Here is a 72,089-nt window from a genome sequence, read left to right on the forward strand (position 1 = left end):
ACACTTCTAGAAGTTATCAGAGATACATAAAATGAATTAAATGCTACATCAAGACAGATAAGGATATAAACAGCAAATCCACTAAATAACAAATAGAGTAAGAACAATTAGGAAATCCCAATACAAGAGCTATAAAGTAGGTACATAGCGGTCTCTATACATGGATACAAAATCTCTCGCTCTCTTCTAACTACAAAAAGAAGAGTGATCACCAATTAGGATAATACGCTTTCCGATAAATAATTCCTCTTCTTCTTGTTTGTTTGTTTTTTTGGTGGTCATTCTGGTTGTATGACTCAAACTATTTGAGTTATGGATAGCTTGTTTGTTTGTTTTTTTGGTGGTCATTTGGGTTGTATAAACTCAAACTATGAACTTAATTTTAAAGTATTTAGCTTATGGATTATGATGTATAATGCTTTATATTTAATGGAATTTGGTCGGCATATATAGCTGCTATGATCATATGTCAACCTGCTTGCATCAATGTGTAAAATTGATGAACTTTTATTAAATGACTTCTACATGCTAAAAGTAAAAATTGCAACATTTTTTACACTTTTATTGGTGAATAATTAAAAATTTATGGTGAATAAAATAAAAAAATTTATGATTTTTCAAACTACTGAAAATTACTATTTGCTGGCACTTTAGAATGTCTGAAAAAATATTTCTATTGGTAATATTAGCTGCCACCAAATAAGCTTTTGATGGTAGCTAAGATTGCCGCGAAATATCTATTTGCCGGTAATTGAAAGAGCCGCGAATGTATTATTTGCTGGCATTTAAATTGCCATGATAAATAGTATTTTTTGACACTTCAAATTGCCAGTAAAAGCTTGTTTTGCCGGCTCTTTTCTTTTGCCGACAGTTACTTTCCAGGCCATTTACAAACTGCCAGCATTGATTTTTGCTGGCATTTTGCACTACTTTTGCCGGCCCTTTTGATGGCCCTTAAACATGGTTTTTCTTGTAGTGTGGGTTGTATAAGTTTAAACTTAAAGTCGTGCTCTGATTACCTGGTTAGAATTATATTCTTTTACTATATGGTTTGTAGACGCCTTGTGTATACTTGAGTTGTGGTGTACACGGCGGGTCTGTGCACGCGACCGGATATGCTTCCGCTGGTACCCGGGCGTGACATCCGGTGTGCGCCCCCCCATCTTTGAAGGTATTAGAAGGCGAACTCGATACTTTCCACACTTTAACGATCGCCGGATTTGCTTCCTACAACGCAAAATAGTGCCAAATTAGGCCCATTATACATGAACTATACTTAGACATTTTCGTTTCGACGAACGGAGTTGCCCAATGCGTCAAGGACACCCCTAATTAGGTTTCTACGGAGTCAATTCGTCCCCGAAAAATTCTAGGGCAAAAGCCCCAAATTTCAGCCTTAACAATGCCATCTAGGGTTTCCTCTTAGATTGATCTCTCTCCTAAGCAAACGATAGCTTCGAATCATCTAAGAGGTTCTCTAATAAGGTTTCCAAGCTTTTGGAACCATCCCTTGGGCTTCTAAGGTGAACCCTAACAATCCACCATGTGAGCACTTGAGCTAACATGGGGTCCATGGAGTCCAAAGCTTATAGTAGGTTTCCAAGGCTAAAAACAACCCAAAACTCCAAATCTTAGGGATCAAAACCAAACCCTAGACTCATTTGTACCAAAACCTCACCTTAGCCCAAAGTCCCTCCAAGTCCTTCTTGTAGGAGAGCTTGTAGAACCCACCAAAGCCTCCAAAGTCCACTTTCGAAGCTTTTTCTTCTTCTTCTTCTCCAAGCTCTAGAGCTAGGATTCTAGAGAGAGAAAGAGATGAATGAGAGTGTGAAGGTGGAAATGGCTGTGGGAGAGAGAGGGTTGGGTGTATAATGTGTTGTAACATTTGCAACTAGGCCCTCCCACTTTGAATCCAGTGCACTGCCCAAACTAAGTAATTTTCGCAGTGAGGGACCGGTCTCCCCGACCTGGGACCGGTCCCCGAGAGCTTCTCCCGCGGTCAGCACAGTCTGCGTGCGATGCAACCGGTCTCCCCCAATGGAACCGGTCTCAGGGGACCGGTCTCTCCCCGCAGGGACCGGTTCCCGAGAGCTGGTTTTTCGGGACTTAGCCGATTTTTCGGCCTGTTCGGATTCTCCGCGTATGGACCGGTCTCTCCTTCAGGGACCGGTCCCCGAGAGTCCAAATTCTGGGGCTTTCCCAGAATTGCAGTTTCACTCTCTCGGATCCCTTTTCACTACATATATGGGCTCTAATGCACTTAGGGCCCACTCCAACTCGTTCAAATCCGCGTTCCGCTCATTTCGACGGAACTCGGCACAATTTACGAGGAATGTGATATGTTACATTATCCATGATGTTGTTGAAGCAATAGTAGCATGATAGTTGGTTTCATTGCTATATAGTTACTTCACTTGTATCATGTTGACTGAGGCATAGTATTATGATAGTAGATTTCATTACTATATTAGCAATTCTTATTATTCCATTAAATATCTTCTTATGCCTGCTTAGATCTAGTCAGAAGATCGGCGGAGTTGGCGGTCAAACCTACTGGAAACTATTATTAGCTCTCATCCTATTTTGTTGCAGGGCCTAGCTCGAGCGGACCGGGCGAGGATCGTGGTAAGGGCACAGCGCCCTAGTTAGTAGCCTCCTTTTGCATTAGAGTACCTTGTACCTTGAAGAGATATGATGTATTTTGAGAGAGGTTACTTGTGGATGTATGTATATCTCATGAGATGGACATGTAAACTAAATGTATGTATTTTGGAGATGAAAATGTAAACCAACGATGTGAATGTTTAATGAAATTGTAATAGCTAGTATTTCTCTTTTGTGGCCTTGCTTGTATCATACTCGTAATGATTCATGTATGTTGTTATGTTTACCTAGGCAACTAAATGTATATGATCCCTGTTGTTGAGCCTTGGGCGGACAGGGAAAGTTCTGTCCGTTCGGCGTCTGTTTGGCGTACCCAAACCGACCAAATAAGCGGTTATGGGGCGTGACAGCATTAAAATAATGTATTAGGACAGCGAATGAGGTAGGCTTTGTGTGGGACTTGTTTTGGAATGCCCCGTGGATTGGGGTGACATTCTGACGAGTTGGTGCAACAATCAGGTGATCTTTCGGTGACCGTGGAATGGCATCCGAAAACCCGATTGCTCGCCTGTTGGTTTCACTTGAAACCATAGTTTTTATAGATCATTATATTATTTGTGTTGTGTGGTTGTATGTATGGTTGACTATGTTTTGAGTTGCTACACCATGCATTTAAAAGGGATACTTTGTTCGTCTATACTAGAGATCCTTTGTTCATGTGGTGGGTCTGTGTGCATTCGCGGGGTGTTCTTAAAAGTGTTCAAAAAAAAATTTACACATTTTTCACTAACTTTCCTAAAGAAGGATTTTTCAAAAGAATCTCGGGGCGTGACAGTAAACTAGAACTGAATAAACAAGAATATGGTCTACTAAACTATAAATAAGCATCTACTATCATATCTCTATAAAGAAATACTGGGAATTGTGAATCATCTCTCATATGCATTAACTCGAATAACTGGTAATAAAGGTCATATCACCCAATCACATTGACGAGCGTATCAGCTTGGTCTAACCTATGCTTTATCTAGTGGAACAGCGAACCAACACACCTGAACCAATAAGGCTCTCAACTAAGGTAGCTCAAACACTTGCACAGCTAGTGTAGCTAAAACACTCACATAGTTGCCCCGTTCAACTTTGGAGGCCTGTCTCACTAGGAAGTGACTGTCACACCCCAGTCCCTAGCAGAAGCCTACCTGGGTACATGCACAAACATGCCATGCACACAAAGACAAGTCCTCGATACACACAAAGCATCTACAATCATAACATCCATAAAGAAGAAATGTACATCCTACATATGGTGATCATAACATAAAATGTAAAATACACCAGTATAAACATTTTCATACGATTAATACACATACATGAAATCAACCTCAACATGTAGTATTGTCATCTACAATATCTGATGAGTACATAATCTCCAAAAATAACATCTCAACATAGAATGCAACTAAATATAACACAGATCTCTTGTCCACAAGGCTAACTAATGTAACACACTGGACCTGTGCAAATTGCGAGGTTCGAGTGTTTGATTTGGGTTCCAAGCTTTTCCACACTTGGTGGAAGGTCGTAGACCGTATTCCGACCTAAAAGTTCGAAATCTGGATTTTGGCTAAGTCCTGAGAGTTTCACTCTCGGGGACCGGTCCTTGGTGGGGAGAGACCAGTCCCCCGTCGCGTGTGATGCGGCCGAGCCCGAGGCAACCGGTCCCTGGCTGATGAGACCGGTCCCCGAGCGCATCTTAGCGGGGAGAGACCGGTCCCGTGCGGTGAGAGACCGGTCCCCGAGAGCTGGTTTTGCGGGGTGGCCCTGAGAGACCGGTCTCAGGCAGGGAGAGACCGGTCCCTCAGTGCGAAAACTGCCCAGACCAGGCAGTGCACAGGATGGATTGTTAGGGGACCTAAGTGGATTTTGTTGCTTGAGAGGGCTTATATGGTAACTTCTCTCCCTCTCTCCTTTATTTCTCTCCATCACAATCTCTCTACATCTCTAGAAAGAGAAGAAAAAAGAGAAGAAGAAGAAGGAGGAGAGGAAGGAGACCTTGTTGGTGGATTTGAACTTCTCACTTTCCCTCTCCACTCATCTTTGGAGACTTGGAGCTTGCTTGTGGGGCTTGGTGGTGGATCAATCTTCAACCCTAGAGTATTTTGAGCTTGGTTTGGAGCATCTTAGAGGTAAGTGACTAGCTTCCTTCCTCTAGATCCTAGTTTTGGAGTTTTAAACTAGATAAAACCCTAGATGTGGATTTTAGGGTTTATTTTTGGGGATTTTTGATTTGAGAGCTTTGGGACCCAATTGATTGGTTTAAAATCCTTGTTTAGGTGGGATTGGAAGGACTCTAACTCCCATTTGGAGATCGAGAGAACTTTCTTCGCATTCGGTGAGTTTTTCTCCACCTTAGCTTGAGATGGTTAATGATCAACCTTATGGTTGTTCGTAAGGTTCGTTTAACTCTTGTTCCTACATCTTTAGGGTGCTAGGAGACTAGTGGATACCTTCGTCGGAGCAAACGAAGGAGCACAAGAGTTGTGGTGGGTTTGGCTTCATGAAAACGGGGCAAAATGGCCCCTATGCCTTCTATACTTGTCGTAACGTCTTTTTGGATGCAAATCTATGCTAAATAGAATTTATGTGAATTTTGGAACACTTAAAATGCATGCCTTATGTATCATAAAATTTTCACTCTATGTAGTAGAGTATTCTGGGTCTTTAGCATGCATGTGGGAAGTCGTTCTTTTGCGAGTTGGGTACTTATCTCGTACAATGAAAATGATTAGAATTATGCATTCATGAGCATAATTATCATGCTTGGACATAGAGACCAAAAGTGTCATAAAGGGGCACTTGGAATAGCAAACTATGTAACTGTTATCTGAGACTTAGTGATAGGCCATTGACATCTTTTATATTCCATGTTAGAGACATGATGACATAGAGATAGGCTATTAAGACATTTGATACACATTCCATGTTGGTAGACATGAGGACTTGGTACTTGAGACGGATCTTATGCTACTTGCCATTGTGCTCATTCACACATGGTTGTGAGGGTCGCTCCCTACAAGCCGGCACTCCGGAGATGGCCATCGCGATGCATATTCGCCGTGCGGGATTGGGCGCCGAAGTGGATTGCCGTGGGCTAGGCTCATTCATAGAGTAGGGATGTTGACTACTACGGGGCCATTAGGCTCGGCACCGGCCAGACAGCCTACGGGTGGGTCTCAGGGCCATAGACAGCCTTCGGGTGGGTCTCTTCAGATTTGACTTGAAGCATTCATCATGCCATGTGGACATTGATTAGAATAGTAAATAATGACATCTTTACTATTTGACCTATAGACATCATACTAGCGATGCTTGGATACATTCATATGAGAATAGCTTTTCTTACTTATACTAAATCATGCTAAGTAGAGATATCATGTGGTAGCAAATATTCATGCTTATTTACTTGTCGTACATATCGCTCTTGTTTATATCTGTTTAATGCCCCCTTTTTCAATTTGGGCCTAGTGGTGCATTTCACTGAAGCTAGTAATTGCCCACTGGGAACTATTATTCAATAGTTCTCACGCTCTCTGTTTTATGGTTTTATTTCAGAGCCTTCGGCGCCGGCGGAGGCACGGGATCGCGGCAAGGGAGTCGCATAGCTAGATAGCGGAGCTTGCTATTGCTCTTAGCTGGTCACTCTCTTCTTTTTGGTTTTTGTGAGAGAGAGAGTTATGGTACCATGTATAGAGAGACCACCCATGTATTCGGTTTAGCACTTGTTATGGGATTTTTTTTTATTATATTATCTTATACTTTTACTTAGTGGATTTTCTGTTTCATGTTTGTTCCTTATTGTAGAACCTAGTTGTATTTTGCTCTGATATCTTTAGACTCCCTCGTTCTACTGCATTATTGTCGTTTTATTTTAGACGCCTTATATGTTTTAGATATATGGCGGGTCTGTGCACGCGCCGGGCGGGCTTCCGCTGGGTCCCGGGGCGTGACATAAGGTACACATCAACCCTTCTCACATAAGCCTCCAAAATGAAAGGTGCATCAGGTCCACCTCTAAACAGATAATAATGTAGAGGTGATAGGCTAGTTTTTCTAAAAACTCTCGGATCTTATAAAGAGGGATATAATCCCTTTTATAATAATATAATAACTATTAAGAAAGAGAACAAATCAAGATTTACTTTTATCTTATCCTTAATTGATTCGATCGATTAAATCCTAATTTAAATCTACTTGGACTCAATCCAAATTAATAATGCAATATTTGCACANATTAAATCCTAATTTAAATCTACTTGGACTCAATCCAAATTAATAATGCAATATTTGCACAAAAGTCCACTCATAACTTACTAACTATTAGTAAGCCCTCTCTTACAACATTTGCAATTTACTACCACTAATTCATAATAACTACAAATTAGTTCAATTATCAACATATTGACGGTTAGGTCCTCCGATGATTCAAAAATCGTGATCGAGCTTTTCGATTAGTTGCAACCTCTTATGTTTGTAACCCACAGGTTCTATTCTATCTGGTAGTGAAATATATTCTGATCACTATCAATAATATTACTAAAAACTCTTTTAAGTGGGTTGGAACAATTCCATCTCAGCCCAATAAGAATTATCGATAATCCAGATAACTCTCATTAATCTCACAATCCACCAGTGACGCGTACAAGCATGTAATGGAATTCCAGTAGAATGGAATATTGAACCTCTTGATACAGTTCTTCTATCATGAGTCCCAACTAGACGGAGGTCATGGAATAGCTTATCAAACCCTATCGTTTGTCATATGTCAAATTTATTCGACTTTAGTTTCTAATATTAAAAAGCCTTTCCATTATTAATCTACCCTGGCCAAGGTTTTTTAAACTCGATCGCGTAAATCACATAGGATTAATGCCCCTATCTACCAAGAGAGATAGGTTCCATATAGATATACACCCTATTCCTACAACGAACCTACTACAATCAACATGCACCAGAAGGACCCGAATGGCTAGGGACCAAGTGTATGTACAATCAAACTACAGTAACCTTATCATGAATAGCCGAGGCATTGCAGGTCAAAGGACCAGTCACACTACTACAACATCGAGTAAGTCACTGATGAGTGAGTAGAAATCCAAGTGACTTCTCGTGTTGGTCACGCTCGGAACCCTTGTTTTCTAACAACCACCTGCACATTCGCTCCAGTGTCCCCACACTGTTGACTCGTGACTCGTCTACCAAAAAGAGAAGCGACCTATGCACCAATCTCACCGGATCAATCACCATCCCTGTAATAACCCATCGATCGGGAGCATTTAAGAATTAACCACAAATGGCACATATCTCAAATTCTCAACTCTTGAGAATACGTGTGATCATCTTATTAATTCCTTGGACGATTCATGAACACATACACAACATGAATGAAAATAAAAATCCAAATTCATTCATAATAATTTAAAATCAAATACAAAATAATGCATGCTTCTAGGGCATACATCTAGCAGTAAGAACTACAAAATATAGTTCTGTCACACCCCGGATTTCCACATTTTTTCGGGCACGCTAACAGGCCTGCCGTATATATAGAAATTTTCCGTGTGTACGAAGCGATAGCTGTACCTGTAAGCAAGTTATAGCTACAACCAAGAGTATAGAGCTGCTAGAAAAAAAGCATATATAAAACATAAAGAATTCACTGTACATACAACATCAACAACCACACCTCACTCCAGCGAGTGCACAAAACAAAAAGTCTGTACATGAATACAACTCACTACCTCTGACGGGTACTCCGCTAGCACGGAAACCAGTGCTGGTAGGGATCTAACTTGCGACTCCCTTACCATGGTCAGAATCAGTAAAAGCAGCAGCCGCAGATGAAGGCTCTGCAAAAAGGTGCCAACAACTGGGTATAAGAACTACTGCAAAATAAAGTAGTCCTTAGTAGGTACCGTCACTGACCTCAACGGCCAATCCACTAAATCTACAGTAATGATATGCACATGATAGTAAAGAAAGCTGAAAAAACTCTACAGCCACATGTCTCTATACTATCGCTACCAAAACCAACTAACTGTAGACATAAACATGCATCACTAGCTACCACTGACCTAATCTCACACAGGCTGCCCAAGCGGACCCACCCTGCCTGTAACCAAGCTATACCGTACACCACCCACGGGGATGGTCGGTTCAAGAAAAAGGTCCAAACAGGACGGCTGCGACATCAATGCAAGTCAAAGTCTCACTCCGGAGCGGCACTCATGGGCGCGACCCAACCGAGTATGCAAGCGTGTCTCTACCGAACTCAATCAGGCTCTCACAGGCTATAGTCAATGCAAATGGGTCTAACTGGTCTAACAACAAAAACTCACGTGCACTTGGCACAATCTGATGCAAATCTGGGTCCACCGTCAACCACGACAGGACCCAACAATACGGAACAGTCTACACACTACTGTAAAACAAGCTCGGTCTGTCAGCACGAGCGTAAACTCATCCTACACTAATCTGAGTATCCAGTACGCACTAACAGCGGGGATATAAAAGAACAACAGCTCCTGAATCTAAATCTGATAACTTTCAAAAAATGACAGTGCAGGTCGACACTTTTTAAAAGTGTTACTATATGTGGGGTCGCTATATATAGGGTCGCCTTAATGTTTGGCACCCACTCCTCTAGCGACCTGTCGCAGAGGGACACGTGGCAATCGTAGCCCTCTACGGTCCTGCGAGATCTTCGCGGTCGAACTCTAGCCGCCGGAACCCTAACTCATCGGCTGCGGCAGGGGAGGAGAAAAAGTGGAGATGATGATCAATTTTTCTTTTTTGTTTTCTTTGTATTTGTAATCAGGCCGAATGGGCTCAGTGGGGTTGGTTGAGTAGAAGAGTTTTTTGTTTTTGATTTGATTGAGCTTTATATTTAGACCTTAGTAGATTTTTTAAAAAAGTTTTGGTATAAATAGAACACTTATATAAAAGTGTCTCAAAAATATATTCCTATAATCTAATTCTATTATAGTGACATGTGTGGAGCTTAAAAGAGAACCAATTTCACGATCATCAGATTGCAGTGTAGATCTACTCGTGCAAAAGTGATGATTAGATCTTTCTTCTCTTTTAATTTTAAATACATGAGGGATCTTATTTTATGTGGTTCGAGATCGGATCACGAGTTTTAAAATCAAATTTTGTCTAATTTTTCTTTCTGCTGCACTTTTATCATACTAGAGACAGTAGTTGACTTGCTTCTTAATCAGGTAACGCCCAGTGCTCCAGGCTTTTAAGGCCTTTTGCACTATGTTGATCTTGTTCGAGAAATTCTCGGCAAGGTTGGTAGATGGCAGAGTAGTGCTCCACACGTTCGAGACAATTTCATAATTACGAAGCCAAACAGTAGTCTCGATGCGGAAAAGCTACAAAGAAGGGATAAAAGAACTTAGCCGAAAGGAGAAAAGGAGCATGATCCGACACCGGGCGTGGCAGAGCTCTCAGTAGAGAATTAGGAAACGCCAAACTCCAACTATCTATAAACTATTATGAATCCCCGTGGGATTCAAACTTTCTCCTTATTTTAGGAAAAAAGTGGGACCCACCTCTTCTGTAAATGTACAGAATATATTTCTTTAGTGGGGTCCACTAAATAATTATGTTTAGCAGAATAGGAAACGTTTACACATAATTAAAAATAATTAAAAATAATTAATGTTTAATGGAATAAGAAATATTTGGAAGTTAATTGACGAGCCCATAAATGCTATGGTGTTTCTATATATGTAACGTTTCACATAAACACAAATTTTTTTAGAAAAAATATACAATAATACATGTCCAATAATTTAGGTATTTGTTCTTAGGTGTCTTAAAAAATTAAACTCTATTATGAATCCCCGTGGGATTCAAGCTTTCTCCTTATTTTAGGAAAAAAGTGGGACCCACCTCTTCTGTAAATGTACAGAATATATTTCTTTAGTGGGGTCCACTAAATAATTATGTTTAGCAGAATAGGAAACGTTTACACATAATTAAAAATAATTAAAAATAATTAATGTTTAATGGAATAAGAAATATTTGGAAGTTAATTGACGAGCCCATAAATGCTATGGTGTTTATATATATGTAACGTTTCACATAAACACAAATTTTTTTAGAAAAAATATACAATAATACATGTCCAATAATTTAGGTATTTGTTCTTAGGTGTCTTAAAAAATTAAATTGTATGCTCACGTGTAAATATGCAAAGTCGTGTGTACTCAAAGATTTTTCGGGTTCTTTCTATCCGCCCCTCCATTTCCTACTCTCTATTTTTTTTTCTTTTCGTCCATCTATTCACCACCACCCTCTTGCCCCTTCGCCGTTCTCGCTCACCTTCGACCCTTTCGGAAGTCCCTTCCTCGACCACCTCCGCCGCTGCTGCAGCAGCCGCCTCAGCCACTGCGTGACTCAACACAGCCAAGATCACTTTGAAAGAGAGGGTTGGTGTATCGCTGCAGAAGTGAAACATTTGAGTGAAATTTTCAATATATTCAGTAATTTTGTCTCAGTAATTTCAGAGACCTCATTGTGAATTAATTTTTTAATCGGGTTACGAGTGAATTTTTGATTGTTGGTAACTATTTTGTATGTACAGCAGCAAGCGGTATTAGGGGGAGAGTGAACTGCGTATTCAAAAGTCAACAACTTTAATAGTCATGAATTTATTTCATAGGTTTGTTTTACAACCTAACTTTTTTATCTATTTTGAATATTACTTAATTATTTTTTCATCTTTATCTATATTTTATATTGTGTTTGGCAATTTTATTCCGCTTTAGGAATTCAAAGTAGTTTTCAGTTCAACTATATGAATATGCATAGCAAATAAACTATTTATGATTATCTAATTTCGTATTCTGGATCATTTTCAAATATGAAAGAAAAAGAGTATATATGTGACCGGATTATAATTACAGTAGACTATAATACAAAGATTGTAGATTTATCTTATTGAATATTTTTATTGTTTCAGGAATTGACTGCTTCCTGCCTGCCAACGATTAATTATATTGACGGGTTCTTTTTTATTTTGAATTTTAATGCTTTGTTATTTTCTCCTATTTTTCACTATATAATATATTTTAAACTAATGTTAATCTTTTATTTAGGAATCATTGTCGGTATGTTGGTTGGTCATAAATTGTTTGCCTCTGATTTTTGTCATTATGACGTAAATTGCAGCCAAAAAAAATTTGCAGCTCGATCTATGCACTTTGTTATTTTTTTCATAGTAGTAATTTTTTCATCCATATTATAGCAATTTTCAGAATCATCCTACCTAATAGAGAAATCTGTAGATTTATTAATTTCATTTCTATTAAATGTTGAATAGTCAAAAAAAATATAAAAACTACAAATATTAATTTATTACCTTACCTTTTGTTTCTGGTATCGTGAAAGAGGAGAGAGAGAGAGAGAGAGAGAGCATTTTGCCTAATAAAATTTTACAATTAGGTCTAATTGGAAACTCTATAAATTTATAATTTTTTAGTATTTTTTGTTGTCTTATAGAAAATACTGTTAATATTAATATTTATAAACGAATATATAGATTTTTTTTAGAATATTGAAAAACAATGATTAATAATTAAATGAATGTTTATTTAATGGATAAAAACCTATCGACGATTTGTTCGACGTTGTTGTCATGCTTCATTATATTTTGCATCTTATATATTACAAAGTACAATTTATAAGATAAAATTTCATTAATGTCTATAATCATGTTCCACGTGTGCAAGGCTAACTGTAACTTTTTTCTTGGAGACCTACCTAACTGAAAAACGAAAAAATTATAGTAGAAAAACTAACGTTAAATATTGAATATTATCTACCCGCCGCATCGCGCGGGTCACTACACTAGTTAGAAACGAAAGCCGGATCAAGGCGCTCTAGGGTGGGATTAAGGCTGGAAAGACCAACTGAACGCTAGCTCGCCCATCGCGCGGGAGGTCAATTAGACCAATATCATTAGTAATCATTAAAAATTTTCCATGTTGGAATCATTTCAATACTAGAAAAATAGCATAAAAAATTACTAATATTTAATTTTTTGTAGGTTCAAATACTTTAGACCACGCTGAACAATGGAAATCATTGATTCAAATATTCCATTTGAAAAATAATACGAAAAAATAAAATCGATCTCATTTATTTCTAAAAGTGGTCTAGTTTTATTACAAAACATTTTTTTTTATATGAATATGTACACGGGAAACAACACGATTCGGAAATAACGACTCGATAAGTTAAAACAAAAAAAATAGGATACAGACATAGCAGAGACACAAATAAAATATTATATTTAATATAAATAAATATAAATTTATATAATAAAAATTATTATAATATTTTGACATTGGGTAATAAATAAATTTCAATTTTGTACCTCTCTTGGACTAGTGTGATCAATCTTTTTGAGAAAAAGTTTATCACCTGTATAAGTAAATCTTTGATGCTGCACATTAAAAAAATGAGAAATGATTCAGTACTTTATTTGAGAAAAAATAAAAAATATCTTAACCGTTGATTAATAGACGGTGAAGATGTAATTTTAATATTTTGAGGGTAAAAGGATTATTTCATTCAAGATTATTTTTGTAATTAAACAATGCAACATTTAAAGAAAGTTTTAATTGATATCCTAAATTTACGCATTAATTTGCACTAATTTGGGTAATTGATTAATTACCCAAATTTAGGCATTAATATAGGCCTTAATTTACGCATTTATTTTAGAAAAAAATTTAGTGTTTCTAAAATTTAGGTATTAATTTAAATTATAGGAATTTGAGAAATAGTTCTATTTCTAAATACATTGAATGTAAATATTAAATATTAAATATTTAAAATCAAAAACTTGAAATTTAATTTAGAGAAATTTTGTATTACTATTAAAAAATTTGTAATGTTGGTAAATATTTTAATTCAACATATTTAAAATATTTAAGAAAATTTTAAATTCCTATAGTCTAGACATTAAGAAAGGTATCACTTATTTTTTTAAAAAATTGAATTTAGGTAAAAAAAATTATAAATTAAATGTATTTTATAATATACCGAAACTTCGGTAGGTTGCACCGAACTTCAGTCAAATTGGCCGAAGTGTGGTGTTGGACTAGATGGCGAGGCGTTCCGAATGTTTCGGAATGGTTTGGATAGGGTGTTGGGACCTTGGAGAGCAAGCTAGAAAATGCCAAGCAAAAATTGTGCTAGAAATGCTCTCGAGTTCCGGACCATGGCTGTAGGGTCCGAACCCCGTACGCGTGGAAACGTGGGTTGGTCCAAAATGTTTTATTGGTGAGGGCCCTAGTTGCAATTGTCACCGGAGAGGCTTCTTATATGGGTATGATGCCCTAGTTCCCATTCCCCTTACATGAGAACACAAGAGTGGAGACTCTCTTTCTCTCTCTAGGAGCTTCTCACACACTCTCTCTCTTTCTTTCTCTCTTTCTCTCTCTAGGGTTTACTCCAAGGGTGGAGTTTGGAGAAGAAGAAGACTTGTTGGGAGTGAAACTTGACTATTGTGCAAGGAATTGAAGAGGAAGCTTGAACTAGAGGTGAGTTCATGTGAATATGTGTTAGGGTTTGGCTAAATCTCTTCTAGTTGTGGTTTCTAGAAGATGATATGCTAGGCGAAACTAAGAATCTCCAAGAAAATTGGGTAATTGTCATGCCCCGAGCTTCGCCTATTTGGTCGGATTCGGGCCATGTCAACAGACGCCGTAGGGACAGGGCCTTCCCTGCCCGCCCAAGGCTCTAGGAACAGGTATAATTAAGCAATCAACCAATGTAATTTGCAATTATACAAGGCTTGCACGAGGGCAAGCAACAACATGAATGAAAGCGCTAAACTACTACAAGTATCCACATACAAATATTTGATTATCTTTTAACCAAATACAAATAAACTAGAACTATTACAATCATTTTTCTTTCATTTATAATTTCTTTACATCATAATCATCCAACCCAAAATATATGATTGTTTACAACTTTTACAATACTTGATCAACAAAAGTGAAAGTTGATACATGAACCAAAAGAGAATGACTATAATGTAAATACTCCGGTGGCCACTAACTATGACGCAAGACCCTTGCCTCGATCCTCCGTCACCTCGCTAGCTCGCGCTCGGATCTGTAGGGTTAGTGGTGTGAGAACTACAACGAAATTTCTAGTGGGTTCGGCCACCGACCTCGCTGACTTAACCACTAGGTCTATTTAGGGATAAGTATTTCAAAGAAAAGGGAATAGTAACCATACTAATGCTAATACTATGCCTGCAAGAAATCTGTCAGTAAAAACATATGATCATGTACTGAATGAATGTGCATGCATGCTCTTTCTATAATTTACCTTGGCTTTTACCTAATCTTACCGGTTAACCTTGTTAACCCCAAAAACTCACAACCCGAAATTCCTATTAACCGAGGAGCTCCAAGCACTTCCACTCGAGGCACTGTCTTCAGGGCCACTATCCCCGTGGTGACTGTTCCGGAACGCACCGCTTGAAGGGGAGCTACCTCCCTCAAGCCAAGACTTATCGTGAGTATCGATCCAATCCTCAACTTGAGGATATAAAGCCGCTAGTGACATTGCCACAACCAATGATAAGTTCCTACCTTATCATATTTGCCACTTCTAGGTTATCCTTATCATTATGCCACTAATGGTTAAACCTTATTTAACTATTCTTTTCTCGATGCCAATCTTGTCTCTATTATCAATGTCACATTTGTTTACTATTATCATAGTCTCGGTCTCATATTCACACAAGTATAAGGTCCAACATACATATCCTCTATGGTTCATATCAATTACTATGTTCATCTATATTAGAAGCATATAATAAAAGCCCAACCAACATTCACATGTAATTTACCCTATCATGCATGAATGACTATTGACATATATGTTCAATAAAAAGGTGATATAGATATAGAAGGGAATCCAACGATTTCGGAGTGCACCCCCCACCTTGAATAGTAGTAGAGGAGTTGCGGTTCGATTCTCGTGATTTTAGGATGCTTATCCCGGGTGCTACGGCGATCTGTACCAAATTAGAGCCAAATTAGGCTTTTTACTAAATACCTCTACATAGTCTTTTCATTTCGCCGAACCGAGCGCACCAACGCGTCGGAAATACCCCTAATTAGGTTTCCACAAGGTCAATTTACCTTGAAAAAAACCTAGGGCAAAAGCCCCAAATTTGGTGCCCTAACAATGCTATATATAAATTTTCTCTAGATTGATCTTATAACTAAGCAAATACTAGCTTAGAAGCATCTAGGAAACTCTCTAATACCATTTCTAACCCAGTTGAACCATTACTAGGGCATCTAGAGTTAACCCTAGAAGATCACCATAAGAGCACATAAAGCTTTCATGGGTTTTCATGGAGTTCATGGCTTCATCGACGTTTCTAAGCTTCCCAGAAAATCAAAACTCTAAACTTTAGGGTAGAAGTCCAAACCCTAGATGTGTTCTTGCATAAAACTCACCTTAGCCCAAAGCACTCCCAAGGTCCACCTTGTAGGAGAGCTTCTTGACCTTCTAATCCTCCAAATCCACCTCCAAATCCACCTCTTTTGCTCCTCTCTAGCCTTTGGAGAGACTTCCTAGAGAGAGAGAGGGAGAAAAATGGAGTGGAGGGGTGTTTGCTGTGTAAACAGGTGTGGAGGGCTGTGTTGGGTTATTTATAGGTTGCAACAATAGCAACAAAACCCCCCAAAAGTCCACATTTGCAGTCCACTCATTTTTTACTGCTAGACCAAAGTGTACCGGTACATGGGTTGCTGTCACCGGTAACACGATCGCACAGAGGCAAACCCGAGAGCAGTTGTTCAGATTTTTACAAAGTATACCGTCACCGGTAACACGATCGCGCAGAGAGCAAACCCGAGAGCAGCTTCCTCTCGGTTGTCGCATGTGTACCGATACAACATTGATGTTGTACCTGTACAAAATGCCCGGATTTCATGTTTTTGCATCTTTTCGATCCAATTTCGCTGCGATCAATGCAAAAACCTTCCTAACTCTTTTAAACTCACTTTTAATCCTTCCAACCTTGTTGGAATGCCAATTGGAACTTGTCCAACTATTTCTCTTGAATGCTTTAGCCAATTTGGCTAAAGTCCAATATTCACTATCGAGTTTTCGATATATTACAGTAATTGTGGATTATGGAAACCCTAGGGTCAAAAAAATAGGGTTTTGTTAAGTTTGAGATCTAATTTGGGTTTGATCGCTTGTAGCCCTAATTGGAGTATAAACCGACATGTTGGGAGACTCGGATTGGAATTCCGGTAGGTCTACATCGAGATATTAAGGAAAAATCTCGTTTCGACTTCGTTTGCCGTGGGTCGGGGGAAAGCGACAATCATAAATCGGGAAATTCAGATTCTAGCACCCTAGCATCCCTACGAGGTGGGTGGTGCTATCCGAAACAATTGGATTTCTCTTTATGTCCAAGTCACCATTTGAGCATGTGTGTATATGTAGGATTCATACATGTAGGGTTAAATGGTAATATGTTGATACTTCTTGCATAATTTTAGTATAAAGATGCATATGAGTTGGTAATGGAACATTGGACACTTATGAATTCTATAGATGTATGAATTGAGACATGAACCTAGCCAAGGTAGAAAACATGGTGACATGGTGACATTGTGACAAATGATTGAAATAATACCTTGTGACATTGAATACTAGTAAATGGAACACTTTATGTGTTGTGACATTAGTGGACATGGCATCCTCATGGTTGTGGATTGGATCATACTCACCTATAGTCTTATGTTTGAGGGCGGTCGCTCTCCCTTGAGCGATGAGCTCCGGAGTAGTCATCACTGGGTCGTAGCGAGTATCTCCCCAGAAGACGGTCCCGTTGGGTTGTAGCGAGTATTTCCCCGAAAGTAGGGATTTGGTTGGTGAGTTTTGGGGCTAAATCTACGAGTTAGCCAAAAGGATTGGGTATCGATAATAGCAATTGGCATGCATCATGAGCATCATATATATGTGGGTTTATTATTCTTGTTCAGGCATAGTAACTGTATTGGATTAGAAATGGCTATCTATCTATCTGTTCTCTTTACTTATGCCTGGTTAGATATAGTGGGAAAGTCGGCGGGTTCGGTGGCCAAACCCACTGAAAACTTCTTGTAGTTCTCACCACACCATTTTACAGATCCGGGCCTGAGCGAGACGGTGAAGGATCGCGGCAAAGGCACAGCGCCCTAGGTAGCGGACACCCGTGCATTAGTGGCACTCATGTTTCATCTTTTGGTTTATGATGAAAAGTGTAGTATAATGGAAATGTATAAATGATGTAAATGGCACATGTTTTGAGGATATGTGATGTACTTGGAAAGAAAAAGGATGTAAATTACAGTATGCTTGTATTTGGTTAAATGTAATCAATATACATGTGTGGATGTGAAAATAGTAGTAGTTCTTTCACTTGTTGGTTGTTGCTTACCCTCGTGCAAGCCATGTATATCTATATTTTCGTTTGCGCAAATTGTTATACATGTTGATATTTGTGTGGAGCCTTAGGCGGACAGGGGAGGTGCTGTCCGTTTGACGTCTGAAGGCGTATCCGAACCGACCAAATTGGCTGTCGCGGGGCGTGACATATTTAATATGTTAAAAAAAAAATAGAATTGTTCTACTTTAGACATTAATTTTGTATCACTAATTAAAAAAAATTATAATGTTGGTAAATATTTAAATTTAATATATTCAATATGTTTAACAAAATTATGAATTCGTCTTAGATATTAATTTTATATTACTAATTTGAAAAAATTGAATGCGGGCAAATATTTAAATTAAACATGTTTAATATGTTTAAAAAAATTTAAAATTTTTTCTAATTTATATATTAATTCTTTATTACTATTTAAAAATTTAATGTGGATAATTGATTAGAAATATAGGGTATAATTCAAATTTATTCATAGAATAAAATTGTATTGACAAAATTAATTAAAATTTTAATAGTAAGATTGATCTATTAAAATAATAAGATCATGTATTGTAATTCAAAATATAAGTTGAAAATAAAATAAATTTGAATTTTAGAAGCTAAAAAGTATATAGAAACCTTTAATAAATCTAAATAGTTTAGTTCAATTTAAACTTACCAATAAATAAATTTAGACTGTATAATTTAAATTTTAAGTTTATAATAAATTTTCACCATAGAGTTTTACTAGAGTAAACAAAATTAGAAATATAGATAAATTAAATAAATTTATATTGAATAGATCTAAGCTATGTGTATATTTTATCAATTTGAGCAGTCTAATTAATTTGATTTATTAAATTGATTTTGACTTTTACCTTAAAATTTTTTAGTTTTTAGTCGATTTTTTAAATTTTAGTTCCTTACCTTTTGGTTTATAATCAGCTTCTTAACTTTTATTATTCATTTTAATTAAATTAGTATCCTTGACTTAAAAACTAGATTGAACCGATTGATTCAATTGATCAGACACCTAATCTATAAAGCATCTGAGTTCAACCTATTGAACTGAATAAGTCTAAGACAATCTAGAACCGTTAAAGATAATAAACATTTTAAACAGAATGACATTTTAATCATTAGAGTTAATAAATATTTTAAACATAATTTTAAAAATAAAAATTAAAAAGATTAAGATTACTGGTTAGAAAAAAAATATGGTTAGGAATTTGAATTCGAACCCGACTAACAATCGCAAAACTATTTCCAAACACGACGGATTTCAAAATTCAATATCCAAACCCGAAACTGACCAATTTCCTGAAACCCAAAACAAAAGCCAAACCCGAAGACCGAAACCCAAAACAATTATTTTTCTTTACCATATTTCAATATATTTTATATTAAATTTAAAATTTTAAAATATAAATTCGAATATAATATTAAACTTTATATAGGATTTGGGTCGGATTCAAGGTGGGTATAGATAAAATCTATAGTTGGTCCACAAAATAAATTTTAATACATAGTAGTTTCTTAAAATTAAACTCATTTGCAATATTAAACAATTAAACAAAGAGAAAAAAAAAAATTATCTTTTAGGATGATGTTGTCAAATAATTTGAAACTTTCCTTACATGAAATATCGAAATAAAAGAGGAAAGATAGAGAGAAAAAGAAAACAAGGAGAGAATAAAAATTTTGCTAATATAGTAGAGATAAAATTACAAAATTATCTATGTATTAAAAGACAAAAATACCCTTTTTTGAGGTATCTGGTAACCAGCATCTCTTCCAATGTAACCTGCTATTACGGGTTACAATATAAAAAAAATTAAATCTGAGTTATTGAATAGGAGTGAATGAATGGTAGCGAGTATAGAAGCACAACTACTCTAAAAAGTTTGTAAGAACCTAATTTATTAAATGTATTTTATAATATTAAAAGTTATACATAAAAATTTTAAATTTTACACATTAACTTTTTACAAATTAGAAGACCGCAAGTCCCGCGTCCAACACCGGTCGGACACCGACGCGGCTCCCGTGCAACATTCAAAAGGGTGGGCTGCGTGGCCTCTCTGCCTTCTTCTTAATTTTTGGCGGTTGGCCAGGGGTAGCTCGCAAATCAACCTGTTGGTTTAGTTTTCTATCCAACGGACTGGGACGTACAAAGTTGACCTTCTCCATATAATACCATTCCTAATTGCAGATGCTATATTTATATTAATGGAGTTAGATGTATATACTTTGAACAAATCAAATAATAATATTTATCTTCAGGGAACTGGAATGGACCTTCACCTACCGCTTGGGATAGACTCGTCATTTAGTTCAAAAACACGCATGTATGCACATCTCACAAATCGACACTATCAATCATTCATCCTCCTTAATTAAGTAGTATGAACTATTTTTCAGGCAATTGATATTTAAAAATCACTCTAATTTCCTTATTTATACATATAGCAAAATCATCCGAATGAAAAATCTGTAGAAAATTGAATCATAAGTAATATGTATATATACCCATAAAAGAATTATTATATATGTATATATATCCTGAATTTTTTTTCTTCGAAAGAAAAAAAATCAGGGAATGTGGTATTGCTTAGAAGACTTGAGCCCCTTTGTGAAATTGAAGTAGGTCAACGCGTCCGTCCATCTGGCGTTGTCTATGAGATGGTGCACGGCGATGGTCTCCGGCACGAAGTCGTGGCGGAAGCATGTGGCCGGCGACGTGCCTCGGTAGTCGTACATGGCCGGGGCGTTGTCGAACCTGTTGCTGGCCCGGCCCGCCATGTTCAGCCACCTCCCCGTCCACATATCCTCTGGCCCGGTGGTATCCTCCCGCGCCGTCTCGGATGTGGCGATCCACTCCACCAGGTCCCACGACAAGATGTACCCCATCCCCGACATGAACGGCGGGAAGGGGAAGAAGTTCTCCTTGTCGCATGGCATCTGGAGCCCGTAGTACACATCGCTCCTAGGTTTGTCCCTCAACGATTCAATCAGGCTGGGCAGCCGGAAGAACGCATCGTCGTCCGTTTTCATGACGTAGTCGTACTTGGCGTCGCCGTCGAATAGCGTCGGGAGGCTGGAGAAGTAATTGTAGGTCTTGCCGTTGTCCATGTTCTCGGTGCAGTTGAGAATGATGATATCGTCATAGCACATGATTTCGAGGGCGACAAAGACCGCCTGCTCCTCGGTCGAGAGGTTGCAGAAGACGAAGCGGACGTCGACATGGGCGGCGAAGTTGTTGTCGGACTGCTGAAGGCTGTAGACCATGCGGAGGAGGTGCCGGCGCTCATAGTACTCCGGGCGGGTTATGATGCCGACGAGGAGCCGAAATTCAGGCTGTACGGGGGCAGCGGAGATGCCGCCGGCCGAAGATGATGAGCTGCCGCAGGAGGTGAAGGTCAACGGGAGGCCGAAATCGCGAGGGTAGAAGACGACGGTTGCTAGGGCAAACAAAGCTAGAGGAAGGGCGAGGAGAGCGATGCAAGAGGGAGATTGTTTCCAGGCGAACATTTTCGGTTTTTCTCTCACGTTAACGATTGTTGGGTGAAGCTGGAGAAACTGTCCGATTCCCCGTGTACATGTATATATTTGAGATGGGACTAATTGGAACATGTCAATAATTAAAACATATAATATTGTTTTCTTCGTTCATAATTAATAATAATGAACTTGGTCTAATAGATTAGCTGGGCAAGTGACTACGACGTGCATGGCAGCCATTGATGAGGGACCTATTAAGAAATTGAGGTCGGTTGTGAGTGTTCTTGGAAATTTAAATTTATAAAATTTTTATTAGAAGCATGCTTATATATGCGTGTAATACCCGAAGTTAATTTGGACGATAAACAGAAAATGGTGGAGAAAACTGAATCTCGGCATTGCCGTGTGGAATTCCGAAATTTGGAAAGAATTTCGGATTCTAAAGCGTTCCAGCGAAAGACATGTACAATTCTTATAGATTAGGAAATCACGGTATGGTATATTTGCTAATTGTTAGTAAATAATATGAGAACTTATATTTAAATGTTACACATGAATCGAGTTAGGAAAAGGATTCGGTTAATATTAATATAACCAACTTGTGGGTTAATGGATAATCCAATCTTATTAGGATTTCGATTAGTATTAGGCTTAAGATTTTCTCATTATAAATATATATCATATGACATATTAAAAAATATAATACAAGAGAAATAAAAAGCCCTAATCGTCAATCCTCTCCTCCACAATTAATCCATCAGTTTCAATATTCAAAAAGTTGCTAGTAAATCTAGAAAATTCATTCATCTACCTCAAATCGATACAAGAGTTAATAAGAGTTAATTCGTGATTGGATCACGGATCGAAGCAGTCGTTTAATTCGATCAAGGGCGTGATTTTGTGTGGACGCGAGTAGAAGCCGGGCGCATGCGCGGCTAAGCGAGGACAAATAATTTTTACCTACAATTGCCGACTTTCAGCGATCTCGACCCATGCTAGGTGAAAAACTAGATCCTATTTGATTAGATCGATCAATTAGATCAAGTATTAATGATTTAAAGCAAAACACGAGATGATCTTAGGTTTTAAAATTTTTATTTGTGTTATTTTCTTTCACTGCGGACACATGATTTTCTTACAGTATTAATAGTGCAACCTACTCTTAGATCGGAACTAAGAAGATGCTCGTAGTTAAACTCATTGAGCACTTATCCTATGCCTTCGGATGGCATTAAAAGGTATGAAAACTTGAAGTTGCTAGAATGAAGAAGATACTGGAGAGTTGTGGCACAATGCTTGATGTCACAAAAAGTGAAGATCGAGCATCGACTTCCAAATAGCAAATTGGGAAGGCTGTCTTTTCCCATTTGGAGATGGGAGGAATTACCATGAAATTTGGTATTGGATTGTCTCACTCTCAAGCTAGACATGATGTTATTTGGGTAATTATGAATAGGTTAGCTAAGTCAGCGCATTTCACTTTTATTCACACTATTTGATCAAGGGAAAGACTCGCATAAGTATATCTTGGCGAAATTGTGCCACTTTATGGAGTGTTTAACTCTATTGTTTTGAAGAAGCCTCCACGGAACACTTGCTACACGATTGGATTTTCGCACTGCCTTTCACCCGTAAAGTGACGGCCACTTAAAGCGCACCATTTGAATTTTTGGAAGATGTGCTTCAAATATGCATCTTGGATTTCTAAGGTGGAGGACACCATTTGAAGCCTCCTTGGAAAAGAAATGTAGATCACCCCTACATAGGAGTGATGTGGATAAAAAGCTAATTCTAGATCCCAACATACTTGGAAAAGTGAGAAGCTAGGTTTGACCTGCTCGTGAATGATTGATTTCAACACGAAATTGACAGAAGAGTTATGTGGATAAACGTCGATGAGAAATGAAACTTCAAGCATAAGACCAAGCCTTCTTCAATGCAACACCCGACAAACAGAATCAAGAAGTTTGGTGTACGAGGAATATAAGTGTAGTGTCACACTCCGAGACCCGCCACTTTTGTCGGATTCGGGGGCGCCAACAGACCGCCGAACGGACAGAATTTTTCCTGTCCGCCCACGACATCACAATCAATACAATTGAAGATGTTCCAATTAGGAATAGAATTTATACACAGATTGCATAGGGAAGGCATCATATCTTAGATGTATGCCCTAAAAGTGAACCAAGCCGACACATGTATTCTTTTTAGGACAAATTTGTATTTGATTTTAAAATATTATGAATAAATTTGGATTGTTATTTTCATTCATGTTGTATATGTGTCCATAAATTGTCCAAAAAATTAATAAGATGATATATATTTTCAAAAGTTGAGAATTTGAGACATGTGTCATTGATGGTTAATTCCTAAATGCTCCCGATCGATGGATCATCACGGGGATGGTGATTGATCTGGTGAGATTGGTATATAGGTCGCTTTCCTTTTTAGGTAGACAAGTCTCGAGTCTCGAGTAAATTACATGGTGATTGATCTGGTGAGATTGGTATACTAGAGGTTGTTAGAAAACAAGGGTACCGAGCGTGACCAACGTGAGAAGTCACTTGGATGTCTATTTACTCGTCAGTTACTTACTCAATATTGCAGTAGTGTGACTGGCCCTTTGACCTGCGGAGCCTCGGCTATTCATAATGAGGTTACTATAGTTTGACTATATATACACTTGGTCCCTAGCCATTCGGTTCCTTGCGGTGCATGTTGGCTGCAGTAGGTTTATTGTAGGAATAGAGTGTGCACTTATATGGAATCTATCTCCCTTGGTAGATAGGGGCGTTAGTCCTATGTGATTTATGAGACCGAGTTTAGAAGACCTTGGCCAGGCAAGAGTTAATAGCGGAAAGGGGTTTCGTTATTAGAAACTCGAGTCGATTACCTTGACGAGTTATTCCATTACTTCTGTTTAGTCGGGACTCATGATAAAAGAATTGTATCACACGGTAACTGCACCAAGAGGTTCAGTATTCTATTTTACTTGAATGCCACTACATGCTGCTAGGTGTCACTGGTAGATTGTGATACTCATGAGAATTATCTAGATGATCGATAATTCTCATTGGGCTCAGTTGGAATAGTTCTGATCCACTGAAAGGAGTTTTAGTGATATTGTTGATAGTGATCAAAATATATCTCATTACTAGATGGAATAAAACTTATGGGGTCACACACATAAGAGGTTGTAACTGATCGGATAGCCAGATCATGATTTTTGAATCGTTGGAGGACCTAATTGTCAATATGTTGATAATTGGACTAATTTGTAGTTGTTACAAATTAGTGGTATTAAAGTATAAATGTTATAAGAGAGGATTACTAATAGTTAGTAAATTATGAGAGGACTTATATGCAAATGTTGTATTATTAATTTGATATGATCAAACTAAGATAAAGTTCAAGTTGAATCAAATTACGATTTGATCGATCTAACTAGTTAAGGAAATGATAAATTTAAATCTAGATTTGTACTTATCTTTAATGGTCACTATATTATTAACAAGAGGATTATATGCCTCTATATAATATATGAGAGTTTTTAGAAAACTCTAGCCTTCATCTCTTTTCTCCTCTCTCTTCCATCTTCTAGCAAGTAGGACGTCCTTTGCAAGGGAGATAGCACTCCGGTAGACGCGTGTGCGGTTTCAAGAGAATTTAATTTCATGATCATCAAATTGAGGTGAAGATCTTCCCACGCAAAAGTAAAGATTGGATCTTGCTTTTCTCCTTTAATCTTAAAGAACATAGGGATTCTAATTGCGTGGTTTTGAGATCAGATCTCAAGAATTTTCAAAATCAAATTTGTTTGATTTTATTTCTGCAGCTTTTTTACCGTATGCAATTTTCTAACACTGGTATCAGAGCCATCATCATGTTTTTCAATATTAAAATTATAAATTTGGGTATTTTAAACCGTTCTTCGTCAGTTGAACCATTTATAGATCGTTTTTGGCTAATTCAAAAAATTGTAAAGTGATCATATTGTTTAATCTGCAGTTTCTAGTAATATATATATATATATNTGGATCTAAGAAGTGGATTTGGACTTGAGCCACACAGTCGGAATCAGATTCTTAGGGTCATAAATTACAAGCACACACACGTCATTGGTTTGATCGTCTTCAACTATTTGATCCGACCCGGAGCTACAATTTGATCCGATCCTATCAACATCTTGATCCGACCGCCATCAACTGCTCATCTTGATCAAGTCTTTGCGTACTTCTCGGCTAGCAAGTGATCAACCAATGATGTGCAACCATACAATATATAACCCAACAATAAAGATAAAGTAAAAATTAATTACATTTGATAACTTTTATCTCTAACCTATTGAGACACGCAGGTCTCCATATAAATCTGTTTGTGCACGTAGGCACCCAAAATAACCATCCCTAATACAGAGTCCTTAATTTAAACAAATTTAAAATTACAGGATTCTGCATACACATTATACATCACATATCAAAAAAAAATAAATAGGTCTATATCCATGATCATCACCGATATGTATCTCATATATCATATCCATAATAATTAATTTTGGGTATTCTAATTAACCGTTAACCAATGATTTGAAAAATAATAGTGATTAACTCACTAAAATCAATCAATCTTATTGATCGTTTATAATCTTGATCAAAAACTTAATCTTCAAACATAATAACTTGATCTCATCAAGATATAAATTTGATCTAATCAAATTAGATCCCATTTTTTATTTTTATTTTAAATCGATCGAATCAAATTAAAAAATAAAAAAAAATTTGCACATCTGTACAGCTGCTATAATAGCGCTCATACAGACTAGTAGCGTCCGTACGGATGCTATATATATATATATATATATATATATATATATATGAGTCCGGCTACTATACTTTTATGAGTATAGAGCCTCTTGTACTCATAAGTTTTTGCCCGTTAGATCTACCCTTTAATCATTTTCACCCGTTAGATTATACTATTCAACCAACCACCCACTCAACCCTAGGGGGCCCACTATCAACCTAACCGTAACCACTTTCATCATAACCGCATATTTTTTCATCTAAACGGCTAAAAACTTATGAGTACAAAGGGCTGTATACTCATATAAGTATAGTAGCCCCAGCCTATATATATATATATATATATATATTGCTGTAGCATCCGTACGGACGCTACTAGTCTGTATGAGCGCTATTATAGCAGCTGTACAGATGTGCAAATTTTTTTTTATTTTTTAATTTGATTCGATCGATTTAAAATAAAAATAAAAAATGGGATCTAATTTGATTAGATCAAATTTATATCTTGATGAGATCAAGTTATTATGTTTGAAGATTAAGTTTTTGATCAAGATTATAAACGATCAATAAGATTGATTGATTTTAGTGAGTTAATCACTATTATTTTTCAAATCATTGGTTAACGGTTAATTAGAATACCCAAAATTAATTATTATGGATATGATATATGAGATACATATCGGTGATGATCATGGATATAGACCTATTTATTTTTTTTTGATATGTGATGTATAATGTGTATGCAGAATCCTGTAATTTTAAATTTGTTTAAATTAAGGACTCTGTATTAGGGATGGTTATTTTGGGTGCCTACGTGCACAAACAGATTTATATGGAGACCTGCGTGTCTCAATAGGTTAGAGATAAAAGTTATCAAATGTAATTAATTTTTACTTTATCTTTATTGTTGGGTTATATATTGTATGGTTGCACATCATTGGTTGATCACTTGCTAGCCGAGAAGTACGCAAAGACTTGATCAAGATGAGCAGTTGATGGCGGTCGGATCAAGATGTTGATAGGATCGGATCAAATTGTAGCTCCGGGTCGGATCAAATAGTTGAAGACGATCAAACCAATGACGTGTGTGTGCTTGTAATTTATGACCCTAAGAATCTGATTCCGACTGTGTGGCTCAAGTCCAAATCCACTTCTTAGATCCATGATCATCACCAGTTATATTATACTTTCATGTGCGGATTGTTTTTATTTGCATTAGATGTAAATAAATAAAATAAAATTTGAGACCTAAATTTTAATCTCCTCACAAATATTAAGTCGAGCGGTTTTCGGTGTTGTAAAAGTGCAGGCGTTTTTCTGGTGTTGATTGGCACGGCTTGTTATAGTGGTCAATTGCTTCGGGAAGGTGCAGTCACTTTATTAGCATGAGATGCTGCGGAGTAAAGATGGGGTTGGGCCCAATAATTGTTAGGTGCGGGACCCAATGACGGCTTTGCTTACGCGTTTGAATGGCGGGTCTGACTTAACTAAGGAATGGGGCCAATAACTGTTAGGTGAGGCCTATAGGACCTAGAGATCGATCATTGCAATTTGTTTGAGAAGCATTGGACAAGAATTGTCCACTTATCGGTTTGCATATCACCAATAACTGTTAAGTAAGGTGGTACGTTATACTAGTGGGACTGCAGTATCTATTTGAAACCTTTTATCGCGTTGGGTTTTCGTTTCTCTACCCGAGGAGTGTAAGAGACTCGAGAAAATAGTGGGAGGCTAAAATTTATTTTTAAAATTCCTAAAACAAAATTTTCAAAACAAATATAAATATCTAATTTGAATCTTTACTCTCTGCAAAGCAAATATCTGCTTCCAATCGTTTCTCTCATATTCTCGACACAAAACCATTAACTGGAACTAATTATAAAGATTGACTAAGGAACTTAAAAATAGTTTTCAGTTTCGAAAAGCTCAGTTATATTCTCGATCAAGACCCCCTCATGTTGCCAAATCATCCAATAACTAACCGAAAAGCAGTCTGTTCATGATCATTGTTTGACAATGATCAAAGACCTCAAGGAGCTTTATAAGCTCGGCATCAAAATAGATAAGGAATACAAAGTTGATCTGATCCTGCAATTCCTTCCTGTATCATATGGATAGTTTATTGTAAACTACCATATGAATAAAATTAACTGCACCAATGCGGAGTTATTGAACATGTTGGTAACAACAGAGAGGACTTTGAAAAGTTCAAAGGGCTCGATTCTTATAGTGGAGCAGGCTTCCTCTTCCAAAATAACGTCTAATTGGAAGAAAAAATTCATGAAGAAACAAAAGACGAAAAACAAGCCTAAGAGGGAAGCTCCTAAGAAAAAGGCCATTGACAAAGAAAAATATTTACATTGCAATGTTGACGGTTATTGGAAGAAGAATTGTCCTGTCTACCTGGAGAGTCTAAAGAATTAGAGGAATGACACACCTTCGGAAGGTATGTCAGATTTGCTCATAATAGAAACTAACCTTACGGTTTCCTCTACTTCTAGTTGAGTTATAAATTCTAATTTTAGTACTTTTTGTACTTCAATGTAGAATCTAAAGAAAAGTAGAGGGCTTAGGAAAGGTGAAGTGACCCTCCGGGTAGACAACGGGGTAAGAGTTGTTGCTGTGGCTGCTGGCACCTATCCTTTGCGATTACCGTCAGGACATATTTTATCAAAGACTGTTATTACATATGTCTTGCACTACAACAAAATTAGATTATAGGAATACATTTTTAGGGCACTTTGGTGCAAATTCCCTATCTGTATCCATTTTTTTTTTTTCAAAAGAATCTACTTAGGTCCAAATATAAAGTCTAACCCAAAAAATAATAAAAAATATTACACTTATTCAACCCACTGTACCCAACCCACCAGGCCCAATTACAAAAAAAATAGAAAATAGAAGAAAAGAAAAAAGCTTCTCTCTCCCTTTTCCCATCACTCAACTCCTCAAAACCCTAGACGAAGAGTCCCTCCGATCACCATCTCCATGAGCCCCTCCCACCTCTCCCTCCGCGACCCTCTCTAACTCTGCGAGACAATGGGTAACGATCGATGTCGAATGCCCTCTCTTCTCTCTGAATTCGCTTCTCGAACCATCTTCATGCCCGATCTCGCCGATTTAGGGTTTGATTCGATGAAGAGAATGCACAATGGATCTTTTGATCCCTTCGATGGAGTAGAGACCTAGAAATCAGTTCCTCTTTCGGAAGTTTTGTTGTTCCTATTTTGTTATAGTTGGTTGTCTTCTCGATTAATCATTCCACTAGTGCGATGCTTAGGGGTAAAACGTAGAATAGGTACTTTTTTTTTGGTGATAAATCTCATATGCAACTACATGAACAGTGGATATTAAGTGTGTTTGAAATCCTAAATTCGTACTTTTAGTATTATGTTGGTAGAATTCATACATGGGTAAATGACAAGTGGAGATTAATGTTTATCTTATTTTTCTTATTCCTGTGTTTTTCTTTTAAAAAAATGAGTATAATTTATCTCCTATGCTCGGTTTATACTAGATTCTTCATACCTTTTACTCGTGCCAATTTCCACTTCCTAGGAATGTAAGTAGGCTTACTCTATCAGATGAACTCTTTATAAAAAGAGTTCGCATTTAATTTTTTGAAAAAAATATTCATATTTGCGATAATCATACATATGTACATGTATTTTGAAATAATTTTCTAACTTGCTCAGAATTCACTAAAATGGAGGGCTTCCATTTTTGCTGCAGAGATGAGTTGTTTAGGTGATTTCAGTATAGTACTTCTCATAACACTAATCAATCTACAATTTATTGAGCCACACTATTCCCTATATAAGGTCTTTTTTAAGTTTTCGATCAGATTGCTGTGGAATTTTAGTTCTTTGCTATGTGATCATGTATAATGCTTTTAAAACTAAACTAGTCATTTGGCCCTAGCCTTCAAATAACAGTACTCATCACTTCCTTCTATTGGAGAAATATAATGTCTATACACATCGGGGTTGAATCTTCACTATCTGCTGATTTGGCTGTAATGGAAATCTGAACTTTTCAATATAAACCCATTTGAAATTTGTCACAAGGGTGTGCAGTAGGTTTCTTCTTGCATAGCTTTGGATTCCTATTCTGCGAACGTCAAATTTTTCATGTATAGAAGAGGGTTGATTTTAGTTGTTCATCATACAGAATATTTTACTCTTCTTTTAACTGTTATCTTTAGTGGATTTCATATGTAACATTTTGATTTTCTATTAATAGTCATGTTTTGTGCCTTGTTGTGATAATAGTGGCTAATTGAGCCACTACTCTGCTCTTTCAGATTTAATGACTTAATTTTTTCTGTATTAGCATTTTACTTCAGTGGGTTGTAGCTTTAGTGGAAGTGAGGCCAAATTTTCTCTTAGGAGAAATTGAGAAGCTCCTTCTTGAGGATATATATCAGGTAAAATTTTTTTAGGCATATGTTTATTACACTAATTATAGCGTAGCCACTCTTTTTCTTTTTTTTCTTTTTTTTTTTTTAATTCCGTCACTCTATTTCTCCTTTTGGACTCTTTTTTATCTGGTGGCATTCCTAGCACACTTCTAACTATTAAATTTGTGCGTCATTTAGATTGAGTAGCTTGTCTATGACACTAAAGGATAATTGTCATCTTGTTCCGTGGATTGTTGATCACTTGCTACCTTTCTATATTGAGTTATTATTAATTGTACAATTGTTTAAAGTATAATGATATCAGTGGCTTTATATGTTGGTTTATCCTACATCATAGACATATAATTGTTCTAGTTTAGATAAATTAAAATACATCAGAGAGGTGATTATTTGGAATTGCTTTTTTTTTCTGGTCCAGTAATACCTTCCTTTTAACTGTGAAGTTTTGCAACTTTTTTCCTTTCTTTTTTTTTTCCCTTTCTATTGGCAGGGAGAAAGGTGCACTCTATTTAAGAGATTTGCAAGAGATTTGGGAGAAAATCTAGTTTTTGGAAAACTAGGGTTTGTTTTGGGGTTTTTCAATTTTGAGCTTTTGGGATGAAATTGATGAGTGTAGAACACTCTTATAGGTTTGGATTTGAAGCTTTTTAGTGTCAATTTGGACTTTGGACAAGTTCTACTTGATCAAAGGTAATATTCACCTATTTTGTGCTTGATTTTTGATGAATTTCGTGGTTAGCTTTTTAGAAGCTTGTAGAAGACTTGTGGACAACTTCATTTGGTGAAACGAACAAGTTCAGATGTGATTCGGTGGGTTTGATCTCACCAAAATGGGTGAACTCCCTCTATGTCTCTATCACGCCCCGGGGTCCCTTTTTAGTTTCAAAACACAGCGGAAGGGTCTAAATTTTTGTTGTTGCTGGCACTGGTTGTGCCTCGTTGATTGCGTACTTATAGAATTTAAAATCCTGGGTAAATTCTTGTACGCAATCTATATTGAGCCTTGGGCGGACAGGGGAGGTCCTGTCCGTTCGGTGTCCGTCCGGCGCGCCCGAACCATACCAAATTGGTAGGGGTTTCGGGGCCGGGGCGTGACATAGATAGCTTTCAACTTAACTACTGTAAATCAAAACTTGTAAGCCCAAAGCCTTTCATGTATGTAATTATATTAATCTAGAGTTGCAATTTTATGTAAAGTGATTTATAGTAGTTTTACGGTTATTTATAGTGCTCTGATACCTGTTGGATGTTAGTTTATACTCTAAAAATGATTTTGTGGATGAATCTGGGACTAGAATTACTTTGCTACTATTCTGCTTTGTTGACGCTCTATTCGGATAAGGGAAACTCTATCCGTTTAGCGGGTTTGTTGACGTTCCAGTGGGCTTTTGCTGTGGAATCACGGCGTGACAAAAGCTTTGGGCAAAGGTGAGTTTTTGAGATTTGAAATTAGGGTTTTGGATTTAAACCTTATAAAATGAATTTTTAAACCTTAGGCTAATCTAGACTACAAATTGTAGAGATTAGCAAATGAAATTGGGTTTTGCCATAGATTTTGAAAAATCCTAGGTTGAAAGAGAGATTCTCTTGTGGAGGATTTTTAAAATATTTTAATCCTTTATTACTCTAATTGAGAGTTAGGAAATCAAGTTGTCACGCTCCAAGACTGCCAATTTGGTCGGTTCGGGCACGTCGAGCAGACGCCGAGCGGACAAAAGCTCCCCTGTCCGCCCAAGGCTAAACCAACAAGATCAAGTACAAGAATTGCCCAGGATAAATTCAAACATGTACTAAATCAAGCAAGCAACGATATGAGCACCACAAGTGCTATACAAGTAAGAGCAAGAATCACAAGTGGTATACAAGTGAATAAAAGAGAGAGATAAATCTAGCTATTACAACCATTCAACATTCATTTTTAATTACATTTCCATCTCCCAAAATGTAAATACAAGTTCATGATCATGATACATAAATAGCTCCCAAAATACATCATAAGTCTCTAGTACACGAGGGTACTCTAATGCAAAATAGGAAAGCTACTAGCTAATCTAGGGAGCTAAGCCCTTGCCGCGGTCCTCGCCCGACGTACTCGTACTCGGTCCTGCATTAGAGTGGGGTGAGAACTATATAAATATAGTTCTCAGTGGATTCGGCTGCCGACTCCGCCGATCTCCCCACTAGGTCCAAATAGGCACAAGTAGATATAGATAGATAGGTATTGGAATTGAAATTCAACTACAAGTATAACATGAATCCTACTATCATGCTATTGTGCCTGAATCAGATAGTAAATGAATGCATGAGATATATATAGAGATGATGTCAACTATCATGCTACTATGTTAAACAATTATGCTATTCATAAGTTCACCCAATCATTTGGCTTACCCGAAGGTTCGCCCTCGACTCACAGTGCAATCCCATAGAAAATGAGACCCTCCCGCTCACAAACGCGAGACCGTCTGCGGGACAAGTACGTTAGTCCCTCACGTGAAGGCTCCGGAGCTCACTACTTGGGTGGAGCGACCACACCAAGTGACAACAGACTATGTGAGTATGATCCAATCCTTGCCAACTGAGGATACCCTACCAACTAGAGCTATTCAACAAGACGGGACTCAACTATTCCTAATGTTCATGTTTAAGTGTTCCAACTACACTAAGTTAACATGCAACTTGCCATAACTTGGGAAATTCACCTATCCCTAAGTTCATAACGACAAAGTATTTCTTCTACACTATTTTCGAATGCCACTCGTCATCTATGTCATTTAACATTGTTTAAATGCCACTCGTTATATTCTCGGCTATAAACACTAAGTTCTTCACTTGTTTAGCATCATAGGATATCAATTGCCAAGACCCAATCCCTTACAAATCCACTATAGGATGTGTCCATCTCACATTATGTTATCCACTAGAAAATACAAGCAAGGAATTGAATTGCAATAAGCTACTATCCTACTATGCATTACAATATGAATATGCAAGGTTACAATGCAACTAAGACATAGAAAGCAGTTCGGTTGCTTCGGGATGACACCCCCCACCTCTAGGTGATGCCACGAGTCCACGAGTCCGATCCCGTGATTTTTAGAAGCCTACGCCGCGTGCTGCAGCAATCTGTACCAACACCAGTCTTTCTGCAAATATCTTCGCATGGGATCGTCGGATTGCCGAACCGACTTCGCCAATGCGTCGGAAAACCTATCAACTAGGTTTGTACACCCTCAATTTAGATAAAACCCTAATATTTTCAAAAGCCCTCTTTTTGGATGCCCTAGAATCTCATACTTGCAAAATGCCACTGTTGATGCCAAAATTGAAATTAACATGCCAACCTAACCCACGTATGAGCCAATAAGAACATGTGGTACACCAGGAGTCAGCAATAAGGCGCCTGAAGATTTTAGGCGGAAACGGTTGAGAAGTGGGGCGTAAGTTCCATGAGAAGTGGGCGTAATTTCCACGATGGGGCGTAACTTTCATGAAGAGTGGGCGTAACTTCCAAGATCATGGTTACAACCACTCCCCCCCACTACTTTCAACCAACCAATAATGTGGGTTGATATTACTATAAATAGTAATTTCGAAGCCTACAATAGGGGTCTTTCTCCCCCGTGAACGAGAACACCATCTTTATTTCCTCTGCAATTTTATCGCTTTTCTAGGAGTAGTTTACATGTAATCTTTTACTTTCCTGCATTTACTATTTTTCTAGTAGTAGCTTTTAAGTTAGATCTTTGGAGTCTGTATGCCCCACGGGCACACTCTGTTGCAAACTAAATTTTCAGAGTCTGTATGTCTCACGGGCACACTCTGTTGTAAACTAAATTTTCAGAGTTTGTATGCCCTTCGGGCACACTCTGTTTTATTAAAATATAGAGGCATTCGGCTCTTTCAGCCGACCAGTCACTGTGTATTTCATCCATTCGGCTCTTTCAGCCGATACTAGTCACTGTGTATTCCATCTATTCGGCTCTTCGGCCGACCCAAGTCTTTGAGCAGTCCGTACATTCGACTTATCCACCTGAATCGATTCAAAAGTAGAGGTTTTTGAACTCGGCTGATCCGATCCCTCGTCCACTGAATCGCTTGATCAATCGAAGGGCGCAAACTTCGAGGGTCACTATTCACAGTCGTTTCGCATCCCGACGCGCTTTCCGAGGAAGATCTTTGACCGGGTCCGGGATTAGAGAAATCGGCTACCAACAATTTTTGGCACGCCCGGTGGGACTCGTTCAGGTATTCTCAATCTAGACTTTGTCCTATGGCTGACGATAATGCTATGAACCTCCGAATAGAGCCATTCCCAGGCCTTCAGGGAATGACCAAGCTAATAGCGCTGAAAATGCGAATGAGAATCAGGCGGTACTACCTGTTGGAGGAGAGACTAGTGAACAGTCGGCTCATCAAGAGCCGAGTCTGACTCAGGCACTCGGCGAGATGACCCGAGTCCTGCAAACTGTAGATCAAAATATCCATCAAAGTGCCGCTCGACTAAACGCAGTGCTGGCCGCCATCACGGCCTACAATGAAAATATTGTTCGAATCAGACAGTTATTTATCCCAAATGAGCAACCTTACGGGAGGCAACAGGGGCCCCTAAATGCGTCGGTGCAACAAAATTTCGTCAAGCCGGCAGTCTCACAGGCGCAATCGCAAATGGCACCTTTCCATGCTACTTATAGGCCGACGAATATAAACGCCGGCCCGCAGTCAGAGATGGCATCGGGTTTACCTTCTTTACTAGCTTACCAGCCCCAAAACGTGGGCGTAAGGGCTGAGGGGCAGGCTTCGAATATGCAAGGAGTTAACCCTATTATACCGAATTTCGGTCTACCACAAGGACCGAATGTAGTTGTAACAATATGAATTCTCAAAATCCGAGAGTTGCACTTCGTCCAGAATTGACTAATGGTCAAGTTGGTAAGCTTTAGAAAAGTTAAGGATGCACGAAACCCAATAAGTGCATTGGAGTGGAGTCCGCGAGAGCGAGGATACAAAATCTGCATCTTTGGCAGATTTGCTCTCGGGGACCGGTCTCTGGCTGGAGAGACCGGTCCAATCAGCTGAAGGTTGCAGGGTTGCTGAGGCAACCGGTCCCTGGCAGCAGGGGGACCGGTCCCCGCAGGTGACACCAGTGAGAAGAGCCAAAAATTAGCTAAGTCCCGCAAGATGAGCTCTCGGGGACCGGTCTCTGGTGGGCGGACCCGTCTCCGGGGGACCGGTCTCTCAGGGAGAGACCGGTTCCCGAACGCGTGGAATCGGGGAAGGTCCTTTGGGACCGGTCCCATGTCAGGGAGACCGGTCCCTCCGCGCGGGTTTTGCCCAGTGAAAGCCAGTTGAGAGATAGAAAGTTGAGGGGCTTCTTAGCATTTTGTTACAATATGAGAGGGGATTAAGAGAGGGTTTCTCTCTCTCTTTCTCTCACTCCCTCACTCTCCCTCACTGCTCTCTCTCTCTCTCTCTCTCTCTCTCCGATCGTGGAAGAAGAAAAAGGGGAAGAAGAGAAGAAGGAAAAGAAAGAAAGGAAAAGAGAAGAAGAAAAAAAAGGAGAAGATGGAGGAGAAGAGGAGGATCATCATCACCATCATCCTCTTCATCTTCCTCTCACCATTGGAGCAAGCTTAAAGAGGTAAGCTTGGTGCCCTCTCATGGTAGATCCTTAGAGATAGGTTTTTGATCTCTAAAAATGGATGGAATGGAACCCTAGCATGCTATCAAGATGGTTTTTTCCCATTTCATAGATTGATTTGGTGGATTTTGTAGTAGTAGCATCTAGGGCATCCAAAATGGGGTTTTGTGATTTGGGAGGGTTTGATCTCATTTGACCCTCTGTTAACCTAATTGGTAGGTAACGAAACGCGTTGGCGAAGACGGTTTGAGCATTCGTCGAGCCGTTACAAAGATATTAAAGAAACGGACGTTGAAGCTTCGTTTCCGCCTGGAGGGCCGAGGCGACGTCGTAAAGTCATAAAAATGGACTTGTGGCACCGTGGCCCATAACCGAAGACTTATAATTTTCGGAGCTGCGAAGCGGAGCACGGTTGAGGCGCAATTGCAGTGTCGGGCCCAAACGGGTGCCGAGTGCCGCAAGAGGCCGATTGCAAGTATCGACAAGCAATCGGAAAGCTAGCTAAGGTGGGTTGTGCTTACCGAAGCGACTAGGTCGCCTTTATGTCTAAGCAAGTAATCATGTTGATGCATGTAGACAAGAACTAGTAATGCATGATGAATGATAATGCATAGAGTAAAATGCTAAGTAGAAAGCATGATGAATGTGACATTAAAATGCTAAGTAGCAAGCAAGATGAACATGACATGTAAATAATGCTAGCTAAAGTAAAGAATGCATGTTAATAATAATGCATAGATGAAGATGCTAAGTAGATAGCATGACAAGTAAAGAATGCATAATCGGCATAGTGGAAAATGCTAGGAGAATATGCATGTAAACAAGATGGTAACTCTAGTTTGAGTAGAGTTGATTGACATGAGATACTCGATTGGACAACTAGGATGTCAAGTAGATCGAGTGACACCTAACCTAGTGTTAAAGAACATAGGTTGAATAAGTAAACCTAGAGTCGAACAATCTAGGTGTGTGGCATCGAACCTAGTGTTAACAAACATAGGTCGATCTAGTAAACCTAGAAGTGAAAATCTAGGTAAAGATGACGAGAGCCTAGAGATTGTATCTAGGTTATGTGACATGAACATAGAACCTAGAGTGTTGGAACCTAGATTGTTGAGCATAGTGGTAACAACCACTAGGATGAGCTAGGTCGACAGCATAGGGTTGGCTATGGACCCTCGACCTGTGGAAAGTGGATTCCGGAATCCCAGGACTTGTGATGACCCTAGTACAAGGCTAGGGCGTGTGTGCGATGATTTCACCGCCGAGCTTGATATCGAGGGAGGATTGGGGGCGATCACATGGAGATCACCGCCCGGCGCTTGAACCATTGTCGTGGCATTTGTGCGACGATTTCGCCGCTAGATGGTTAAGCCAATTGAGGATCAGACCGCCAGGATAGACTGAATCCATGCTGGGTAAGAACGATGCGGGTGCCTCCAGGTCTGAGTCTGACATGGACCGTTGTTGGGTGAGGTACGACACGTTCGCCGCCAGACGGTATGTCATGCCTCGAGCTCACGCTGGGTAAGAGCAACGTGATCGCTGCCAGATGGCTAAGTCAAGCGACTCGAGCCATGTTCAGCGTGTGCGACGACTTCGCCGCTATGAGGTTGAGTCAGAGAGAGCGGTAGGCTGATGAGCAGCCAGTGCGCGGACTATCCGCGGATGATTGACTCGAAGCCGAGTCGGGTCGTTAGCTTGATAGAGGTAGTAGAAACCCTATGAGCTAGTGACAGAGGCAAGAGCTAAGGTAATAGAGACCTTAGAAGCCAAATGGATTGAGTTGAGCACCTAAGGTAGTAAAGGCCTTAGAGTAAAGATATGAGCTAAGAGTAGCCAAGTAAATGTAGAATCCATTGATCTACGAGCTGTTGCATAGAGTTGCATGATTTTCATATCGCATATCGTGAGGCATGGCATGTATTTCAATTGAATATATATCTGTTGTATATTGTTTGAACTAACATGTTGCAGTGCCTCCTCGGACCTAATGGTCGAGCTTTTCCCTTGGGTGGCCGTACCCACTGGGAACCATGGAGTTTGTTCTCACCCCACGTTGTTTCGGGGTGTTTTCAGATACACACGTGAGCGGTGCAGCGGCGCGAGGCAAGGGCGTAGCTCCGTAGATAGCGCCCTACCACAGAGACTGAGATAGCAGTACCCTGAGACAGTCTAGCTTAGGGGACTAGAAGACAAGGAAAACATAAATGTATCAAACTTGTAATAGCGTAGATTGTATTCGGAAGTCTATTGTAAAAGAAAAAGAATCAGTGATGTAAGATATGTATGAAAAGGAATGCTTGTAATAGCAAGTAGTTTATGTATTTGATACTTCCTTATGCAATCTTGATTGTTATCAGTTCCTGGTTGGAACATTCTGAAAGTTTTGGGGTAGCCCAGGGATCTATCTAGATTGTATCTAGATGGGGGGTGAATAGGTGTAAAAGCCGAAAATCACAAATCTCAATGCGTTAACAGTAAATGCGGAAAAATAAAAATCACATCGAGATTTACATGGAAAAATCCAACTAGGAGTAAAAAATCACGGGACCAACACGCGATAACAATCCATTAAGAATAAAAGATTACAAGGTGATTTACCGATTCCACGGACTCAAACCTCTCTTTTATCTTCTCCGGATCTCGCGCACACCAACGGGTTGTCCACGCCCCACGTCCGAATCCACGAACGCCACATCCTAAATCCACGATACGTCCACACTTCGAATCCACGAAGCCTTGATCATGCCAAATCCATGACGCTCACTCGAATCCACGAGCACACTCCGTCAGGAGCAAGAATACCAAGATTGATGATGATTTATTGCTTAGCCAATCATTAAAGAACCGTAGAAGATGTTTCTAAGCAATAGCCAGATCAATTCCCCATAAAGAACGAGAAATTTTGAGTTACACGAATTGATCCGATAGAAACTTGTTGTTCGAGAGAAAAAAGAATGCACCCAACAAGTTTCTAGGGTTTCAAAAAGATATTCTATCTTTCGCTATCTTTTAGAAACACCCCTACATCTTATTTATAGGTTTAGAAGACTTAGAAACCGACTAGGATTGCAAAAACTCAATTTTAAAAACTTATGTCGTCCTCAGGGACCGGTCCTCTCGAGAAGACTAGTCTTTGGGAGACCGGTCCCTCGTTGCGTGCCTGAAAACGCAGGCTTCGGGAACCGGTCTCTCATGCCATAGACCAGTCCCTCGCTGCGTGACAGAAAGTCCCATGTTCGGGAACCGGTCTTCCTTTCGAGAGACCGGTTGCCTCAACATCCCACGCAGTGAGGACCCTCGGGGATCGGTCTCTCAACTCTGGGGACCGGTCCCAGTACATTGAAAAACTTAGTTTGTCCAGATTTATATTTTAAAAACCATCCTAAGTCTTCCAAACACTTTTAAACATTTATAAATCATCATCAATGATATTTAAACTTACCAAGCATTGTGCATTCATGTTTTGAGTCTTCGAGTCTTCGATCTTCATCTCTTCTTCTTCAAACATTCAAGACTCCGACTAACTTCACGAAATATGCTAACATAAAATCCGTAACAATCTCCCCCTTTGGCAATTTTGTGACAAAACTAAAAAGTACATCAAAACACTAACAACGCTCAACTCTCCAAACAAAAATGAAATTCATTGCCATCACCAAAACAATGAACTTCTTGCGTGAAAAATCCAAAAAAAATACAAAATTACAATTTTGCAACTCCTAAACAAACTCTATGACTTAAACACAGGGAGTCTTGAAGTTTTCGAGAATCTGCAGAAAGAATACAAAGAATATTTTCTCCTCGAACAAAGTTAGTAAAAAAAAAATTAACATCTCTCCCCCTTTGTTAATGAAAATTTCTCCCCCTTTGTTCATACATCTAATATGATCAATAAAAATTCACATGAAAATTTTAAAATCTCTTCTATCTCTCCCCCTTTTTGTCAAAAATTGTCAAAAACAAGTACCAAAAATAGAGAGAGTACCAATAATGTTAGTGCATGAATAGAATAAATTCACATAGACTTTCAAAAGAACCAGAAAGGAGCACTTTGAAGAACTGTGGCCTCTTCGGATTGTTGCTGCTCTTTCCAAAAGCCATTAACCCTTCTATTTTCTTTTTCTTTTTTTTTTCCATTTTTATCGTCGAGAAAAAACGTGCCCTGTAACAGGTTTTAAGAAAGAGAAAGGAGAAGTTTTGATAAAGTTTGGAAAAAGATCGAAAACCTGTAACCGGTTTTAAAATCGTGGCTACCAATACATTTTGCCGGATTTCGAAAATTTTGAATTTTAAAAACCTTTTAAACTTAAATTAATTTCACACAAATTAAGAACTTTACTTCAAAAATCAGTATAATGGAGGTAAAATATTATAAGATTTCAAAATACATCGAAACATCAAAAATTTTGTTATAAAAAATGACTTCGTGTTTCAAAATCATCAAGATGTAACGGTTCACGAAAAATAATTTCTAGAAATTTGGCAAAATTGACATCAATTTGTCGCAATCCGTTCAAAATAGAGATTTAACTATTATAATACCGGGGGTGGCTCTTTGAGCATCTTTCTCAAACTAACACCTTATTACTCCGAAAATTCTAAAATATTCATTTTTTTCAACCTTTTCGGCTTTTCAATTAATCTCCATGTGGTAGCTTCACACACTTGCCGGATGACCGGGGTGGTAGCTCTTTCCTACATATGGTGGTAGTTTTCACACTTCTTTTGGATGTAACTCTTTCCACATCTTTTAAACATAGGAGTTTTTCTTTTTTTTATTATATTTTTAACAATTCAAACTCCCCCTTAATTAGACAATCTCACAATTGAAAATAATTTGACAAATTTTAGTCTATTAGCGAATATCCATATATCATATCCAACACACACAACCGAGATAGATTAATCATCAAGAGATCAAACTTGATTTCAAAATTTTGTTGAATATATGTATTAAGAAATCATATATTAAATTATCGTCAAAATAATAAAAAGTGGAGTAAAACCGATAATTAATATGAATTTNTTAATTCAAGATGAATTCCGGTTAAAACACATTGAAAAATTCTAATCTCCCCAAAATAAAGAATTTCAATCGTCTCCTTTTTCAAAAAAAATTAAAATCCCAAACACCTTTCCTCAAATCAATTTTAAAAATAAATTTCATACTCGAAAATCATCATGTAATGCAATGAATAGAAAATATGCAACAAGTACCAAACAAAGCATTACATAATCAATCAAAATAAATTAAGACGAAGGGCAAGGAAAGATATCACCTTTCCGAATCCAAACTTGCCGGATTTTGCGTTGTCTTGTCTTGTCGACGTTAAGCACAATTTGCTTTGATTTTTGATCAACCGTTGGTCGTTTCGTCGATTGAGGCTTCAGTTGGAATTGTCGATGAAACTTTGAATTCTGGTTTGCTTGTGGGTTCGGTTGAACTTGACATTGCGGCTTAAAAGTCCAGTTCCCTTGAGGTGTTTGACTTAAATGATTTTGCTTTTGATTCCATGGGGGATGTCGAGTCGTAGATTGTGCCGATTGAGCTTTAGAAGTTGGGCAACTCTTTTTGATGTGTCCTTTACTTCCGTATCGATGACACACCTTCTCTTTCAAAATTGTTGAGACTTTCGAAGTTGTCTTAGAATCCTTCTCAACATATGTCCTTTCATAGCCAAGACCAAACTTGTTCCTTTGACCCAATCCAAGCATATGATCTAGTTTCTTTGATCCGGAAGAAAATTTTTGAATATCGGATTGAAGTTGACGAACTTGACTAGTTAAGACTTGATTGGATGCATGAATTTCTTCGAATTGTTGCTCCAAAAATCCAACATTGTTTTTATATGATTTGATCATTGATTCTCCTTCATCAAGTTTCTCTTGGAGGATTAAGTTATTCTTTGAAATCGATTCCTTCTCATCCTCAAGAGCTTTATTCATTGTCTTCAAATTGTTGTTTTCCTCTTCAAAATCCAACAAACGACGCCTCAACTTTTTATTAAGTTTGGCCATCTTTTTCGAATCGATAAGAAGTTGATGATACACTTCCGCTATATCCTCGTCGTTTAATTCCTCCTTGCTTTCATCGTTGTGGCTCGATGACCCATGCAAGGAAGGCGAAATAATAGAGTTAGAGACAATAGAGGATAAACAAACAACGTTAGATGAAGGCAAAGAACTGTTAGTAAACAAAGCAAGTTCATTCTTTCCTTCGTCACTTGAACTTGATTCACTTGAAGATGAATCATCCCAAGATTTAGCTTGCAAAGCCTTTTTTGTATATGATTTCTTAGAGGGACAATCCGTTGCAATATGACCGTAGCCTCTACACTTGTAACATTGGATTTCCCCTTCAAAATCATCTTTTTCTTTTGAAGGCTTTGCAATGTTTTTATCTTTAGATTTTGAATTAGAAGAATGCTTAGAAAAGGATTTAATCTTCGAAGATAAAGATTTGTCCGAATTGTTCTTCTTTCGGAAATTCCGGCGAAATTTCTTCGTGAGGAGCGCTAATTGATGTTCGAAGTCAGCAAGCGAAACATCTCCGTCGGAATTCGAGTCGCCGTCTTCTTTCTTTATCAATTTGAGTGCAACCCCTATACTTTTAGAAGAAGACTTGGCAAAAGATTGATTAGTAGGAAAAGTCATCTCATACGTTTGTAGAGCGCTTACTAATTCTTCGACTTTCATCTCGTCCGGATGCTTTACGGTTTCCATTGCGGCAATCTTTGCCCGAAAGCGTTCCGAAAGAGTTCGAAGAATCTTTCTAACAACCTTAGCATCCGGAATTTTCTCTCCCAAGTTAGCGCATGTATTCACAACGTCTTGAAGACGCGTATAGTACTCGGTAAAGGTATCATTTTCATCATAAAAATTGAATCAAATTTACTTGTTAACATTTGCAATTTTTGGATTTTTACTAAGTTCGTTCCTTCATGCGTAACTTGTAGAGTATCCCAAATTTCTTTGGCGGTTCCACACGCTGAAACATGAGTAAACTCCATTTGAGACAATGCATTAAATAAAGCGTTTATGCCCTTGCCGTTAAACGAAGATACCTCGTTTTTATCTTTCGTCCACTTGTTCCGTGGTTTTGGCGTTTCAACATTCTCGACCTTCTCAATAGAATGTTTCCATCCAAATAACTCAAGACTGAGTCATGTGGTATAGCTTGGCTGAGATAAAAGAATCATAAAAGCGGATTGGAAATGAGATGAATAGTGAAATAAAAAGTAGAAAAGATAGATTTACTTACATGATTTTTAATTATCGCATTTAGTTGGACCATAAGTATGAATGTTTTATTATTTGTATATAGTAGAGTTATATGCTTACACAGTTATATCTCTATATATTGGACTAATCTGCTTATATTACTTCCTCTGAACATAAAAAATCGGACCAAATTAACAAAATCCAAAATAGTGATATATTTTTGTAAAATCCCAAAACTAGTCAATTTTTTACGCAAATTGACCAAATTTATATTCATATAGTTTAGACTCATAACTCTTTCGTACATAGTCACGGAACTAAAGCTAATATGTTTAGTATTTGAAATTTGGAGTTATTAACTTTAATTACATCTGTTGTAAAATGAAGGAACGTCAATTTTGAAAGATGCTCCAGCTCTCCATCTCAAAACAGCTGGCCCACTATTGAGGGAGCTGTAATGATGTTTTGACCTAATCCCGACAGCGCCCAAAGTAACTACAAAGGTAAATTGCGCCTGTGGCCCTCAAACAATAAGATTGGTGACGCTGTAATTTTTAAACTTTTAATTTATAATAATTTTTAATTTTAATTATTAAATTTATTATAATTAAATTAGATAATTTAATATAATTAATTAAATATTTAATATATCAGTTATATAAAAATAATATGACATTTTAATTAGTGTGTTACATTATATTTAGTTAGCAATACTTCAATATTTGATAAACTAAATTAAATTATTTAATTTAATTATAATAAAGTTAAAATTTTCAATTAAAAAATAATAAATTATAATTTTAAAAAATAATAAATTATAATTTTAAAGTATCAGAGAATATCTAGTTTGGCGAGTTTACCGGAGGCGGATCTGGAACCTACGGCCTCCTGATAGACTAGTAGCAACTACTCGGGCCGAAGCAGTAAAAATAATGCGACCGGGTGCACGGAGCGGGTCCGGGCGTTTTTTTCTCGTTCTTGTATGGACTTTTGGATGGATGCGTGTTTCTCCTTTTTAATTTAAAAGGGTGGGCGAGAGGGTGAGTAAACCCGCTTTCCCAGTTTTGAGAAACCAGCGGCGGCACCGCCAATCCGCGGTTCCGCCTTCCCAACCAATCAACCAACTTATATACCCACCTGGGTCTTCCAACCCTTCCTCTCCCCCTCACTCCAGCGCCCTCCAATCGATGCGCGTACGCCCTCGAATTGTTGGAATCTAGCCCAGCCCAGCCCAGCCAGCAGACTGACAGCCGGTAAAGATGAGGATGAGCTGCAATGGGTGTCGGGTTCTGCGGAAGGGGTGCACGGAGGACTGCAGCATCCGGCCGTGCCTGCAGTGGATCAAGAACCCGGAATCGCAGGCCAACGCCACCCTCTTCCTCGCCAAGTTCTACGGCCGCGCCGGCCTCATCAACCTCATCAACGCCGGCCCCGCCCACCTCCGTCCAGGTAAGTTGTTGTATGTAGTACGTTGCTGCCTCCTCCTCCGCGATCCTGGCCGGTACCCCGTCTAGCTTCCGGATTCTTAAATTCTCAATCTTCCTAGCGACTGATTAATCAACCCATCACGAATTGAATTGTTTTTTTTCTTTCTTTCTTTCTTTCTTTCTTCCCTTTTGTGCAGCCATATTCCGGTCGCTGCTGTACGAAGCGTGCGGTCGGATCGCGAACCCCATCTACGGCTCGGTGGGACTGCTGTGGTCGGGGAACTGGCAGGTGTGCCAGAGCGCCGTAGAGGCCGTGCTGAAAGGCGCTCCCGTCAAGCCCATCCCTTCCGTCGAATCCGCCGCGGCGCCATTACTGTCGCCCTCCCCGCCCCCTCTAATTACTACCGCAGCTGCTGCTGCTGCAAATAACAAGCCGAACAACAACTATAACGACATCCGCCACGTCTCCAAGAATACCAAGAATCATCACCCCCAAGCAGCGGAGCTCCTCAGGGTCTCCGCGAAGACCCGCGCCCGGTTCAAGCGCTCCGCCGGCGCTAAGCCCTGCGCAGCACCAGCACGTGGTCCGATTTCCGACTGCCGGCAGCGGCGCCCGCAGAGCCCCGACTCGTCCGCCAGCCGCGCCTCGGATGATGACGAGAACGGCGCGGCGCCTCGGGCCGACGATGATGTCGAGTTCCGTGAGAGCGATCGGCTCTCTGTCGACACGGTGGAGGCGGGGTCCCACGTGAGCCAGGCCGAGCCAAGCCCCGCCGTGGAAGGAGGCGCCGACCAGGAAGATGAGACAGAGGAGGAGGCAGAGGAGGCGGCGGCGGTGGGTCTGGAGCTGACCCTCGGGTTGGAACCGGTTTCCGCAACCACCCGGCCGCCGCGCCGCTCATCAGCTACGGAAACCCGCTGCGAATTGAGCGCCTTCACTTCCGATTCGTTTCGACTCGATCTCGGGCTTCAGTTATCTGCTTAACTAATAATGTACAACCGATATACATAGATATAATAGAAAGAACTAAAAAATCGGAGAACGGAGTTTAGTACTTTCCGCGCGAGTTGTGGGCGGTTGGGTATGTAGAGATAGATAGATGGGCGTAGAGGCTACAGTTTTGTAGGTTTTTTAAGCAATTTGTTCTCTCTAATCCCTCGCTGTAATCTTCGGTCTCGTGCTGTCTCTTGTTTGCTGGAAAGAATGAAGAAAAATAATCTAAGTCCAGCTTATGTAGAAAACTCTCTTCTATCTTGTGTATAAAATTATAAGTTTTCATGATACTTTTTTATATTGAGAAACGAAAACGACGGTCAAGCTTGTTGGTTCTAGTGCCTCTCAAGGTTCCTAACTTCTTGGCAGTCTAGGTTTTCTCTGTTATTTATTTATTTATTTACTTTTTTGGTTGGAGTCGTACTAGGGACTTGGTGAGGACAAAGAATAAAACTATGTAAAGAAATACTTCATTCAAATGCTACTCACCTTGGTTGGAATCGTACTATGGCCTTCTTAACTCTCGACTTGATGATTGATATTTAAAATCATATGTTCAAAAATTAATTATTTTGTATTTTTATTAGATTTAGATTTTAAAACATTCGATCATTAATTCTATTTGTTTTAAAAAAACTGACAATCTTTTGACCTATGTAATCTTAGTTCTTCTAAAGACCTTTTGATAATTATATCTCAGTTTCTCAAAGACCTTCTATTAATTATAGTAAGTTAGATGTAAATTATGAGATTAATTAATTACCAACTAAATGGAAAGAAAAGTACTATATATGCATTTCTTTTGGGGAGTAAATGATGAAATCTTTAACAAAGAAAAACTCTGGCAAGGCATTTTCTAGGCCCTATGAGCACACTGGAACAATGTTAATTAACAGAACAATATCCGTAGCGGCAAAAAATGCATGCTAGTAAAATAGAAATTTGCTAAGTGTTTGTTCGGCTTGATGTAAAAGTGGATGGAAAAAAAATTCAGCGGAAAAATGGTTTGCGGTATCACGCCCGGGCCCTAGCAAAAGCCTATCCGGCACGTGCACAGACCCGCTGTGTGCATAAGGTACGTACCATCGGTGCACACAAGGTGCCTACCACAAAACAATCAATAAAGAGAGGAAGAAAAATAATCCTAACATGATAATCAAAACATAAGTACTAAACTATACAATAAGTTAACATTCACTAATGGAAAAATTAGTTACTACAATAAGAATACATCTATCACGAGGTATACATTAAGTTGCAATAAAAGAGTACATCTCATGGACATAAGGTAGCCTCACTATACAAAGTGATTTAATACACCTTTCGTGACTAAAATAATAGAAAGGTGTCCACCTAGGCAACAACCCCTAAAATGCTCTAACTAGTCGCAACTCCCTTGCCACAATCTCTAACTTCTACCACATTGGAAGGTTTTGAAACAAAATTAATAAACATATGGGGGTGAGAACTATTAAACAATAGTTACCAGTAGGTAAGCCGCCGAGAAAAGCGAATTACACCATTATGTCAATTAAGTCAAAAGTAGAAATAGCTAAATATTAAGCATGAATAGAATCAAGCATTAAAAGTTCTAGTACTACTATGCCTCTAAACAACTATGTCATTTAACATGTATAGAGTCTATACTATCACATGTACAAATATACAATGTCCAAGTGTCATGTACTAACTAGTTGTGATGTCCAATATTAAATTTAATTACAATTACCCAATCATTGGGGACTTACACAAGGTATAGCCTCGGCTTGTGCCGTGCCTAATAGTCCTGTTGTAGTCAACAATCCCTTGCTAGGAATGAGTCTCGCCCACGGCAATCTACTTCCGCGCCCAATCCCGCACGGACGAGTATGTGTTGCAAAGGCAAACTCCGGAGTGCCGGCTTGTAGGGAGCAATTATCACAAGCTTGTGCGAATGAGAATAATGGCAAACAAACGTAATCAACTGCATAGGAATCCCGTTCGTCATGTCTAAAATATGGAATGTTAACTAACAATTTAGAGGTCGAGTACTATATCATAATATCATCTCTAGTTGCTCAACTTGGTAAGTACAATATACTTAACTCTATAACTTGTCATAACTCTATAACTTGTCATTTACATGTAAAGTGTCATATTTTTTCATTAACTATAGCGAGTATAATTTAATTGTAATATACCGAAACTCGGTAGAGTATATCGGATTTTAGTCAAATTGACTAAAGTGTCCGAGAGAAATAGTTGGACAAAGTCCATTTAACATTCCAACAATGTTGGAAGGGTTAAAGTTGAGTTCTAAAAGAGTTAGAAGAGTTTTAATATTGCTCAGCGTGAAATGGAGTCGAAACAATGCGAGATTGAAAATCTGGAGCATTTGTTATCGGTAATGCATTGAGCTTGTACCGGTACCATATGGCAAACCGAGAATAACAGCTCTCGGGTTTGAGAAAAAAAAGACTGTTGAACCGGTGACAAAATATTTAGTACCGGTACCAAGTGTCCTTCGCAACAGAATGAAGTCTGCTGCAAATATGAGTTTTGGGAGGGCTTAAATGCAATTGTAGCATCTCATAAAACACCCCAACACCTCTCCCCTCTGGTCCACAGCAGCAAACACCCCTCCAACCCATTTTCTCTCTCCCCCTCTCTCTAGAAGCTCTGTACCAAGGTGCAAGGAGGAGTTGGAGAAGGATTTAGAGGAGATTTTTGGGGCTTTTGAAGGTTTAGGTCACTCCTACAAGGTGGACCTTCAAGCGCTTTGGGCAAAGGTGAGGTTTTCTTGTAAGATTAAGGTTAGGGCTTGGATTTATGTCCTACATCTTTGGATTTGAACTTCTTACAAGTGTAGAAATCTTCTAGAGGCCATGGAACACTTGAAAACCGAGCTTTCTTCATGTGCTCTCATGGTGGATTTCTACGGCTCGGTTTGTATGCCATAGAAATGATTTGAAAGGCTTAAAAATGATTCTAGATGAGCTCCTAGAGCTTGAACAAGCTTGCATTTGCTTGTTTTAGAGATCAAACCAAGGTATTGGACAAATGGCATTGTTAGGGCACCAAAATTGGGGCTTTTGCTCTAGGTTGGTTTAAAGGCAAATTGACCTTGTAGAAACCAAATTAGGGGTATTTCCGACTCGTTTATGAACTCGGTTCGGAGATCCGACGTGTCTAAGTAATGATATTGGGTAAAAAACCTAATTTGGCTTCGTTTTGCAGCAGGCAAGAGAATAGGAGCCCAAAAATTTTAAGAATTGAACCGTAGCATCCTTGCAACCATATGAGGTGGGTCGTGCATTCCGAAATCGATGAATTTTCTTTTATATCTAAAGTGTCATTTTTGAGCATGTATATGTATTGAGCATTGTGCATAGTAAGGTTGATTTGAGAGCATATATTGCATGTTGTGAGTACAAATGCATATGAGATGATTGTGAACTAATAATAAACCGTAAACCCTATGTATGCATATATGATGACAAGAACCTAGTTGAGGTAAAGAACAAAATGACATGTTGACATAAATGTAGAGAGTGGCATTGATGAGTCTTGAATATTAGTGTTACAATAGTGACATTAATGGGACAAGAATGCTAGATTACAAGTGTGGCATTAATGAACACTTAGTGTGGCATGAAAATGAGTATAAAGAACAAGTAGAGTGATGACACTAAAGCAAGTTAAAGAATGCAAGTAAAAAGAGATAGTTGACATTATGACATAGCAACCTTAAAGTTAAGGATCATATGAGTATTGGAATCCTTAAAGTTAAGGATTGATTATACTCGCCTATAAGTCTTGGCTTGAGGGAGGTCGCTCCCCCTAGTGCGATGAGCTCCGGAGTTGTCATCACTGGAAAAGGTAAGCCCCAGAAGACGGTCCCATTGGGAGGAAGCTGAGGGCCCGATATCAGAGGTTTGAGTTGGTGAGTTACGGAATCCGGCGAGAGGAAGCTGAGGGCCCGACGAGTTAGCCACGAGATTGAGTAATGGAAAAGTAAACTTGCATTCATTATGAGCATTGTAGTTGAGCATATGATTGATTATATCTTGTTCAGGCATATTAGCTGCATTTGTTAGTTGGTTACTATCTATTCTTTCTTCTATTATGCCTAATTTAGACCTAGTGGGAAAGTCGGCGAGGTTGGTGGCCGAACTCACTGAAAACTTTGTTGTAGTTCTCACTCCCCTTTTACCACATAGCCGGGACCGAATGAGCCGGCCGACAATCGCGGTAAAGGTATCGTGCCATAGACAGTGACTACCCGAGTCGGTTTTCATTTTGCTAGTTGCATACCCTTTATATATCATCTTTTGTACTTTGATGATTATAGATGTATTAAAAATGTATAAATGATGTTAAATGAAAGAACTTGTATTTTGGAGATCATGTGATGTATTAAGAGAAGAAATGATGCAAAAGAATGTAAAAATGAGATATTGAGTGCATGTATGTGATTAAAGTTAATCATTGTACTTGTAATTGTTTAGTTTAGTACTTTCACTTTGGCTTTTGCTTTCCCTCGTGTTAGCCAAGTATATTTATGTATGTTTCCACTATGCAATTTATATACTTGCTCTGTACTTGTTGTTGAGCCTTGGGCGGACAGGGGAGGTACTGTTCATTCGACGTCTGTTCGACGTGCCCGAACCGACCAAATAGGACGGGGTCGGGGTGTGACATTAATGCTTTCAAGTTCTAATCCAATAGTTCCACTAGTCATCTACTATCCCACATGATACCACTACTCATCTCTAATCTGCATACCTATAAATGCATAATAAGAGAACTTGATATTACAATACGAGTTGAGTTGGAATGCTATCGATAGCAAACGAGCTTCGCTGCCACCCACTTGTTTTCGATGATGGAGCCTCCAAATCGACAATCGGTACTGTTGAAAATGATCTATACGACTTGAAGTATCTAGAAATCAAATTTCATGCTTTTCCGATATTGTTCTCTTGTTCATCAAATGGGCATAGGAATAAACGGCTGAAAATGCATATCCTCTAAAAAATGATGATAGGAATTTTATAATCAAGATCGAGAGTATATATCTTGTTCTAAATAGTTTAAAAAAAATTTTAACCAAAATTTAATTAATTTGGATAGCTTTACACCGTTAAACGAAAAAATGCCTCATATCGACCATTAAAATTACAAATTTTGAAACCCTTTGATCATTAGGTCAATGATGTCGAACAGATTAGAAATTTGATTTCTATATATTTCAAGTGACATAGATCATGTTCAACGGTGCTGATCATCGATTTGAAGGCTCCATCATCGAAAACAAATGGGTGACAACGGAGCCCATTTGCTACCGATAGCATTCCAGCTCAACTAATTACAATACAATTGTAATATCTCGAACTCTTTTTGAGTAGTGGAGAGTGTAATGTATCGGACTTCTGTAATAATGAAGTTTTGGTGGGAACTGGCTTAAAAGCTATTAAATAAGTTCTAGCGAAGTTTGGGGAGCATTCGAGTGTTTTCGGCGCAAACTATACTCGAAACGGACTCGAAAGGCTGAAATCTGCCTAAGTTGTAGAATTTGTGCTGAGTATCGGTACTTGTAACACACTGGACCTTTGCAACTTGTAGGGTTCACGTGTTTGATCTGTGTTCTGAGCCTTTCCACAGTTTCTGGAGGGTCATTGATAGTGTTCCGACCTATGGCTCACATTCCGAGGATTGAGGTTTAAAACTTAGCACCAAAATTCAAAAGATTAGATTTTTGGGTCTGCTCTCGCGTTGCCTCAGCAGGGCTGTGTACCGATACCACTACAACAGAATTAGGTTATAGAGACACATGTTTGGGACACTTTTGAGTAAGTGTCCCATTTATGCTAAAACTTAAAAAAATATCTGCTAATGCTTAAATATAAAGCCCAATCCAACCAAAAATAAAAGATTACTCTACTCAACCCACCACACCCAGTCCATTTGGCCCGATTACAAACAGAAAAGAAAAAAAAAAGAAGAAAAATCAATTGACATTTTTTCTTCTCTCTTCACTCAATTCACTGAAATTCTAGACGAAGAGCCTTTCCTGTCGTCCTCCTCTGCCACCGCAGCCAACGAGATAAAGTTTCGGCGGTTGCTAAATGCTTAAATAAGTGTTCGTAAATTAGCAGCACTCTTTTAGGTTATAGCGACACTCTTTAACTGTCACTATATACCTAGCGACCCCACATATAGCAACACTTTTTAAAAGTGTCGGTAATTTTAGCTAGCAGCACTTTTTTGACATGTACCTACATTTAAAAGTGTCGCTATAGACCGTTTTTATTGTAGTGTACAACCTTGATGGTTGTACCGGAACAGGTTTGTACCGGTACACCTTGATGGTTGTACCGGTACAAATATGATTTTCTGCCAACCCGAGGCTCGGGTTTGTGTGTTCGGGGGATTTGTACCGGTACACTTTCTCGTGTACCGGTACACTTTGCCAGACTGCAAACTAGCAGTTTTTGAAGGGTGTATTTGTATTGTGGCTTATCTATAAACACCCCCACAGCCCATGGAGGCTCTCCTGAGCCTCAAACCGTGGAGAAGAGAAGGTAGGGTCCCTCTCTTGGATTTTCCTCCTTTTTCTTACATTTTTGCTTGGTTTGATCTCCTCCCTCTTGCTTTCCCATGCTTTATGTTGGGATTCCACCATTGGAGAAGCTTGAAGCTTTGGTTGGAGCTCATTTGGAGGAAGATCTTCAACCTTAGAGGACTTTGAGCCTTGTTGGGAGCTTCATTTGAGGTTAGTTGGCTTAATCCCCTCTTTGATTCATGTTTTAGTAGTTTTTACTAAATGAAACCCTAGAATTGGAAATTAGGGTTCATTTTGGGGATTTTGGATTGGCAACTTCTAGAACCAAATTGATTGGTTTAGAACCTTTGTTTAGGTTGGTTTTGAAGGACTCAAACTTCCATTTGGGATTAGAGAGGGTTTTTTTACATCTAAGGTGAGATTGTGCCCTTTTACTTGGGTTGTTTAAAGTTCTTTCCTTAGGGTATTCGTAACGTTCGTTTAACTCTCTTTTCTATACCTTTAGGGTGCTAGGAGAGTAGTGGGCACGTTCGTCGGTGTAAACGAAGGGTTGCGAGAGTCGTGGTGGGTTTGACTTCATGAAATAGGGGAGAAAAGTCTCCTATGTGTTTTATACTTGTCATGCATCGAAATGCATGCATATTCATGCTAGGTAGAATTTTTATGAATTTTAGAATACTTAAAATGTATGTGCTATATATCATGAAAATTCAACTCTATATAGTAGAGCAATATGTGTATTATCCATGCATGTGAAAAGTATTCTTTCTTGCAAGTTGGAAACATATCTCGTATGATGAAAATGACTCGAATTAGGAACTCCTGAACACTAAACTCATGCTTGGACTTAGTGGACAAAAGTATCATAAAGAGGCACCCGACTTAATAAACTGTGAAACTGTAATATAGAGACATAGTAATAGGCCATTTGGATATCGACTATATTCCATATTTTAGACATGATGTGTCACGCCGCAATCCCCACCAATTTGGTCCGATTCGCGTCACGTCAACAGACGCCGAACGGACAGCACCTCCCATGTCCGCCCAAGGCTCCAACAACAAGTATAATTAAGCAATCAACGAAAGATATGCAATTATACAGGACTTGCACGAGGGCAAGCACACAACGGAAGCGAAAGCTCTATACTAGAACATAGAACATACAACATACATGATATTTTATTAAATTTAAACCAAATACAAGTATACTAAAACTATTACATTCTTTTCCATTCATCTCAAATTCTTTACATTTTGTCATTCTCTAAAAAATACATGATGGTTTCAACTTTACAACTATAGATCAACAAAATAAAGTTGATACATGTATACAAAAGGAATGACTAATGCATGACTCCGTTGGCCACTAGCTATGGCGCGATACCCTTGCCTCGGTCCTCCGCCCCCTCGCTCGCGCTCGGACCTGTAGGGTTTGTGGTGTGAGAACTAAACAAAGTTTCCAGTGGGTTCGGCAACCGACCTTGCCGACTTACCCACTAGGTTTATTCAGGCATAAGTATTTCAAAGGAAAGGAAAACCGTAACCAAAACTAATGCTAATACTATGCCTGCAAGAAAGATGTCAGTGGATATATATTCAAAGCAATATTGAATATGCATACATGCTTGTTCTTTACTTAACTTTACTTTTGGCTTTCTTTACCCAATCTTGCCGGTTAACCTTGTTAACCCCAATAACTCACAACCCGAAATTCCTTAATAACGGCGGACTCAAACCACCCTAGGGACCGTCCTCTGGGGGGACTTTACCACGCCCAGTGGTGACCAACTCCGGAGCGCACCGCTCGAGGGGGAGCTACCTCCCTCAAGCCAAGACTTATCGTGAGTATCGATCCAATTCTCAACTTGAGGATACATAGCCACTAGTCACAATGCCAATGTCACAATAGATTTCTACCTATTTAATCATGCCACTCTCTATGTCAACTTGTTCCAATGTCACTATGGTTAAGCTATGTTTAACAACCAATCTCTTGATGCCAATCATGTCTCTATTGTCATTGTAACCTTTGTTTACTATAGTCCAAGTCCAAGTCCCACATTCATACATTTCTAGGTTTCTAACATACATGTCCATTATGGTTCTACCTTTCTCTATGTTCATCTACATTAGAAACATTTCATTGAAAGCATACCAAAGTTCACATGTACATAACTCTATTATGCATGAATGCTACTATACATATATGCTCAATAAAGGTGAAAACAGACATAATAGAGAATCCAACGATTCCGGCGTGCACCCCCCACCTTGAGAAGCAGTAGATGAAAGATATGATGACTCTCGAACTTTAAGAACGTCGAATCCGCGTCCTATAGCCAAAATAGTGCCAAATTAGGCCCTATATATATGAACTATACTTAAACATTTTCGTAACGTCGAACGGAGTTGTCCAACGCGTCGAAAATACCCCCAATTAAGTTCTCAAGAGGTCAATTTGTCTTAAAAAAATTTTAGGGCAAAAGCCCTAAATTTGAGCCCTAACAATGCTATTTTAGGTTTTCTCCTAGATTGATCTCATTCCTAAACAAAAGATAGCTTAGAATCCACTAGAAAGCATTCTAATACCATTTCCAAGCCTTTCCAAACATCCCTAGGGCATCAAATATGAACCCTAGAGGTTCACCATGAGAGCATCTCAAGAAAACCATGGTTTTCATGGTGTTCTAAGCTCTAGAGGGTTTCTAAGCTTATTAGAGGATCAAAACTCAAAAACTTAAGGTTTAAAACCAAACCCTATAGTTCTACTTGCAAGAGAACTTACCTTTGTCCAAGCTACACCAAGCTCCTTCTTGTAGGAGAGCTTCTAGCACCTCAACTCCACCAAAACCACTTTCTCCTTGCTTCTTCTCCACCTCCTCCTTGCCCTAGAGCAAGAGTTCTAGAGAGAGAAAAAGAGAAATGAGAGAAAGAGAGAAGGGAGGTCCCTGCTATGAAGAGAGGGGAGTTGGGCTCCAATATAGTGTGCAACAATTGCAACTAGGCCCCCCAAAAAGTCTTATTTGCAACAGACTTCAAAACTGCTGCCAGACCAAAGTGTACTGGTACACGGGATTGTGTACCGGTACAACCCTACGCAGAGGCCAACCCGAGAGCAATCTTCTCAGTTTTTATCAAAGTGTACCGGTACACACCAAAGGTGTACCGGTACACCTCTGCGAAAATTCTCAAACCCGAGAGCTTATTCTGCTTGGGCAACTGGGCTGTTACCGGTGACAACTCGATGGTTGTACCGGTACACTTTGCCCAGAATGCTTTTTTTCAGCGTTTTCTATTCTGTTTCGCGCCGTTCGATGCTAAAACCTTTCTAACACCTTTTGAACTCATTTTTTGCCCTTCCAACATTATTGGAATGCTAAATGGAACTTGTCCATTATTTTCTCTCAGCACTTTAACCTAATTTGGGTTAAGTTCGATCTCTTGTTATCAAGTTTCGATATGTTATATGATGACATAGTGATAGGCCATTGAGACATTTGCTATATTCCATATTTTAGACATGATGACTTGAGACTTGAGACGGACTTTACGCTTACTTGCCATTGTGCTCATTCGCACATACTTGTGGGGGTCAGTCTCCACAAGCCGGCACTCCGGAGATAGCCATCGCGACATATGCTCGCCCGTGCAGGATTGGGCGCCGAAATAGGACGCCGTGGGGGAGGCTCATTCCTAGAGTAGGGATGTTGACTACCACGGGGCCATTAGGCACGGCGAAAGCCGGACTACCCACGGGTAGGTCCTAGGTGATTTGAAATAAGTGGAACGAATTTGTAAATAAATAATTTGACAAGTTAGTAAACATTGACAATTTACTAGTTACCTGTGGACATCATAGTAGTTACACTTATCCATATTTATGGTACAGTAGCATTCTTACTTATGCAAAGTCATACTAAGTAGAGATATCATGTTGTAGTAAGCTTTCATGTTTAATTGCTATAATTCATATCGCTTATACTTGTACTTACCCTTTCAGCTTTTGGGCCTAGTGGCGTATTTCACTGAAATCAGTAATTGCCCACTGAAAACTATTATTTAATAGTTCTCACGCCCTCTATTTTATGGTTTTATTTCAGACCTTTCAGCACCAGTGGAAGCACGGGATTGCGGCAAAGGGGTCGTGTAGCTAGATAGCAAGGAATTACATTTTGCTTATGTGGTGTTCTCTCTTTTATTTTTGTAGAGAGAGTGACAGTTGTATCCATGTATAGAGACCACCTATGTTGTACTTTTGGCTCTTGGATTTGGATTTCGGTTGTACTATTTTATGGTTCTTTTCTGTGTGGATTTTAGCCTATTGTCTATTCCTTTGTTGTAGATTCTTGTTGTACTATGCCCTGATACTCCTAAATGTTCTTTTATCATTACTTTATTTACCGTTTTATTGTAAACGCCTTATATGTTTTAAACGTATGGCTGGTCTGAACACGTGCCGGGCGGGCTTCCGCTAGGTTCCGGGGCATGACAGATTATTTTGGTATCAGAGCCTAGGGTTGAGTCTTAGTGGATATAGCAAACCTTAGGCCGGTTGGACTATAGGAAATAAGCTCGTGAGAGACGAGATCTATTTGGCTTGTAAGCAAAAATATCATGATTGGGTTTATTATATAACTCTGAATAGTTGGAGTTTGATCGAAGTATATGGCTTCTAACTTCGCGAAGGGTTACGTTGGCGGCAGACAACGTAATATCGAGAGTTAGTAGTGAAAAACACTTGATTACTTTCGCATGATTTGGGTATTATCTATTTAAGCGAGGATTCGATAGCGTGGGTTTTACTAACTTGCACTTTTATGATGTTGTAGTGAGATGCCGATAACACGCTCTCAATCTGCCGAAGCGGATAATACGGCACACCTTGAGAGGTCAAGACCTTCGCTACCTCCGGATCTGGCGAGGTTCGTGAGCTGAGGAGCCAGCTTGCGGCCCTCACCGACTTGGTGACTCAGCAGGCGAAGGCGGCCCGATAGCAGACGTAGGCAGCGCGCCGACAGGAAGCGCGGATGAAGCGCCTGGAGGACCTTTTACTGCAGCAGGCAGCGGCTAGGGAGGCTCAGATTCCTACACCACCCGCGCCTGTGGATGTGGTCGCACCCAGGGTGTTGTCCCCCGTCCTCGGCACATCTCGGACGACACCTGTGGTCGCACCTCGGGAGGAGGTTGTGGTAGCACCACCAGCTCAGGTGCCTCCGACGGGGGCGGTTTTTCCCGCATTAGTTGAGGGGCAGAGCAAGACCGGCTCATGGATCACCTCAATGAGTTCAGAAGGTGCAGTCCCCGGATCTTCGACGGAGAGAAGGTCGACCACTGAATCGTGGAGAAGTGGTTGATGCACATAGAGAAGCTCTTCCACGACACCTTCGTAAAGGAGAGGGATCGAGTTTGGCTCGCCACTTAATACTTGGATGGCGAAGCCTACCATTGGTGGTTGGACATCCAGGAGAATCCCAACACTGACCTTGCGGCTATTACTTGGAAGAAGTTCAAGGAACTTCTACTGGCGCACTACTTTCCGGACAACGTCAAGAGAAAAATGGAGCAAGACTTGCGCAACTTGCGCTAGGGAGACCGGACAGTGGCCGAGTTTGAGAGGGAATTTTCTCGGCTTCTATACTGCGTGCCTTTCGTCGTGCGAGACGACGAGGATAAGGCCTGCAACTTTGAGCGGGGATTGCGACCGTCTATCTTCCGGTTTGTGCAATCCTCTAACCTCTAAACCTACCGGGAGGTGGTAAATCGCCCACTCATTGTGGAGAGCGGCGCGGCAAAGGTGCAGGAGAGAAGGAAAGGCTTGGACAAGGGTAAGGACAAAAGGCCCGTGGCTAAGGGTCTGAGTCAGACGCACTTTAGGAGGCCGCCGAAGTACCCTAGGAGCCAGCAGCGTGGGCGTGGCTCGGTAGCGCAGTGAGGAGGTTCTGATCGACCCCGACCTCCCCATTGTGTGATCTGCGGTGGTCCTCACATTCCACCACAGAGCCTACAGCGGGGAGGCAGGTGCTTCTAGTGTCGCCAGGAGGGCCATTTCCGGACTGAGTACCCGAGGGGTTCGTCTCCGGCACCGTCGACTGCATCGGCACCGGCTCTACCAGCCGCCAGTCAGGGAACTCCGTCGACACAGTACCAGCCTGAGCGGCCACCCGTTCAGGGCCAGAGTGAGGGATCTCGACAGGCCACGAGTGGGCGCATGTATGCCGCTCAGACCGAGGAGGCGGCAGCAGCCGAGGATGTGGTTACAGATATCATTTTATTAGATGGCATTCGAGTTCGTGCATTATTTGATACCGGAGCATCGCATTCATTCATAGATCGGCTGTTTGCCAAGTTGCATGGTATCCCATTGGTTTCTTTGTTGCATCCGGGACATGTTGTTATGCTCGACCACATTTTAGATATTAGAGAGTATTGCCCTAGTTGTCCTGTTCGGGTAGGAGATTGTATTATGCCCGTGGATTTGCTAGTCTTGCGTAAGCTAAGGGAGTTTTATGTGGTCCTAGGCATGGATTGGTTAACCAAGTATTATGCCACGATCGATTGCAAGAATCGCATGGTTACTTTTAGAGAACCGAGGCAGACTAAGGTTGTATTTAGAGGATGCCGTAGTTCGCTGTTTGCGATGACGATCAGCTCGTCTCGAGTTAGGCAGCTGATCAGCAGAGGTTGCATAGCCTATTTGGCTAGTGTTGTGTTGAGGGGTGAGGATGACACCCCTAGGATTGAGGATATCCCGGTGGTGCGGGAGTTTTACGACGTGTTTCCAGCTGAGCTATCGGGTATGCCACCTGATAGGGAGATTGAGTTTGTGGTAGATCTCGTCCCTGGGACTATTCCAATCTCAAAGGTGCCCTATAGGATGGCACCGGCGGAGCTGAAGGACCTGAGGGCACAACTGCAGGATCTTCTGGACAAAGGCTTCATTCAACCGAGCGTTTCGCCTTGGGGAGCACCAGTTTTGTTCGTCAAGAAGAAGAACGGGTTACTTCGCCTATGTGTGGATTATAGTAAACTTAATAAAGTAATGATCAAGAATAAGTACCCATTGCCAAGGATCGACGACTTATTTGATCAGCTTCAGGGATTGAGTGTGTATTTCAAGATCGACTTCCAGTCGGGATACCACCAATTAAAGATCAAGCCCAAGGATGTATCGAAGACGGCTTTTAGAACACGGTATGGACATTANGTGTATTTCAAGATCGACTTCCAGTCGGGATACCACCAATTAAAGATCAAGCCCAAGGATGTATCGAAGACGGCTTTTAGAACACGGTATGGACATTATGAGTTCACAGTTATACCGTTCGAGCTTACTAATGCCCCGGTAGCTTTTATAGATCTAATAAATCGTGTTTTTACGCCTTATCTAGACAGGTTCGTCGTTGTCACGCCCCGCGACCGCCCGCCTATTTGGCCGGGTCGCGGCGCCGCCAACAGATCGCCGAACGGACAGAGTTTCCCCTGTATTGCGGACAGAGTCTCCCCTGTACGTTCAAGGCATAGCATTCAATACAATGTACGAAGTTCCAACCAGGAACACATTTCAATCAAGATTGCATAATGGAAGGTATCAAACAACATAACACATCCTATGTTATTACATGNGGCAGCTTAAAATCTGATAACTTTCGCCGGAGCTCCCTGAATGTCCGTTTGAGCTCAAACTTGACAGTCATGTTCGGTTTTATTAACTTAACAAGCTGACGATCACTGGTTCAGTTTCGACCCCGTTTGGTCACTGAAGACTGTACCGAACTGTAATCTTTATCAGATAACTCTCGGATTTTATTTCTCACTCTACGGATGTCAGAAAAATATGAAACTTTAAAACTAGCCTTATAAAAATATTTCTGACTTATCCTCCAATTTTCATAATTTTCTGAGACTGTGCATTTTCTGCTAATTTATCTGTCCCGTTTCCAATAGAAAATTCTAGATCTTCTGTTTTCATTCCGATTTCGGCACAAGTCATTTCTGACTTATGTTTTACTTTCACAAATTCAATAAAAATAGTTTCTCACACTATTTTTATTTATTTTTATTTTTATACCAAAATCTGGTATGTTACAGTCGTAGTGTTCATCGACGATATTTTGGTCTATTCTCGAAGTGATGCAGATCACGAAGAACATTTGAGGCTTGTACTGCAAGTACTTCGGTAAAAGGAGCTTTATGCCAAGTTGAAAAAGTGTGAATTTTGGCTTCGAGAAGTGGCATTTCTTGGACATTTGATTTCGAGATCAGGTATAGCCGTGGATCCTAAGAAGATTGAAGTTATCAAGGATTGGCCGAGACCGACGAGCGTCACGGAGATACGGAGCTTTCTTGGATTAGCCGGCTACTACCGGAGATTTGTCGAGGGGTTTGCTAAGCTATCTACTCCCCTCTCAATGCTCACGCATAAAGGCATCAAGTTTATTTGGGAACATGCGTGTGAAAGGAGATTCCAAGAGTTGAAGCAAAGATTGACGACAGCCCCAATCCTAACCTTGCCAGTTGCTGGAGTAGGGTATGTGGTTTATAGTGATGCTTCATTCAATGGTCTGGGTTGTGTATTGATGCAGGATGGCAAGGTGATCGCGTATGCTTCTCGCCAATTAAAGGAATATGAAAGGAACTATCCTACGCACGATTTGGAGTTGGCGGCCGTAGTCTTTGCATTGAAGCTATGGTGCCACTATCTTTATGGCGAGCGGTGTGAAGTATACACGGATCACAAGAGTTTAAAGTACTTATTCACTCAGAAAGAGTTGAACTTGAGACAACGCAGATGGTTGGAGCTGCTCAAGGATTATGACTTGACTATTCTCTACCACCCGGGCAAGGCTAATGTGGTAGCGGATGCGCTAAGTAGAAAATCAACGGGAAACTTAGCGATGCATGTTGTTACTCAACCGTAATTGATCGAGCAGATGAAGCGGTTAGAGTTGGAGGTGGTGACTCTTGACACGCCCTTGACGTTGATGACCTTGGTAGTGCAACCTACACTCTTGGATAGAATTAAAAAAAAGCAAGTTCCCGATGTGAAGTTGCAAAAGATTAGAGATAAAATGGTCGATGGTTGCACCGGTGATTTTCTTGTGGATGATCAAGGGTTGATGCGTTTCCGTGGACGGTTATGTGTACTGGCGGATTTGAGAATTAAAGAGAATATTCTTCAAGAAGCACACCGGACACCCTATGCTATACATCCGGGAGGCACCAAGATGTACAAGGACTTAAGGTTGCTCTATTGATGGCTCGGGATGAAAAAGGATGTTGGCGAGTTTGTAGCTCGTTGTCTAACTTGCCAACAAGTAAAGGCAGAACACCGATTGCCCGCGGAAAAACTTCAGAGTTTGCCTATTCCTGTGTGGAAGTGGGAGAAGATCACCATGGATTTCGTGATGGGATTGCCTCGCTCTCAGGCCGGGCATGATGCTATTTGGGTGATCGTGGATAGGTTTACGAAGTCGACGCACTTCATACCTATTCATACTACTTGGACTGGAGAGAAGCTCGCACAAGTGTACCGTAATGAGATTGTGCGACTTCACAGAGTGCCTACTTCGATTGTATCTGATCAAGACACCCGTTTTGTGTCCAATTTTTGTAGGAGCCTACAGGATGCCTTGGGTTCACGCTTGAATTTGAGCACTGCTTTCCACCCCCAGAGTGATGGGCAGTCGGAGCGCACTATACAGACTTTAGAGAATATGCTCCGAGCATGTGTGATAGACTTCCATGAAAGATGGTCGCAGCATCTACCGTTGGTAGAGTTTGCTTATAACAACAGTTTTCAAGCAAGCATCAAGATGGTGCCGTTCGAAGCACTTTATGGATAGAAGTGTAGATCACCACTTCATTGAAGTGAAGTTGGCGAGAGATTCGCTTTAGGCCCTGATGTGCTCCAGGAAGCAGAGGACAAGGTTCGTATTGCTCGGGACCATATTTTCTTGAAGGTCTCGCCGACTAGAGGGATCAGGAGATTGGGGATTCGAAAAAAGTTGAGCCCCCGATTTATTGGACCGTATGAGATTTTGGAGCATGTAGGCCCGGTAGCGTATCGACTTGCTCTACCACCGAACCTATCGGGCGTACATGACGTCTTCCATGTATCGGTCCTTCGGAAGTACATCTTCGACCCAGCTCATATATTGGATGCTACACCTTTAGAGCTGCGGGATGATTTGAGCTTCGATGAGCAACCCGTGAGGATTTTGGCTCGCGAGGTGAAGAAACTGCGGAACCGTGACATTCCATATGTGAAGGTACTTTAGAGCAACCACGATGAGCGGAAGGCCACGTGGGAGCTGGAGAGCGCCTTACAGGAGCACTATCTCCATCTCTTTCAGATAGAGTCTTGAGGTACGTTGCTTTTGAGTTTCGCAGACGAAATTCCTTTTTAGGAGGGGAGAATGTAACACACTGGACCTTCGCAAATTGCAAGGTTCGAGTGTTTGATCTGTGTTCCGAGCCTTTCCACAGTTTCTGGAAGGTCGTTCAGAGTGTTCCAACCTATGGCTCGCATCCCGAGAATTGAGGTTTAAACTTAGCACCAAAATCCAAAAAATTAGATTTTTGGGTCTGCTCTCGGATTGCTTCAGCAAGGCTGTGTACCGGTACAGCCTTGATGGTTGTACCGGAACAGGTTTTGTACCGGTACACCTTGATGGTTGTACCGGTACAAATGTGATTTTCTGCCAACCCGAGGCTCGGGTTTGTGTGTTCGGAGGATTTGTACCGGTACACTTTCTCGTGTATCGGTACACTTTGCCAGACTGCAAACTAGCAGTTTTTGAGGGGTGTATTTGCATTGTGGCTTATCTATAAACACCCCCACAGACCATTGAGGCTCTCCTGAGCCTCAAACCGTGGAGAAGAGAAGGTAGGGTCCCTCTCTTGGATTTCCCTCCTTTTTTTTACGTTTTTGCTTGGTTTGATCTCCTCCCTCTTGCTTTCCCATGCTTTATGTTGGGATTCCACCATGGGAGAAGCTTGAAGCTTTGGTTGGAGCTCATTTGGAGGAAGATCTTCAACCTTAGAGGACTTTGAGCCTTGTTGGGAGCTTCATTTGAGGTTAGTAGGCTTAATCCCCTCTTTGATTCATGTTTTAGTAGTTTTTACTAAATGAAACCCTAGAATTGAAAATTAGGGTTCATTTTGGGGATTTTAGATTGGTAGCTTCTAGAACCAAATTGATTGATTTAGAACCTTTGTTTAGGTTGGTTTTGAAGGACTCAAACTTTCATTTGGGATTAGAGAGGGTTTTTCTATATCTAAGGTGAGATTGTGCCCTTTTACTTGGGTCGTTTAAAGTTCTCTCCTTAGGGTGTTCATAACGTTCATTTAACTCTCTTTTCTATACTTTTAGGGTGTTAGGAGAGTAGTGGGCACCTTCGTCAGTGTAAACGAAGGGTTGCGAGAGTCGTGGTGGGTTTGACTTTATGAAATAGGGAAAAAAAGTCTCCTATGTATTTTATACTTGTCGTTTCATCGAAATGCATGCATATTCATGCTAGATAGAATTTTTATAAATTTTAGAATACTTAAAATATATGTGCTATGTCTCATAAAAATTTAACTCTATATAGTAGAGCAATATGTGTATTATCCATGCATGTGAAAAGTATTCTTTCTTTCAAGTTGGAAACATGTCTCGTATGATGAAAATAACACGAATTATGAACTCCTGAACACTAAACTTATGCTTGGACTTAGTAGACAAAAGTGCCATAAAGGGGCACTCGACTTAGTAAACTGTGAAATTGAAACATAGAGACATAGTGATAGGCCATTTGGATATCGACTATATTCCATATTTTAAACATGATGACATAGTGATAGGCCATTGAGATATTTGCTACATTCCATGTTTTAGACATGATGACTTTAGACTTGAGACGGACTTTACGCTTACTTGCCATTGTGCTCATTCGCACATACTTGTGAGGGTCGCTCCCAACAAGCCGGCACTTTGGAGATAGCCATCGCGACATATGCTCGCCTGTGCGGGATTGGGCGCCGAAATGGGACGTCGTGGGGGAGGCTCATTCCTAGAGTAGGGATGTTGACTACCACAGGGCCATTAGGCACGGCGGAAGCCGGACTACCCACGGATAGGTCCTATATGATTTGGACCTAGTGGCGCATTCCTAGTAATTGCTATTATTCATATCGCTTATACTTGTACTTACCCTTTCAGCTTTTGGGCCTAATGGCGTATTTCACTGAAGTCAGTAATTGCCCACTGGAAATTATTATTTAATAGTTCTCACGCCCTCTATTTTATGATTTTATTTCAGAGCCTTCAGCACCGGTGGAGGCACGGGATCGCGGCAAAGGGGTCGCGTAGCTAGATAGCAAGGAATTATATTTTGCTTAGGTGGTGTTCTCTCTTTTATTTTTGTAAAGAGAGTGAGAGTTGTATCCATGTATAGAGACCACCTATGTTGTACTTTTGGCTCTTGGATTTGGATTTCGGTTGTACTATTTTATGGTTCTTTTCTGTGTGGATTTTAGCCTATTGTCTATTCCTTTGTTGTAGATTCTTGTTGTACTATGCTCTGATACTCCTAGATGTTCTTTTATCATTACTTTATTTACCATTTTATTGTAAACGCCTTATATGTTTTAGATGTATGGCAGGTTTGGACACGTGCCGCGCGGGCTTCCGCTGGGTCCCGGAGCGTGACAGTACTGGAATTGGGTACCAATACTGGACTGGCCGGGTGCCGGTATTGGAATCGGGTACCGGTACGCAGTGATAAAAAATGAGAAAACATGCTTACGGGTTTGGAGGTATTAGAGTCGGGTACCGGTACGCGAGCCCAAGTACTGGTACGCAGCCTCCGAGAACGCTGTTTTTTAGGGATAAAAGTGTAATTTCAGTGGGGCCTTATAATAAGGGCCCCATCCCCTTCTCCGAGCAGAAACAGACACACGCACACATGAAGAGAGAGAGAGATAGGAGGAGTTCATCTCTCTCTCTCTCTTCTTCCTCCTCTCCAAATTGGAGATCTTGGTGGAGATCGAGCTCGGGAAGGTGTAGGGAGCGATGGATCGAGCTCTCGGGCACTTGGTGGCTTGGTGTGCTTCCGACTCGAGATTCGTTTCGGATGATGAAATTAAGGTTTTGTGTTTAACCCTTAGATTTAGGATTTTGGTGAACCCTGGGTAAATCTAGACAACAAATAGTGAAATTTACCATGAGATTAGGGTTTCTCCTCTAATTTTGGAAAAACCTAGGTTAAAAAGAGGGGTTTTTTGATGAAGGGTTCTAAAAATATTTTAACCCTTTGGAATCCTAATTGAGGGTTTGAAAATCATGTGAGGCCACTTGATTTCAAAAGTAAAGATCGTTTAGTTGTTCGAAAACTGTAATACACTGAGCTTTAGCAAATTGCAATGTTCTAGTGTTAGAATAGTAAGTGAAGCTGCTCTAGAGGCTTTGAGAGTGTATCGGCACTTAAATGTTTTAAGTGCCAAGATGAGCTACTGACACTAAAACCTGAAAATCTCAGGTTTAAGTGTTGAGTACCGCTACCTGAGTGTGGTACCGGGACCTCAGAGGGTTTCCAGATACGTAGCTCTCGAGTTTGAGACTGGTACAGCATTGCGCGGGTACTAGTACCCTATATTAAACCCAGCTGCGCAGAGCTCGGGTTTTAGCTATTTTATTGGCAGGTACCGATACCTCAACCCGAGTACCGGTACTCAATGCGGCAGAGTGAGTTGGTAAAGGGTTTTTGGTCATTTTGCAGCCATGTTTATCCCTTTAAAAGTCCAAACGACCCCCAGCTGGTTTTTCTTGTGCTGGAGCTTGAAGAAAACAGGGTAAGGGTTCCTTCTTTCTCTCAAAAATTCTTTCCAAGTTATGAAGGAAATTTGATGGAATTGACTTTTTTCCTCTTCTCCTCTTTATGCTAGTTGATATTGAAGGCTTTGGAGGAACAATAGAAAGGAAGAAGGAGGTCTTACAGAGGAGAGTTTCTAACCTCAGCTCAAGAGTGAGCTTGGCTTGGAGTTGTGGAAAGGTTAGCTTCTAAGTGCTATCCTATATATATGTTGTTTTGGTTGCGTAATATACCGAAATCTCGGTAGGTTATATCGAACTTTAGTCAAATTGACCAAAGTGTGCGAGAGAAATGGTTGAACAAAGTCCAAATGACATTCCAACAATGTTGGAAGGGTTAGAGTTGAGTTTCAAGTGAGTTAGAAGGGTTTTAGCATTGCTCGACGCGAATTGGAGTCGAAACAATGCAAAACTACAGTCTGGAGTATTGTTAACCGGTAAAGCATCAGGGGAGTACCGGTACCAGGCAAGCACCCGAGAGTAGCAGCTCTCCGGTTTGGCCTCTGTGAAGCTGTCTAACCGGTGACTGTCCTGGGTAGTACCGGTACCCTACTGCAACCCGAGAACAGCTAGCTCTCGGGTTGGGCTATTGAACAGGGGACGTATCGGTGATGCCCTCCCGCTTACTGGTACGTAGGCTGCGAAACAGCAGGTTGAGTCTGCTGCAAATAAAAGAAAGTAGAGGGCTTGGTTGTAATTATAGCAGCTTATAAATATACCCCAACCCCTCCCTTCTTGTTCACAGTAGTGAACACCTCCTCCTCTTTCATTTCTCCTCCTTCTCTCTCTCTAGGAGCTCTCCCCCAAGGTTAAAGGATGAGATCAAGAGGAAGATTTGAAGGAGATTTGAACTTTTGGAGGATCTAGGGCTCTCCTATAAGGTGGAGCTTGGTGGGCATCTAGGCTAAGGTGAGATTTCTTGTAAGAACTAGGCTAGGATTTGGTTTTATATCCTAGAACACTTGGTTTTGATCTTCTTACATGAGAGGAAACCTAGTAGAGACCATGGAACTGACTAAAATTCATGTTTCTTCATGAGCTCTCATGGTAGAAACCTAGAGTTTGTTTTATATGCCCTAAGAATGGTTTAAATGATCTAGAAATGATTCTATATAAGTTTCTAGATGATGATTAAGCTTGCTTTTGCTTATCTTAGAGATCAAAATCGTGTATTGTGCAAATGACATTGTTAGGACACCAAAATTAGGGCTTTTGCCCTAGGTTAGTTTAAAGGTAAATTAACCTTGTAGAAATCAAATTGGGAATATTTCCAACTCGTTGGGAGACTTGGTTCACTGATCCGACAAGTCTACGCAAAGTTATAGGAAAAAAGATTAATTTGGCTTCGTTTTGCAGCAGGCGAGAGAATAAGCGCCCAAAAATCACGAAACTTGAACCGTAGCACCTTTACAACCATACGAGGTGGGTGGTGCTTTCCGAAATCCTCGAATTTTATTTTATGTCTAAAATGCCATTTCTTAAGCATATGTGCATATTGAGCATCATGCATTGTAGGGTGAGTGAGTATATATGATCGTATGCTTTGAGTATAAGATGCATATAAACTGTTGTGAATTCTTGAGAATATGTAAAATCCTATGTATGCATGAATGGTGACAAAGACCTAGATGATATTGAGAGTAAATGACATTATGACATCGATAGTAGAGTGGCATCAATGAGTTTTGAATGCTAGTGTACAAGTGTGGCATTAATGAGTATTGAATGCTAGCTACAGATAAACACTTAGCGTGTGTGGCATTAACGAGTCAAGAATGCATGAGATTGAGTATAAAGAACATGTAGTGTATATGACACTAATAAGAGTTAAAGAATGCAAGAAAATGACATATGTGGCATAACAACCTCAAAGTTGAGGCATCCTTATAATTAAGGAATGGATTGAATATGGCATCCTTAAAGTTAAGGATGGATCATACTAACCTATAAGTCTTGGCTTGAGGGCGGTCGCACCCCCTCGAGCGATGAGCTTCGGAGTAGTCATCACTGGGTTGTAGGGAGTATCTCCCTAGAGGACGGTCCCGTCGGGTCGAAGCGCGTATCTCCCCAATAGTAGGGATTTGAGTTGGTGAGTCTATTGAGGGCGAAACCTACGGGTTAGCCAAGAGGATTGAGAATTGGAAAGTGATCTTGCATATATCATAAGCATTCTATTTGAGTATAGTATGGATTATATCTTGTTCAGGCATATTAGCTACATTTGTTAAGTTGGTTACTATCTATCTCTATTCTTCTATTATGCCTGATTTAGATCTAGTAGGAAAGTTGGCGAGGCCAGCGGCTAAATCCACTGAGAACTTTGTCGTAGTTCTCACCCCACTATTTCCACAGAGCCGGGACCGAGTGAGCCGGCCGACGATAGTGGTAAAGGTATCGCGCCATAGACAGTGACCAGCCTAGTTGGTTCCTGTTAGGTCCTATGTGTTGGCAAGTTTCGTGGGTCGAGTTGGAGTCTTGAAGAAGTCCGGAGCGGCGTATTGAAGATCGAAGAATCCAAGACTTCGAAGAATCAGAAAAGACGCAAAACACGCAAAACTTGAATCACGATGCTTAGGTAAGCTTTAAATCTTGTTTATGGTGATTCATACTTGTCAATCTCTTGGGGATATCGAATAAATATCTGAAATCTTAGTTTTGCCTCATCTTAATCTTTCAAAGAAAGGTTTTAGTCGTGGAACATGGCCTTGTTCCTTTCGACAGCTCCCATGTGGTACTGCCTTCTAAAAAGACGCTTCGAAGACATGGGACCTATCCGACATCGAACAAGGCCTTGTCCCGAACATGGCCATGTCGCACTACCAACATGGCCTTGTTGGTAGTTTGAAAAGACGCGTTTGCGACTACCGACATGGGACCTGTCTTTTGAGAACATGGCCATGTTGTTACGTCAAAAACGATTTTTACGTAACAAAGCCTAAAATGTTCGAGAATCTTTGAAAGATTAGTTAATGTTGAACTTTTATACTAAGATTCTAGATATTTANGGAAAGAAACTTTCTAATTCTACTCCGTTTTGATTCTAAAGTCTATAAATAAGCTATAGGGGTTCTCTAACTGATTAAGCATCATAAGAATACATGTTTGAGAAACCCTAGAGGCTCGGATTTCATTCTAAACCTATTTTCTACAAATTAGCCTCTTTAGATCAAATCGAGATATCGTTTTCGCATTCTCTATATGTCGATTTGATCTCCGCTTCGCTTGGAGTTCGCTTCCCTAGTTTTCATCGATACTCTAAGCGAAGGATCACCATACACATGATGTTCTTCATGATGGCGTCGTGGATTCGGCGTGTTTGACGGTGGTTCGTGGATTCGGATCGTGGGCTTGTGGATTCGAGTGGCGTCGTGGATTCGGCGTGATTGAAGCTTCGTGGATTCGAAGTGGAGGCGTTCGTGGATTCGAACGTGAGGGCGTGGACAACCCAAAGGATTGCGCGAGGTTCATAGGAGGTTAAGAGAGGTTAAGGCGAGATCCAATGCTTCAAGTGCAAAGGCTACGGCCACATTGCGACGGATTGTCCTTCAAAGAAGATGTATAGACAAAAGGCTATGCAAGCAAAGACGTGGGATGATTCAACATCAAGTGAATCATCGTCAAGTGACGAAGAAAAGAATGATCAAATTGCTCTATTTGCTAATACTCCCTCGTGGAATGTTGTGTGTTTATCCTTTATTGCTACTAACTCCAATATTTCTCTTTCTTCACATGATTCATCGAGCAACAATGGCGAAAGTGAGGAGGAATCAAACGATGACGACATAGCGGAAGCATACAATCAACTTCTTATTGAATCAAAGAAGATGGCTAAACTCAACAAGAAGTTGAGACGTCGTTTGTTGGAACTTGAGGAGGAGAACAACAATGTAAAGAGTTTGAATAAGGCTCTTGAGGAGGAAAGAGATTCAAGTTTGAAGATTAATTCGGACCTCCAAGAGAAGCTTAGCGATGCGGAATCAACGATCAAATCTTCTAACGACAAGATTGGATTTTTGGAGCATCAATTTCATGAATCGCACAAGTCCAATCAAGTCTTGACCAACCAAGTTCGTCAACTCCAATCCGATCTTCAACAATTTTCTTCGGGATCAAAGAAGTTGGACAAAATGCTTGGATTGGGTCAAACGAGCAAATTGGGCCTTGGATATGAACGGACATATGTTGAGAAGGATCAAACGGCGACATCTAAACTCTCAACAACTTTGAAAGGCAAAGTGTGTCATCGATGTGGCATCAAAGGACACATCAAAAGGAATTGCCCAAACAAAGACAAGAAGAATCAATCGGCAACTTCTAAACCTCAAGCGGCATTATCTATAACTCGACTTCCCACGCGGAATCATAAGAAAAATCAAGTTAGTCGAGTACCTCAAAAGAACCGAACCTCTAATGCACAACGTCAAGTTCATGCAAAACAGGTGCATAAGCCTCAACGACAAATTCAACCGAAGCCTCAGCCGAAGAAACCGCCAACGGTTGATCAAAAATCTAAACAAACGGCACCAAACGTCGACAAGCCAAGAAAACCAAAGATCCGACAAGTTTGGATCCGGAAAGGTGATATCTTTCCTTGCTCCTCGTCCTAGTTATTTTTTATCTTTAGTGTAATGCTTTGATAGGTGCTTGTTGCATAATTTTATTCATTGCATTACATGTTTACATGATTTTTGGTGCTTCAATTTTATTGGTTTATAAATCTTTTTGAGGAAAGGTGTTTAGGAATTCAAAATTTTTGAGAAAGGAGATGATTGAGAATCATTATTTTGAGGAGAGAATTTTTTAAACGGTGTTTAACTTTACAATCATATTAAGTTAAATTCATATTAATTACCGTTTTTACTCCACTTTTTATTATTTTGACGATAATTTAATATATGATTTCTTAATGCATAAATTCATCAAAATTTTGAAATCAAATTGAATTTTTTGGTGATTAATTCATCTTGGTTGTGAGTGTTGGATATGATGAATGGGTATTCTCTAATTGACTAAAATTCGTCAAAATTATTTTCAATTGTGAGATTGCCTAATTTAGGGGGAGTTTGAAATTGTTTAAAAATAAAAAAGGGAGACAAAGAAACTCCTATGTTTAAAAGATGTGGAAAGAGTTACATCCAAAAGGAGTGTGAAAACTACCACCACATGTAGGAAAGAGCTACCACCCCGGTCGTCCGGCAAGTGTGTGAAGCTACCACATGAAAATTGAATTGATTAAACTGAAAAAATTGAAAAGAAACAATTGAATATTTTAGAATTTTTCGGAGTAATAAGGTGTTAGTTTGAAAAAGATGCTCAAAGAGCCACCCCTGGTATCATATTAGTTAAATCTCTATTTTGAACATATTGCGACTAATTGGTGTCAATTTTGTTGAATTTCTAAATATCATTTTTCATCAACTTACATCTTGATGTTGTTGAATCATTAAATTATTTTTGATTTCGAAATTTTGATGTTTTGATGTGTTTTGAAATTTTATAATATCTTATTTTCATTATAATAATTTTTGGAGTAAAAGCCTTAATT

The 72,089-nt window shown here is 39.8% G+C and overlaps 2 protein-coding genes and 2 long non-coding RNA genes across 5 annotated transcripts; 3 read left to right on the forward strand and 1 right to left on the reverse strand.

Moving 5' to 3' along the window:
- LOC109722594 (beta-1,3-galactosyltransferase pvg3-like) lies at positions 20,459 to 21,664 on the reverse strand. The gene has a single exon (XM_020250690.1). It carries the CDS (start codon positions 21,662 to 21,664, stop codon positions 20,726 to 20,728), a length of 939 nt encoding a protein of 312 aa, XP_020106279.1. The 3' UTR covers positions 20,459 to 20,725.
- Positions 29,306 to 32,212, forward strand: LOC109722330. Of its 2 annotated transcripts, none has more exons than XR_002219448.1 (3): positions 29,306 to 29,479; positions 30,769 to 30,862; positions 31,347 to 31,662. It is a non-coding gene; the product is annotated as an uncharacterized LOC109722330 (long non-coding RNA). The 2 variants fall into 2 exon arrangements; XR_002219449.1 differs by having other exon boundaries at positions 29,309 to 29,479; positions 31,596 to 32,212.
- Positions 32,215 to 32,846, forward strand: LOC109722331. The gene is made up of 2 exons (XR_002219450.1): positions 32,215 to 32,284; positions 32,498 to 32,846. It is a non-coding gene; the product is annotated as an uncharacterized LOC109722331 (long non-coding RNA).
- On the forward strand, positions 44,547 to 46,453 carry LOC109722506 (LOB domain-containing protein 42-like). Its single transcript, XM_020250598.1, has 2 exons — positions 44,547 to 45,173; positions 45,349 to 46,453. The coding sequence occupies exons 1-2, from the start codon at positions 44,984 to 44,986 to the stop codon at positions 46,134 to 46,136; spliced, it is 978 nt and encodes a 325-aa protein (XP_020106187.1). The 5' UTR covers positions 44,547 to 44,983; the 3' UTR covers positions 46,137 to 46,453.

This window comes from Ananas comosus, linkage group 16 (assembly GCF_001540865.1).
Source record: "Ananas comosus cultivar F153 linkage group 16, ASM154086v1, whole genome shotgun sequence".
NCBI lineage: Eukaryota > Viridiplantae > Streptophyta > Magnoliopsida > Poales > Bromeliaceae > Ananas > Ananas comosus.

Excerpts from the sequence above, each read along its gene's own strand:
- LOC109722594 (XM_020250690.1), bottom strand. The coding sequence starts at position 21,664 with ATGTTCGCCTGGAAACAATCTCCCTCTTGCATCGCTCTCCTCGCCCTT.
- LOC109722506 (XM_020250598.1), top strand. The coding sequence starts at position 44,984 with ATGAGGATGAGCTGCAATGGGTGTCGGGTTCTGCGGAAGGGGTGCACG. Across the intron at positions 45,174-45,348 it reads CCCCGCCCACCTCCGTCCAG|CCATATTCCGGTCGCTGCTG; the intron begins GTAAGTTGTTGT and ends CCTTTTGTGCAG.